The sequence below is a fragment of the Pygocentrus nattereri genome, chromosome 29 (genome assembly GCF_015220715.1).
Source record: "Pygocentrus nattereri isolate fPygNat1 chromosome 29, fPygNat1.pri, whole genome shotgun sequence".
NCBI lineage: Eukaryota > Metazoa > Chordata > Actinopteri > Characiformes > Serrasalmidae > Pygocentrus > Pygocentrus nattereri.
Genome location: NC_051239.1, coordinates 21,038,581 through 21,110,669, shown reverse-complemented (window position 1 = coordinate 21,110,669; position 72,089 = coordinate 21,038,581). Strand labels below are relative to the sequence as shown.

The 72,089-nt window shown below is 39.8% G+C and overlaps 1 protein-coding gene and 1 non-coding gene across 6 annotated transcripts; one reads left to right on the top strand and one right to left on the bottom strand.

Moving 5' to 3' along the window:
* Positions 1-37,545: 37,545 nt before the first annotated feature.
* unm_hu7912 (un-named hu7912) lies at positions 37,546-71,792 on the top strand. Of its 5 annotated transcripts, none has more exons than XR_005129904.1 (3): positions 37,546-37,897; positions 46,285-46,376; positions 70,537-71,792. XR_005129904.1 is itself a non-coding variant. In XM_037536095.1 (3 exons), the coding sequence occupies exon 3, from the start codon at positions 62,652-62,654 to the stop codon at positions 65,859-65,861; it is 3,210 nt and encodes a 1,069-aa protein (XP_037391992.1). In that variant the 5' UTR covers positions 37,571-37,897; positions 46,285-46,376; positions 62,610-62,651; the 3' UTR covers positions 65,862-70,091. The 5 variants fall into 5 exon arrangements, 3 of the variants coding, with proteins under 3 accessions (XP_037391992.1, XP_017564993.1, XP_017564995.1); XM_037536095.1 differs by lacking the exon at positions 70,537-71,792 and adding an exon at positions 62,610-70,091 and having other exon boundaries at positions 37,571-37,897; XR_001858371.2 differs by lacking the exon at positions 46,285-46,376.
* On the bottom strand, positions 51,191-51,262 carry trnaa-cgc. The gene has a single exon. It is a non-coding gene; the product is annotated as a tRNA-Ala (tRNA).
* Positions 71,793-72,089: the final 297 nt, after the last annotated feature.

Sequence of the window (72,089 nt, the reverse complement as noted above, 5' to 3'; positions counted from 1 at the left end):
GCGAGACGTGACTGTATGTCAGGCACAAAGCATCATTCAGGCTATTGTCTCACAAATGCACACTTAGCTTTTTTTATGTGAAGTAACACTGGCACTGGCATAGAGTCACACGGAGCAATGTTTCAGTCAGAGGTTTAGTTTTCTGCAATGTTTGTTTGAAAGAAAAGCCAGTGAGAGCTTTTTAAAGAGAGAAAATGGGCTGTCAACATTGTTTAAAGACTTACATACAGTGCTCAAAATTAGTCTTGGGACACTCTCTGAATGTAATGTATGCCTTGCTTGTTTAATCATTTCCCAGCTAAAGTTATAATGACCAAGTTTACTAATTGAAACTCTAAATAGTCACTGCAATTAATTGAAAACTTAGAAAAGGTAGTAAAATACTCAAATATTAGTGTCTCCTTTTTTGTAGGTATTCAGTATTTTATTTAGGTTAGTATTGTGTTGCATATTGCCTCTTTTGGATGACAGCTTGAAGTTGAATGCATTGAGAGCATGAGTTTGCAATACCTTTCAGAATGTTATTGATGTTTTGAGTCAGATATGTTGAATGGTGGCTTTGCATGAGTAGTATTCAAGATCTCTGGTTTGACCATGTGCATTTGGAATAAATGTTCCAAACTTTTTTTTCAGTGTAAAGGGAAGTTAGTTGAAGGTTTGCTATTGTGCAGTTGGACCAAACGTATTGATTTGTAAGTGATAATATAGCTCAGATCTTGTATTTGTGACTATGTTAATGCAAAATTTCCATTAAACATTAACAAAAAACAAAAAAACAAATATGGGGGGGGGGTGATCGGACAGTGCTCTTCATATTAGTAGTCTCACTGTCATGAAACCATTAAACAAACATAACCTGCTAAATGTTTGTTTAATAAGACAATTATTGCAGTGAGTCCATTATAAGGCCTACAGTGGTGAGACCACTCTGGCTTATATCATGGAAAACCGAAGTGTTCTGACATTTTTAAACTAAAAGAGTTTGATGTAGTATGTAAACATGTTTAAAGTAAACCCTGAGGACCTTCTAGTGCCTAATGCCTGCTGTGAAAAAATGTCGTAGTTGTAGTTCTTTCACATGACCATAATTTTTTACATGACCATTATTTTATTTCTATATTTAGTTGGAAACAAAAGGGCTCAAAGGGTGAAAAAGTGAAAAATTATCCAAACAATTATTTTTCTATGGTTTCTAAGTACATACAGTTGAGCTAGTTCTGCCATTGGTGAGGACTTCAGGAGCTGAACAAAAGGCCTAATGTGTCAGATTAACCAATAACATAATTAGTAACTGACGGTGGAATCAACCAATCACATGAAAGTATTTTTTCTTGAAAAAAAAAAAAAAACTCTGGGCTTTCTGTAAGTCCTAGACACATCATTGGTTGCAAGTACGAATGTTCGTGCATTTCAATCAGTCGTTAGAAATGGAAAATGACTTTTACTAAAGGAATCATTGTAAAACTCCACACGACCTACAAGATAAAATACATGAATTATATTTTGAAGATATGAAGATAAAACAGATTTTTTTTTACAAGCTTTAAATGTTCATGTTTTATCTAGAATGGGCAAAAAATGTCCATTAGCTTACCACTAACATACTACATGGATGAAATGGGGCACTAGGAGAAATTAGCATTATCATAGAGGTAACATTTTTTTGGGGACATTTTCACAAAGTATTGGATGGCTTTAGAAACTTGTGTTTGTATTCTAATACATCTATTTTTCCACCCTCAAATTTGCTGCTCTCAGTTATGTAAGAGTTCCTCCAGCTGGCAGAAGGTCTGCACAGTTAGTTCAGCCTGCAGGTTGCTGTTCAATGGAGCTTTTTGTTATAAAACTGAAGTCGGTGGAAAAAGTGAGGGGAAAAGAGGAAAACAGGACCTGCGACACCAAGTCAGCTCAACCTTTATGGCTTTTTTCACTGCATGGCCCAGTGGCTTTCACTGAATGCTTCTGAGTGAATGCTGACTATTAAATGAGCAGAAGTTCAATATATGTATTGTATACATAGGTTAATCAATTATATCCCAGTTCATGTCAGCTTGACAACATTTCCTGTTTAAACCAGCCACCAAAGTTGTATGGCCTTCCTTATGGGGTGGGTTATTCACTGTAGAAACTCATTCGTAAAAACAACAAATTATCTTCCATTTTATCTTTTCTAGCTGCAGAATTCAAAGGAAACCACTTCAAGAGGGACTTTGTGTTATGGACAAAGTGGCCTCCCTGGGTTTGCACTGTAAACACATAGGTCGTGAGAAAGGGAAAGAGGGAGCATTGGAGAAAGAAACAGATGTTTATTTCTCCATCAACAGAGTTGAAAGTTTGACTGGTCCAGAGTCTGCTTATAGCTTGACCCTGCTAAGTGAGTGCGCACATAAGTGCATAACATGCATGCACATGTTCAAGCTTAAAGCTGCTATTTCTCATTTTTCCATTCTACCCCTTGTACTATGCTTCTAAGTCTCATTTTTTCTCGCTGCTCTCAAGGAAAGGAAATGCACACAGGAAATGTGCAGAGTTCAGTGTTTACATTGTAATCTCAGAGACTGTGACTGTATTTCGGAATGCAAATCCATTTAAGCTTTGCTCTGTCTGTGACAAATTTTTATGAGCCTATAAGCTTTGTAAGGTGGTGTACAACAGCAATTATTTGGTTAGAGTTTGTGGGCATTGAAAAAATAAAGCTGTCGTGTCCTACATGCACAAAAATGTAAAAAATCCACAAACAGAACTTATAAAACAGCCATTTCCTTTACTTGTTTATTCAGGACCATCTCATTTTGCTTGAGCTTTTTTAAAATGTAGAGAAAGTTGTTTTGTTTTTGTTTTTTTTTGTTTTTTTTAGAAAAGTTTTGTTATGAAACATTGTCTACACATGGCTTCATTTAACTCATTAGAGTGACATGTAATGATAAACATTATGCATACATATTTTCATGCACTGTATATCTAGGCATGTTAGCACACTCTTAAAATCTAAAAATTTAAAAGGTTAAAAGATGTAGAGAACTTGGTGGACTATCAAAACTGTCCCCATCAGATAAACAGTACTGAAAGTTTTCATCTTTGAGACAGGCGACAAAATCAGGTTCTACTCTTGCTTCAGATCTGAAGTAAACACGGTTATTGATTCTATATTATATGTAGTTGTTCAGCTACTGAGTAATTTCCTGTTAAATATATAACTTATTCTTTTTCTATCCCTGAAAAATTAATATCTTAAATAATTGCAGTGATGCCTCTGAATTTCCTACATCATTGCAGATTGATTAATACTAATGATGTCACCAGCACTTTCTAGCTAATGTGTGGTTTTAGAATATTTGTAATTCAAATATTACAGTGACGCATGAACATTTGCTTTTAATTATTTCAATCTATCTTTGGAAATATTTGACAGTTCTGTTTAGAATGTACAAATTACATCTGTATTGAACTGTCCTTCAAATATATGCTGTGTTATGAAACTTGAGTCAACATGGAATGAATGAAGCTGGAGTCAACATGTTTCATAATAACCACCAATGACCCTGATTTAAACATTTTAAAGATTAACAGATTATATTGTTTCATGTTTTTTTTCACTTTCTCCAAAAGTGTGCATACACCTACTCATCCAACCAAAATCAAGGATTATTAATAGAGAACTTGCCGCCCCCTTTGCTACCCTGACTGTCTCTACTCTTCTGAGAAGGCTGTACATTAGATGAAGCTAGTGTTGGAACTTTACTGTGAGGATTTGATTGCCTTCAGCTACATGAGCATTAGTGGGGTCAGGTACTGATGTTGAATGATCAGTCCTGGATCACAAACACCACTCCAGTCAATCCCAAAGACATCAGATACATTTTCAGTCACAGTTAGACTCAATTTGCTTTTAAAGGCATTCTTTTCACCACATGGGCAATAATCATAAGTATAACAAGGCTGGTACCTGGTCAGTCACTGGATGATCAAACCTTCTGCCTTGCCAGTAGTTCAAAGCTTTACAACCAAACCTTTATTTTGAAACTGAACTATAGAACAGGATTTCATACTGTGGGACTAAGCAGAAGGCAAAAGACAGTTAATAGGAAGTCTGCTTGATAACATATTTCACTGAATAACCTTAGAAGACCTCTACAGGCCTCCAGCTTCATCCAGTGTATACAACGCAGTCCAAAGACAAATACAGTCAGGCCAATTGGTCATGCTACATTGCCCCTGGGTGTGAATGTGTGCGTGTTTGTGTAGGTCTGTCTGCCTTGCGATGGACTGGCGGCCATCCAGGGTGTATCCTGTCTTCTACCCGATGACCGCTAGGATAGGCCTCAGTACTTAAATGTGTGTGTACACAGATATGACTGAAGCAAATACATATGGACACCTCAGAAAACACAATCAAAACAATGTCCAAATTCAGGCTGGTCGACCCATTGCACCTTCCAGTGGACCTTTCCCTGTCTAGCACCAATATCCCTAAAATAAAAACAGAATACAATGATTTGCAAATCCTTTTCTACCTATATTCAATTGAATACACTACAAAGACGAGATATTTAATGTTCAAACGGATAAACTTTATTGCTTTTTGCAAATATTCACTCATTTTGAATTTGATGCCTGCAACACGTTCCAAAGAAGTTGGGACAGGGGCGTGTTTCCCACTGTGTTACATCACCTTTCCTTTTACACTCAATAAGTATTTGGGAACTGAGGACACTGATTGTTGAAGCTTTGTAGGTGGGATTCTTTCTCATTCTTGCTTGATGTACAACTTCAGTTGCTCAGCAGTCCGTTGTCATATTTTGCACTTCATAATGCGCCACACATTTTCAATGGGAGACGGTCTGGACTCTTTTACTACAAAGCCACGCTGTTGTAAGACGTGCAGAATGTGGCTTGGCATCGTCTTTCTGAAATAAGCAGGACGTCCCTGAAAAAGACGCTCCTTGGATGGCAGCAGATGTTGCTCCAAAACTTGTATGTACCTTTCAGCATTAATGGTGCCTTCACAGATGTGCAAGTTACCCCTCCCATGGGCACTAACACCCCCCCACACCATCAGAGATGCTGGCTTTTGAACTTTGCACTGATAACAATCCAGACAGTCCTTTTCCTCTTTGGCCCGGAGGACACGACGTTCATGATTTCCAAAAACAGTTTGAAATGTGGACGCGTCACTTTGCGTCAGTCCATCTCAGATGAGCTCGGGCCCAGAGAAGCCGGCGGTGTTTCTGGGTGGTGTTGATATGTGGCTTCGCTTTGCATGGCAGAGTTTTAACTTGCACTTGTAGACGGAGTGACGAACTGTGTTCACTGACAGTGGTTTTCTGAAGTGTTCCTGAGCCCATGTGGGAATATCCCTTACAGAATGATGTCAGTTTTTAATGCAGTGCCGCCTGAGGGATCGAAGGTCACGGGCATTCAATGTTGGTTTTCTGCCTTGCTGCATACTTGCAGAGATTTCTCCAGATTCTCTGAATCTTTTGATGATATAATGGACTGTAGATGATGAAATCCCTAAATTCCTTGCAATTCCATGTTGAGAAACATTGTTCTCAAACTGTTGGACTATTTGCTCACACAGTTGTTCACATCCTTGCCAATGAATCTGTTCACCTGTGGAATGTTCCAAACAGGTGTTTTTTGAGCATTCCTCAACTTTCCCAGTCTTTTGTTGGCCCTGTCCCAACTTATTTGGAAAGTGTTGCAGGCATCAAATTCAAAATGAGTGAATATTTGCAAAAAACAATAAAGTTTATCTTTTTGAACATTAAATATCTCGTCTTTGTAGTATTTTCAATTGAATATAGGTTGAAAAGGATTTGCAAATCAACATCCCAACTTCATTGGAATTGGGGTTGTATATATAAGAGAAGACATAAGAATGCATCACGCTGCAGATCCTCAGCGGCGTCGACTCTCAGTGCAGCGTCTATGTGTTGAATATGGGCATTTTATCACAGCGTCCTTATTCAGAGTCCTCCAGTCCATTCTTATCCAGTCCATATTTGACTGTCTGAATCCCTTCAGCACATGGGGGTCCCTGAACAAGCAACCACCCTGTCAGTGGTCTTCCTCCAGTATCGATTTAGAAAGAAAGAAAACCTGGTGGGCTATATGAAAAAACCACATGGTGGGCTATATGATCCATATAAACACCCTTCGCCATACTTCCAAGGCCAACCCCCTCTGCCAGTTTGCTTCTCACTGGTAGGGGCAGCCCCTTCTGCATTTTGGCTCGCAAAATTCTAAGCCACCATTTTACCAGTCAGTAAATATAAAATAAATTTGCCAACTTCAAAGGAATAAAAAAAATCACACCAAATGATTTCTATTCACAGCAAAACACCTATTTATCACCCAATGCTCACACCATTACACCTCAAATCATCAACCTGTCTCAATATTGAATTTCCAATGCAGCTCAGACCTCAGTTAAACTCAATTAAATAATCATATACCGTTCATTAATTAAATGTATTAATTGCCAAGCCTCTCTTAAATGACTACAAGTAGTATCTTTTATGCACGTAAGCAGATGAATATACTCTATTAACCCCAAATTAAAAAATATTCCTATAATAACCTATAAGTGAAGCAGACTAAATGTATATCAACTATAATAAAAATATGCACATATTTAGAATACAGATAAAGAGGGTTTGTGGATAGACTGCATTGGCCTTGATCTGACTGGGTAGCAGCAGCTGCTCACACTGATGTCAGCAGCCTCGCTCCATGTGACGCTCTGGCCAGTTGTTTCTGCACCCCTTCTTCCTTTTTGCCTCCTCCTCAAGTCTCTCCCACTGTAACAAAGAAAGGAAAAAAAAGACAAGAGTTTAATATCAGATAAACCCACAAAATCCTTTTACCAGCACAATATGATTTGCACACATCAACACATAGGTCATTTTTTGTCTTCTGTACATCAACAATATTGAAATTTTAGTGTATTTTATTCTAATAACATCTTAAACCTGACAAAAGCACATCATCCACAGGCTAAATTATTTAGTACTCTTTTATTATGTTTATTTTTTCTTATCTCTAATTTTAACACATGCGCACACACAAACCTCTACACTGCTCTCCCCACTTTTCCTCAAACAATAACGTCCTCCTTGGAGTTCACAGAACCTTTAAAATCACAAAGTCCTTCATGGGGCTCATACTTGGTTAACCAGAATACGATCCCCTTGGGAGAGGCTCATACGGTTTATCAAAGTCCTCTGTTCTGAGGCTCATATGGTTTTAACAAATCCTAAACTGTCCCCTTCGGAGGCTCACAAAGTTATAACAAAAAGACAATATCTTTTCTATAAAGTACTAAATCTCCTCTTTCAACCACAAGTGTTATTTAGCCATTGTCCTTATAAATACAGCGGGCCTGCAACAGAGAGAAGCCGACATGCTCAGAGAAGAGAAACACCACATCCACAGAAAAAGGAGGGGGGGGGGGGGGGGGCACTCAACGCACACACTGAGACACACGCACAGAGGAACAGCTCCGCGCACACACACGAGAGGGGATGAGCCAGTCACATACACACACACACACACACACACACACACACACACACACACACACACACAGAACGAAAAAGAGAAAAAACGGTCTTTTTAAAATAAAAAAATCTTCAATTTCATCATCCAAAAAGAATACAAACATCCAATCCTCAAAATCGATTCATTCATATGTTGCTGTAGCATTCTGCTACCTGTATGAGGTGTCAGTTATCGTTACTAATTAGGCTATTCTACACTTTTACTGTGCTTTACCTTCCTTATCACACTCCCCCCTTTTGCGGTGTTTACAACACAATAAAACCAATTGAAGAATGGAGAATCACTCCACACATTAAACAGCATGGCACAACCACACAAAGGATTTCTTTACGGTGTGTCCAGAAAGCAAACACAACAGCCTCAACGAAAGAAAAAGCAAACGCCCGTGAGAAAAACTCACCGTATTTTGCCGGATAAGATAGGAAGTAGATGCACTGCAGTCGACACTGCAGGTCACAATAAGTCCGAAGTTGGTGACGCAAAATTCTTGTGGTTTATTTCAATAGCAATGCTGTGAAGATGACGGAAGAATCTGTGTCGACACTCTTGCCTAAAAAAAATAAAATTTTATTTGCATTTATAGACTGGAGTCAGAATCAAGAAACATGGTTCTGATTGGGAGAGAACAAAGCCAAAACATTTCTTACGAAAAAAGCTCAGAGTGGCCCCATTAAATAGTGCTTGTTTAAGTGAAGGTGTATGTGGAGACAGTGTATGTGGTGAAACATGTACAGAACAGTAGACATTGAACAGGGAGAAAAGCATACAGAACAGTAGACGGGGAACGTGGTGAAACGTGCAGAAATCAGTGAACGTAGTGAAACACAAACAAAACAGTAGACAATGAATGTGGTCAAAAAGAACTGTAGACAGCGACAGCGGTGAAACACACAGAACAAAAGACAGTGACCATGGTGGAACACAACAGTAGACAGAAAACATGGTGGAACACGTACAGAACAGTAGACAACGATATGGTGAAACACACCAGTAGACCGAGAACATGGAACACAATAGGACACAGCAAATGTGGTGAAAAACACAGAACAGTGCACAGTGAGCATCGTGAAACACACAACAGGAGACCATGAGTGTGGTAAAACAAAACATCAGACCATGAACGGAGAGGATCACACAATAATAGACTGAACGTGGTAAAACAGTAGACTGGAAAACATGGTGGAACACACAAGACTTGACAGTGAGCGTAGCAGAACACGCAACAGTAGACCAGAAAATGTGGTGTAACACAATAGTTGAAAGTGAATGTGGTGGAACATAGACAGTGAGCGTGGCGGAACACGCAACAGTAGACCAGAAAATGTGGTGTAACACAATAGTTGAAAGTGAATGTGGTGGAACACAGACAGTGAGCGTGGCGGAACACGCAACAGTAGACCAGAAAACGTGGGAAAACGCACAACAGCAGACAGTGAACGTGGTGTAACACAATAGTTGAAAGTGAATGTGGTGGAACACAGACAGTGAGCGTGGCGGAACACGCAACAGTAGACCGGAAAACGTGGGAAAACGCACAACAGCAGACAGTGAACGTGGTGTAACACAATAGTTGAAAGTGAACGTGGTGGAACACGCAACAGTAGACAGTGAGCGTGGCGGAACACGCAACAGTAGATGGAAAATGTTGGAAAACAACAGTAAACAGTGAACATGGAACACACAACAATAGACAGTGAACGTGGTGGAACACACAATAGTTGAAAGTGAGCATGGTGGAACACACAACAGACAGTGAGCATGGTGGAACACACAACAGTAGACAGTGAACGTGGTGGAACACACAATAGTTGAAAGTGAGCATGGTGGAACACACAACAGACAGTGAGCATGGTGGAACACACAACAGTAGACAGTGAACGTGGTGGAACACACAATAGTTGAAAGTGAGCATGGTGGAACACACAACAGACAGTGAGCATGGTGGAACACACAACAGACAGTGAGCATGGTGGAACACACAACAGTAGACAGTGAACGTGGTGGAACACACAATAGTTGAAAGTGAGCATGGTGGAACACAAAACAGACAGTGAGCATGGTGGAATGCACAACAGTAGACAGTGAACATGGTGGAACACAATATTAGACAGTGAACGTGGTGTAACAGTAGACAAGAAAACGTGGTGGAACACACAGACAGTGAGTGTGGTAGAACCCACAAGAGTAGAGAGTGAGTGTGTTTCAACACATAGACAGTAATCGTGGGGGAAAAAATAGACAGTGAACATGGAACACAAAATAGACATTAAACCTGGTGGAAAACAGAATAGTGAGTGAACACAACAGTAGACCGGAAAACATGGTGAAACAACAGTAAACCAGAAAATGTGGTGGAACACACAATAGTAGACAGTGAACATGGTGAAACAATAGACCAGAAAACGTGGCGAAAAACAATAATAGACAAGGACCGTGGTGAAACATGAGACACTGAACGTAGTGGAACACAATATTAGACAGTGAAAGCATGGCAAAACACAACAGTAGACAGGAAAACGTGGTGAAAGACAATAGACAGTGAGCGTGGAGGAACACACAGTAGACATTGAATGTGGTGAAACACAATAATAGACAAACTCGGTGGAACACAAAAAAGACTGAGCGTGATGAAATAAACAATAGCAGAAAGTGAACTTAGTGAAACAATAGTAGACAGTGAACATGGTGCAACACATAACAGTAGACTGGAAAAGGTGGTGGAACACACAATTAGACAGTGAATGTGGTGAAAAACAATAGATGACAGTGAAAGCAGGGCAACACATAACAGTAGACTGGAAAATGGTGTAACACACAACAGTTGATAGTGAATGTGGTGAAACAGTAGACCAGAAAACATGGTGGAACGCACAACAGAAAGTGAGTGTGGTGGAACACAATATTAGACAGTGAACGTGGTGAAAAACACAATAGTAGACACTGAACAGGGGAAACAATAGTTGACTGAAAGTGGAGCAACACAACAGTAGACCAAAAAACGTAGCGGCACACAACAGCAGACAGGAAAACGTGGTGAAACAGGAGACAGTAAACGTGGAGGAACACACAACAGACAGTGAGCGTGGTTATACACACAACAGTAGTGAACGTGGTGGAACAGTAGACCGGAAAACGTGTTGGAACACACAGTGAGTGTGATAGAACACATAAGAGTACAGAGTGAACGTGTTGAAACAATAGTAGACAGTGAACGTGGTGAAAAAATAGTAGACAGTGAACATGGAACACAGACAGTAAGCCTGGTGGAAAACACAACAGCAGACTGGAAAACATGGTGGAACACACAATAGTAGACCAGAAAACATCCATCCAACCATCCATTATCTTCCGCTTCTCTGGGGTTCGGGTCGCGGGGGCAGCATCCTAAGAAATGAGGCCCAGACCTCCCTTTCCCCAGCCACTTCCACTAGCTCCTCAGGGGGGATTCCGAGGCGCTCCCAGGCCAGCTGGGCAATATAGTCTTATGCCTTATGGCTCAGCTCTTTCTTTACCACAACAAACCAGTAAAGAGCCCTCATCACTGCTGACCCAGCACCAATCCGCCTGTCAATCTCCCGCTCCCTTTTACCATCACTCATAAACAAGACCCTGAGATACTTAAACTCCTCCACTTGAGGCAAGAGCTTATCCCCGACCCAGAGAGGGCTCTCCACCCTTTTCCGCCTGAGAACCATGGCCTCAGATTTGGAGGTACTGATTCTCATCCCGGCCGCTTCACACTCGGCTGCAAACTGATCCAGCGAAAACTGAAGTTCACGGCCTGATGTCCCCAATAGGACCACATCATCTGCAAACAGCAGCGATGTGACCTTGAGGTCACCAAACTGGACACCCTCCATCCCCTTACTAGAAATTCTATCCATAAAAATTTTGAATAGAATCGGTGACAAAAGGCAGCCCTGTCCAGCTCTCACTGCGAACGAGTCTGATTTTCTGCCGGCCCTGTGAACCAAACTCCTGCTTTGTTTGTACAGGGCCTGAATCCCAAAGACATCAGATACATTTTCAGTCACAGTTAGACTCAATTTGCTTTTAAAGGCATTCTTTTCACCACGTGGGTAATAATCATAAGTATAACTTGTTTTCTTCTTACTTCGTGTCAATTGTATACCTATGAGAACAGGTAACATGCTTTGTAGTTTTCTGTTAAAAATGGCTTTTCTTTGATTTTGTAATGGCGGCTAAATTTAACATGGTCAGAGTGACTGTGGAGCATGTAAGTGAGTGAGCTTTATATTCTGTAAGAATGTGCACTTCATTGATACATGTATCAGCTGAAAATGATCTGTTTGTATTTTCAAAGATTTACAGTAAAAGAATAAGACAAAGGGAACTGAACATAAGCTCTGCATCATTATTCTTGGTCTATCGTATAGCGTTGTGTTGAGCTTGCCAGATAACTAAACAGCAGAAATGCTTAGTGAGCCCAACACATTTAAAACGTTGAAAACGTCATCCTTTATTGCGTCACAACAGAGTGGCGGGATCATTTTAATGGCCAATACTGTAAGCCAGCCTCAATGAGTGGCTTTTTGGGGTTGGGAACCCTTGGGCTGGGTTGACCTATGAAGCTAAACAAGGCTGGCCCAGATCAGTGACTGGATGATCAAACCTTTTGCCTTGCCAGTAGTTCAAAGCTTTACAACCAAACCTTTATTTTGAAACTGAACTATAGAACAGGATTTCATACTGTGGGACTAAGCAGAAGGCAAAAGACAGTTAATAGGAAGTCTGCTTGATAACATATTTCACTGAATAACCTTAGAAGACCTCTACAGGCCTCCAGCTTCATCCAGTGTATACAACTCTATGAGAACCCTTGGTCTCATCTCATGTAAAAATCTACGCAATGTGGGACTTGGTCAGGGCTTGTATTGAAAACTAACTGACAGAAGTTCCAATCAGGTGATGAACCTAACCTTTACTTTGAAATGAACATGAGTTTGAATTAAATTAAGAACTTTAAAAATAGTCAGCCTGTACAAAGTCCTAATAGAGTGGTTGGATACATTAAATGGCCAATACTGGAAGACAGCTTCAAGCAGGGGCTCTATGGGTCTGGGAGACCTTGGGCTGTGTTGATCTCTGAAGCTAAGCAAGGCTGGTCCAGGTCAGTGATTGGATGGGAGGCCATGCTGTTGTTCCCATCGCTCAAAACTTTCCCACCAAACCTTTATTTTGAAACTAAACTTTAGACACAGTGAAAAGTTCATCCTGTGAGACAAAACAGAGGACCTAAGACAGATAATTGGAAGTTTATGTCTGTTTGATTATATTTTCAAATGAATTACTTTACAAGACCTCTACAGGCCTCCAGCTTCAGCCAGTGCATACAACTCTATGAGAACCCTTGGTGTTGTCTCATGTCAGAAACTAAACAATACGGGAAGCTGCAATTAGGTTTTGAACCAAAACCTTATTTTGAAATAAAAATAAGATTTTTTTTCAAAATTGTGTTATTATCTCAGTAGACCTCTAATATATCCATGCAACAGAAAGTCTCGTTTATTGTTTGCGGTCTTCGGGCTCCCCCTGCTGGACATTATGGGTTATTCACGTCATAATATGAGGATTTATAAGTCACAGTTAGGGCTTGTATTGAAAACTAACTGACATTAGAAGTTCCAATCAGCTAATGAACCTAAGCTTTACTTTTAAATGAACATGCGTTTGAATTAAAATTAAGAACTTTAAAAAGATCATCCTGTGTTAAGTGTTAATAGAGTGGTGGGATACTTTAAATGTCCAATAGTGGAAGTCAGCCTTATCCAGTGGCTTTATGGGGCTGGGAGCCCTTGGGCTGGATTGATGTATGAAGCTAAGCAGGCTGGTTCAGGTCAGCGACTGAACAGGAGACCATGCTGCCCTACTAGTAGTTCAAAGCTTTTCAAACACACCTTTATTTTGATCCTGAACTATGGATACAGTGAAAAAAAATCATACTGTGGGACTAATCAGAAGGTTTACAGAGCATGAAGTAATGCGTAAAGAAGTAGAATATTTGTTGGACCACAAATTAGCTGTACCAAGTTGTATTCCCTGGAGCTCCCCTTGTTTGCATGTGCTTTGCAAGACTACTGGAAACTTAATGCCGTAACAGTTTCAGAGTCATTCCACTTGCCACGGATTGACAACTTTGTTGATAATGTTGGTTCTGCTCATTTTGTGCCTAAATTAGATCTTCTAAAAGGATATTGGCAAGTTCCATTAACTGCTAGAGCTTCTGAGTTATCAGCTTTTGTTACTTCTGACATGTTCCTACAATACTCTGTGATGCCATTTGGCCTAAAAATGCACCTGCTACTTTTCAACGGTTGGTAAATTCTATTTTTGCTGATGTTCCCAACTGTACTGCCTACTTGGATGACATATTCGTGTGGTCCGTGGACTGGAGAAGCCACTTGGACTCAGTGGAAGCAGTCTTTAAGAGGTTAGCAGAGGCCAATCTAACACTGAATATAGCCAAATGTGACTTTGCTCAGGCTAAAATAACCTACTTGTGTAAAAAGGTTGGTCATGGGAAGTCTGGTCTCTAGAGGAGACAATTATTTTTATAGTTATTTTTATAGTTTCAGTTTCCCCCTCCCAAAACGAGACATGAGTTACGGCGGTTTTTAGGGATGGTTGGCTATTCTTGTAGTTTTTGTAAAAAATTTTCTACTGTGGTTGAACCCTTGACTGCTTTATTCAGTCCCTCAACCTCTTTCAGCTTTTTTGCCAAGAGGCTTTCAACAATATTAAAGCCTTGTTGTGTTCTGTGAATGGAGCCCCTGATTTTTCTAAGGCTTTTAAATTAGAGGTGGATGAAAGTGGGGTTGGGCCTGAGCTGTGTTATTTCAGGAGGATGACGATGGTGTGAATCCTCCAGTCTGTTATTTTTCCAGAAAATTCAACAAGCATCAACTTGGGTACTCTACCACTGAGAAAGAGGCACTAGCTTTAGTGTTAGCATTACAGTATTTTGAGGTCTAGTTAGGTTCAAGTTCTTTGCCTATGGTAACTTTCACTGACCACAATCCTCTTGTGTTTTTGTCCCGGATGTACAACATAAATGTTGGCTTATGAAATTGTTTCTGATTATAGTGATGTGATTGTGTTGCATAAATGTCTTGGTGACATGCCTGTGCTGTCTGGGGACTGATATTCCCTTTAAGAAACATTTAAATGAACATCTTTTACAGTTTAAAAAGAAATTCCGATGGGCACTCTGCAACTATGCCAACTGACACGTCGTTAAGGACAGTGCTGCTCACTACCTTGAGTTGGGAGTAGGGCTGGTTTGTTGGGGTTGGGGAAACAGGGCAGCTAAGCTTGAAGCTGCATCTGTTGGGCTTGGCACCAAGCAACTGATTTAGTATGAATAGCTTGCTTAAAGCTTTCCTACATTGACCATATGTTGGCTAAAATAGGACAGAATTGTAAACATTAAATTTTCTGTGAAAGTATTAAGTAGCTGACATTAGAGAGGCAAAAGTAAATGTTTTCACTATGAATTAAGCTAACCGCTTCATTTCCACCATTTACAGACTGCACACACATTTCTTCGTGAAACATTTTCTCTCTCCTGTCTTTCTTTTTCTTTTCATACTTAAAATTTCAGTACCCCTAACATAAAACACCTTCCCACATCCCTGGATATCTTTGAAAGGGGAAGGGGGGTGGACAATGCAGAGGTTCTCTGGATGTTTACTTTTTGGCAAAAACTAGAAACCTAGTTTTATGAGCACATTGTAAATAAAATATAAATTAGTATATAATTAGTAATGGTATTAATGATAGTGATTCTAATTAAAAAAATAAACCTTTGCAATAAAATGTTTATATGACCTTTATGTCTTCCACCATCTTCAGTTTTCTCTTAGACCTAGCTACACCCGCCGTATTTGCAGATTATTTAATCACAGTCCATTGTGCGCTGCCATTTTTATATGGTGGGGTTTATATTGTAGCGTCCCACTTTGAGATTGAATGTGTCCCTGGATGGCGCTAATTCCACATTGAAATTCATGATCAGAAATAGCCGGGGGGAAAAAACATGAAACTATAAACTATACCTGAAATAATAATAATTATTGTTATTGTTATTATCATTATTTATTATTATTATTGGATATTATTATTTATTATTATTATTGGACCTGTCCAGGGTGTATCCTGCCATCCGCCCGATGACTGCTGGGATAGGCTTCAGCACCCCCCTGCTGACGGAGAAGCGGCTTAAAAATGGATGGATGGATGGATAATAATATTATATTATTATAATATTATGAGATAATGATAATAATAATGATAATTATAATTTTTATTTATTTAATTATTTAATTATTGTTTAAATCTAAGAAGGTGAATCATGCAATAGCATTTATTTACTTGACAAATCATTAAACTATATATGAGATTATGCTTTAATGTTCACCTTTTTTTAGCTAGTTATAAATACTGAGCGAGTAAGCTAGCTTGCAAGCAGCTGTATCTAACATTACAAACAACAAAGGCAAAAATAATAACAATAAAAAAGACGTTTCATCAAAAATTATAGCTTTCCTATATTCCTTTCCTATGTTCATATATTCCTATATTTACTCCTTTGTTGTCATTAAATTTTCTAACCATATTTGTTGTTCGGCCACATTTGGTTACCTTTGTGATGATGAAAATGAAAGGCAGAGTGAAGGAAATGACATGTAACACAGTAGCAGGAGGTCCATGTAAATGCCTCCTGTTTATCCAAGCATGTTTTATTTGATATTGGCTGTGGTCTTAAAACCACAAGTGGGAAATGTAAGAGATGTGCTTCTCATGCATATTGGTATAAAATGGTTTCTTGTTGGTAAACACCACTAGTTAAAAAATCCAATATTCTGACTTTAATAACAAGCTTAACAGTGAAGTTGAGCCTCTTTTTTCATTTTCTCCAGAAGTCAACTTCTCTAACTTCTTTTGAATTGTTTCTTCTTTTCAGAACACAAGGGGGCACCCTGCAGCAGCCTTAACCATGTAAACTGTGGACTGAGAACTGCCAGAAACAGTAGTCGGACATTCTAGTAGTACTTTATGTCAGTGAATATGAACCACTTTACTTAGCCAGTGAACCGATCTGTTCAATCAGCTGATCAGTTTTTACATATATGTAAATATATAATAAGTTTTAGTTTAAAAGAACAGCTTTTTGTATTTAATGTACTATGTTCTTCTACATTAATTATAAATGAATGGAAATTAGTCAGTGAAAGACTAAAGTATTTCATTAACATCCATTAAACTCAATTCACCTTTCCGCATGCTCTCAAGCATTTTGCTGTCACACTCTCCCTAAAATGGCTTCTTAACAAATCATCACAATATGCTGAAAGAGCTAGACTACTTTAAAGACAAATTAAAATAAAAGCAAACCAAAACGAAGCAGACATCTTCAAATAAAAGTTGGCATCTAAAAAATACATCTATACAAATAAGACATCTCTAAATAACAGCTGACACAGCTTTTAATAGAAAGAAAACATCTTCAAATAAAAAACTTAAATAAAAGGAAGATGTATTCTTAAAAAAAATAGATGTGCTTAAATAAATGGCATGTTGCATATCAAAACATTTTAAATAAAAGTAAATACTTTCAAATAAAATGTGAATACTTAGCTTTTAAAAAATAAAAGCCTCAAATAAAAGTTGACCATTTAAAACTTAAAAGTTGACGGCTTCAAAAAAAAAAAACTGACAGCTTTAAATAGGTCATGTTCAAATAAAATAAGACATCTTTATACAAAACAAGACATTCAGTAAAATGAGACATCTTTAATTAAAATCTAAGTTTATGTAAAGGTGGGCAGGATTAAATTAAAGGCGACAGCTTTAAACAAGTCATGTTCAAATAAAACAAGGCATCTTTAAATAAAAGCTGACCGTTTAAGTAAAGTTGACATTTTCCAATAAAAGCTGGCAGCTTTAAATAGGAGTCATGTTCAAACAAAGAAAGACATCTTTAAACAAAAGTTTACAAGTTTGAATAAAACTTCACGTTTTTAATTAACAATTGATACATTCATATTAAAGCAGACATCTTTCAATAAAAGTTAAGCTACTGGTAATGGCTTATCAACTTTTCATTTGCCAATGCCCTGCTTCCATTTTTTTAACTTTGCTTTTGTTCAAAGATGTTTGCTTTTATTTTAATTTGTCTTTCCTTATTTCCAAAGTAGTGTTTTTAGCCAGTCTAGGGTTGCGCCAAAATAAAAATTTGTAAAAGGTTTATATATGTAACGAAAAGAGACAAGAAAAGAAAACGGACAGAGGCATGGTGAAGAATAATTAAAAACATTCCTTTATTGTAGAGAATACAGTGGTGTTGACTTCAGGTTAGCCAGTGCTGAAAATGGTAACCCCCAAGCTATCTTTTTTCACCTTGTAACTTACCCAGTCGAAAAAAACAAAACAAAACAGTCCACTTACCTCCCTAACTCCCTAACTAACCACAGAACAGATATACAAACCCCCCACTCCCAACATAAACAACCAACCCTACAGCTTGAACGTATGTACAAAAATATATTAATGATGGACGAAGATATATATAGCAATGGCAACAGTACAAGAGCAAACTGATCTCAGAGTCAGAATCACAAGCAAAGATTGAAACACAGAACAATAAGAGAATGATACAGCCAAAACCACAGTAACCAAACTAGTGAGTGAGTGAGTACAGGTCTATGTATTTTTCAGCCCTGCTCTCGAAACATTTTGGCCCACTCCCACCTGTGCAGTTCCTGTAAGCCGGACTGATATAGTAAAATTGACTCATTTTAATTGAAAGATTTTTCACTTGAGGCACCAAAAAATAAATAAATAAATAAATAATCACCCCCAGGCACCAGGAGTCCTGGTGTCTATCAGAGACACTCTCTCTAACCGCCTTCTCTGTGCGCATGCACATACCACTCCTTACAGGCCCCTAGCCTCAAAACAGACAAGCAAGGCCAAGATAGCATGACCAATCACAAGAAGCTTAATGAATATAAAATGTTAATGAACATGAAAATGTTAATGAATTTCCTCACAAAACCTCTTTTCGGCAGACATGCTAAAAAACTCTTCAGCCTTTTTCAACCATAAAACTCAGCTTCATTCTAGCAACCTATGTAAAACTTCAATCTTTAATCAAAAGCTAAGCCAAAAGCTAAGGCAAATTTAATCAAACTGTAAAAAATACTTCTATGACTCTGGTATAGTATCAATTGTCCTTAAAACATGGAGGATGAGCCAGAAAGTAGGCTACAAAGTCTAATCTTTTGAAATTCCTTCTCTTAATAAGTGATCGAGGAACAAATGAGAATTACTAATTACAATCTACAGACCGCCAAGGCCATATTCTCAGTTCTTTCAAGAATTTTCTGACTTTCTTTCAAGTTTAATAACATTTTCAAATAAAGTAATAATTGTCAGAGATTTTAATATCCACTTTCTTAAACCACAAGACCCACTAAGTAAGACATTTATATCTATCTTAGACTCTGTAGGTTTCACCAAAAATATGAAGGGGATCACTCATTATTGCATCCACGCTCTCGAATTAATTTTGACCTTTAGCGTAAACAGATCATGTAGCCATTCTCCTCCAGAGCACAGCAATCTCAGATCATTACTTAATGTCATAGGAAATTATATTTATTTGCACTAATTTTGCTTTATTCTGTAATTTTTTTCCAGAAATAACCAGGCCTTTGCTGTCAATTCTGGCAGTTATTAGACCTCTGATTAAGAGAGTTAATCTTGATCCCTGCAAACTATCAAATCGAATTTTCCTTTTATATCAAAGGTCTTGGAAAAAATTGTAGCAAAATAACGAAGTTCCTCTTTACACAGGAATCATATCAATTTTGAGTCTGGTTTTAGGCCACATCGTAGTACAGAGACAGCACTAGTGAATATTTTAAATGATCTCATTATTCTTTGACCAAGGAAATGCATCTTTGCTAGTCGTCCTTGATCTTTCAATATGATAGACCACTCATTAGATAGACTAGAAAATCTTATTGGGGTAACTGCAATTGCTGTGTCCTGGCTCAGGTTTCACCCGACTGCTCTAGAGTCCAGTGGCATCGCTTTACAGCACTTCATTCAACGCTTTGCATTGGGCTTGGTGATGTAAGGCTTGGATGCAGCAGCTCAGCCATGGAAACCCATTCCATGAAGCTCTCTATGCTGTTCTTGAGCTGATCTGAAGGCCACATGAAGTTTGGAGGTCTATAGCGATTGACTCTGCAGAAAGTTGGCAACCTCTGCGCACTATGCTCTTCCGCATCCGCTGAGCCCGAGCTGTCAATTTACATGGCCAACCACTTTGTGGCTGAGCTGCTATTGTTCCCAATCGCTTCTGCTTTATAATACCACTGACAGTTGACTATGGAATTTTTAGTATTGAGGAAATTTTACAACTGAAGCGACCCATTCTTTCACAAATGTTTGTAGAAGCAGTATTCATGCCTAGGTGCTTGGTTTGCCTTGTGGTCATGGAAGTGATTGGAACGCCTGAATTCAATTATTTGGATGGGTGAGTGAATATTTTTTGGAAATATACTGTATGCTGCCACTGGGTACTAATGTCAGTAAACACAGCATCAGTTTCCACTGCTACATTGATGAGTACAAGACTGGATGTTGAATAACTTTATCCTACTCCACTCAGATAAAAGAGAGGTTCTGCTTCTTGGTCCAAAAGCTGCTAGAAACAAACTATCCAATTTAATGATTAAACTTCTGTAAACATCTGTGAAAAAACCTTGGTGTCACAATAGATCTTGATCTGTCCTTTGATGCATATATAACAAATATTACTAAAATGGCTTTCGTGTATCTCCGCAATATTGCTAAATTAGGAAATGCACTGTTTCTACAGGATGCAGAAAAGCTAGTTCATGCATGTATTACCTCAAGGCTAGATTACTGCAATGCCCTGCTGTCTGGATGTCCCTGCAAAAGCCTTAATAAGCTTCATCCACAATTTGCGGGTGAAACGTTAGGTCACTTCTAGTCTTAATAACTTAAAAAAGGGTTTAAGATGCAAACACGATCCACATATCAGGACATTCAGCAGACCCGCCCCTAACAAGCAAGCATGATGTCATCAGCTGCGACGTCAGCACCAGTGAGTAATTTGACTCAAATCACTGATAAAATCCTGATATTATTGCTCTGCTGTTTGGCCTTCATATTCCACCAAAGGGTTAAACCAGCGACATGATTCACACATCAGATCACGCATCAGACTGCCCTCACAATCCTGAGCGATTTCATCCATCTGTGACCATATATCAGCCAACAATCCATGTCCAAAATCAAGCAAACCCCACTCGCTGCTGTTATATCTCTGCTTTTAGCCTTCATATTATAAACAAATGGCTTTCAGTTTACATTGATTAAATATGCAACTCAATTTGTAATTAAAAATAAACCCTGTCTTGCTGTTTATCAGAGTTTTAGCACTGAGCATGAATTGTTTAAATAACATTGTTTTTTTTTACTCATAACCAATAGAAGGAATCACCAACAAAATTATTGCATGCTCAGCTCACAGACATTCCAGACTACTCCTGAAAAGATAACTACTACACTTGTTTTCAGGATCACTATAATTTAAAAAATACATTTAGCAGGTACTTGGTAAATTTGTTTCCAGAAATGACCCAAATTCATGAAGATATCAAATTTCTGTCAGCGTTTACAGATAAAACTGATCATGTTGCATTCTGTAAAATTATTTTATACCTACTCAATAAGCCAACCCCAGTAAATAACAACAAACAGCTACAGTAATCCTGGAGCTGGTTGATCACTAAACCAGTGGCCACCAAGCGAGCTGGTAACTAAAAAGAAAGAGTGCAGCTTGCAAAACGTACAAACTCAACTGTGGAACTATACAAGACTACTAATATAACATACAAGAACCAGAGAAAAGAATGAATTTATCAAACTTTACTTTGCAGCTAGCTACAAACGGATCTGTACCGCATATGAAAAGAAGTGCTATAATGCGGAGGAGGATCCCTAAGCACACCAATAGAAAACAGTGCATATTAGATAGCAAAATACAATTATTCTATGACAATTAATTGGGAGGATGATTCCTCTGGGTTGCAAGGCATATCTCTGGGAAGGAAAGCCTACCACAGCCCGCCCATACACACACACCCCTGTTGAAACTTTGAGGCTGTGAGGTTCACACTCTTGCTTCTTCGCTATGTGGTTCAATCTTGACTGTGCTACTCTGTCTCCTGCTTTTTATTTAAACTTAGGCTAGTTTTTGGCCTAGCAATGTTGTGTTCTGCTCTAATGGCATAAAATAACTATTACTTTGAATCTCAGCTAATTACAGTATGTTCATCCAGTGAATGTCTAGTTTTCTCTGCATACCCATTAATCTAGAATTAGTACCTATATATCCTTGTATCAACACATTACTCTTTATTAAAGCTGTGCCTTTTATAAAGTTCTGTGTGTAATTACTACAATTAGATTGAGAGATCACTTTCCTCAGGTAAACCCTAACATAAGACTAACCTAAGTAGCTGAGTTTTATTGTTAGTGGCCTTGACCTGCTACAATGCCATCCAATATCTTACATGGTCTATTCACAAAACCATCATTACATTTCATCTTCTCTGTAAGCTACAAGAATTTGCTTGTTGTTGACAGGATCAGTTGCTTTGGAACTGATCACGTTTTAGAAAAATGTGTTAAATAATTGAAATTAATTTATCATTTTATATTGTTTATATACATAATTCAGTGATCGTTCTACTGTATTTAGACTATTCATTAAATTGCAGGATTTCCCTTCATGTGTGCTTCCCATGCACAACACTTAAAAATCAGTCCCGCAACAATGTCTTGTCCTGCAGGTCCCATAGTTATACATACCTATATGCTACGTTGTCTGTTGTTCTCTATCTGAAGCAATACATTGTGCGTCCGCCATGTTGGAGCGGTCAAGTTCCACTTGTGAACAAATTCACTGGGGTATTGTGAGACGAGTTTATTAAATTGGCCACAACTTCCTTATTACTCAACTGAATTTCACCAACTTTGTTTTGTTATAATCTTCAGATATACATTAATCTAGGTCGCCCAGACTGCTCTCGGTACCTTTTATTTCTTTATTCATTTTGATAGACCAGCAGGAAAGTACCTGAGTTTAGCGTGCGCTCCAGTAATTTCACACAGATCTACAAGTCCATCAATGTGTGACTCACTACTAATCTTAATACACACAAAAATAAAAAAACTCCCAAACCACAGTGAGAAGGTCGAAGCTAAAGTTCTATTCGTGAGCTTCTTCTTAAAATTTTCCTGTTCCACTTTAAATGGTGCAGCTTCAGGCACCAGAAAGTTGCACCATTAAAGATGGAACAGGAAAGTTCGAACAAGATACTGCCTGATGCTGGCAAATAAGACCTGAATCTGTTATGAATATCTAAATGGATTAAAGAACGCTTTAGCTTACCTAGCTACAAAGCATTAACCACCATTGCAAATAAATAACTAGCGCTATAATAATATAATAATGCTGGTATAGACTATTAAATGAAAAGTTTAATATAAAACCAGAGGAAAAACAATCACATCAACGGATTCTCTGTGCCTAACCAAAAACACGGCTATAGCAACACATAAACATCACATAAACAACACATATTACATAAACCTGAGCATGGATCACTGTGTTCCCTGCGTTATATAATCCTATCCCACGTCCTGAGTGCAATATGCCTAAAATAATATGATTTTGGACAGTAACTTTCTTGTACTGCCATTCTGTATTGGTACTGAATGCTGTACTGCAGCGTTACATATATATATATATATATATATATATATATATATATAGGAGCAACACTGATTGACAATCAATTTCACAGCTGTTGTGCAAATGGGACAGACAACAGGTGGAAATTATTGGCAATTAGCAAGACTCACTCAATAAAGGAGTGGTTCTGCAGGTGGGGACCACAGACCACTTCTCAGTATCTTTCTGCTTTCTGGCTGATGTTTTGGTCACTTTTGAATGTTGGTGGTGCTTTCACACTTGTGGTAGCATGAGACGGACTCTACAACCCACACAAGTGACTCAGGTAGTGCAGCTCATCCAGGATGGCACATCAATGCGAGCTGTGGCAAGAAGGTTTGCCGTGTCTGTCAGCGTAGTGTCCAGAGGGTGGAGGCACTACCAGGAGACAGGCCAGTACACCAGGAGACGTGGAGGAGGCCGTAGGAGGGCAACAACCCAGCAGCAGGACCGCTACCACCGCCTTTGTGTAAGGAGGAACAGGAGGAGCACTGCCAGAGCCCTGCAAAATGACCTCCAGCAGGCCACAAATGTGCATGTGTCTGCACAAACGGTTAGAAACCAACTCCATGAGGATGGTATGAGGGCCCGACGTCCACAGATGGGGGTTGTGCTCACAGCCCAGCACCGTGCAGGACGCTTGGCATTTGCCAGAGAACACCAGAATTGGCAAATTCGCCACTGGCACCCTGTGCTCTTCACAGATGAAAGCAGGTTCATACTGAGCACATGTGACAGACGTGACAGAGTCTGGAGACGCCGTAGAGAGCGACCTGCTGCCTGCAACATCCTTCAGCATGACCGGTTTGGCAGTGGGTCAGTAATGGTGTGGGGTGGCATTTCTTTGGAGGGCCCTCCATGTGCTCGCCAGAGGTAGCCTGCCATTGGGTACAGAGATGAGGTCCTCAGACCCCTTGTGAGACCATATGCTGGTGCGGTTGGCCCTGGGTTCATGTGGCTGGAGTGTGTCAGCAGTTCCTGCAAGATGAAGGCATTGAAGCTATGGACTGGCCCGCCTGTTCCCCAGACCTGAATCTGATTGAGCACATCTGGGACATCATGTCTCGCTCCATCCACCAACGCCACATTGCACCACAGACTGTGCAGGAGTTGGCAGATGTTTTAGTCCAGGTCTAGGAGGAGATCCCTCAGGAGACCATCCGCCACCTCATCAGGAGCTGCCCAGGCGGTAGGGAGGTCATACAGGCACGTGGAGGCCACACACAATACTGAGCCTCATTTTGACTTGTTTTAAGGTCATTACATCAAAGTTGGATCAGCCTGTCGTGTGTTTTTCCACTTTAATTTTGTGTGTGACTCCAAATCCAGGCCTCCACTGGTTAATAAATTTGATTTCCATTGATGATTTTTGTGTGATTTTGTTGTCAGCACATTTAACTTTGTACAGAACAAAGTATTCAATGAGAATATTTCATTCATTCAGATCTAGGATGAGTTATTTGAGTGTTCCCTTTATTCCCTTTTTTTGAGCAGTGTATATATATATATATATATAGTGTGCACTCCGGCATATTTCCGCTAGACCTGCGCATATATACATACATATATATATATATATATATATATATATATATATATATATATATATATATATGTATGTATATACGCGCAGGTCTAGCGGAAATATGCCGGAGTACACACCTCTACAAGTGAGTACAGGGCTGCCAGATACGGCATACAATTGGTGCTAAAACATCTACTGACCAATCGTCTGCACACACGTGTCCACTCCTAAAAAATGCAAGTGTGTTAACGCGTTTTGACATCTTAAAACAAATCAGTAAAGCTGTATATGAATACATCTGCATTTTAACAAAAAAAAACAATGCAAGGTAAAACATTAAATACCATTTTTTTTTTACCATTTTCAATTTTTAATACAGGCCAACAATGTATGAATCACTGCTGTTTTTTATGACATTTCACATACTGTCCCAGCTTTTTGGGAATTGAATTTGTAGGATATCAGGGCAGGTAAATTAATCTTTGTTGTCCTTCCAGTCATACACAGGTATGCAGTTGGATGACATAGCTTTCTCCAAGGCCTCGGGGCAACATACACTATACTAAACAAACAGCGCAAGGCTCAAATGTACTGGCAGGTAATACAGAGAGTCTTTCACAAGCAGCAGCGCATTAAAATAATAAGTGTCTAAGCAGCATAATAGAGAGTAAAGAGGGTGAATAAAATAAGTGGCCATAGCCAATTTTCATAATGGGTATAATTAACATATGAAATATTGTAAACACACAAATTTCAAAACTCTTTGATACCACAATTTTAGTTCATCCATTACAGATATTATTTTATCTATTATCATTATTTATTTTTGTGTTTAAATGTGCACCTAAATATGTAGGAAAATGTGCATAGTTGTGTACGTACTTAGGCTTACACATCAATCAAATACTTATCTAATAATTATAAAATCTATAATCATCAAAATAAATATGTTTTGTTTTAGATTGATACTTGTGTAGTATGCTATTCTCACATTTTAGTTTGAATCGTGCTTTGTTTTAGCAGTGATCCTGTCAGTCATAGTAGTACTTTATTTGATTTCACTGATTTCTCCTGATTTTAGGCTATACAGTACTGCAGCTAACTGCACATTTTACCCACAGAGTGCTGTGCACTCTGTTTTTCTCATTTTCAATTCATTAAAATCTACAGTAGATATAGCACCATAGTGTTTTGTTTAAATTTTGTAATATATTTTAATGTTCACGATTCTTTCCGCCAAATTATAGCTCCTTAACAAGTAGCTTGCTGCTATGTAAGTGTAATGAGCTCCGCTCACTTGCTGCACAGCTGGAAGTTCGTTCTCCAGCTCCTTACACAGACCAACTGACAGTTTGGGAATTTAGTGTATCTTCAGAGTCTGACCAATTCGGCTGTAGATCAAATGCGATCTTAAAAGTATCCGTTTTCTGTTTGTGCACAAACAGAAATATAGCTTGATCATCTCCTATCAACTAGCTTGAGCATCTCCTATCAAAGTCGTTGCTTAGCAACGGCGTCTCAGGGGAGTGATAGTGCTTGTGAAAAAACCCATGATGTTATGGCGAAATAACAGCACTGTTAGAACGCTTCTCAACCAATCAGCTTGTGCGGCTGGAACTAACTGCTGTATAACATAATGTATTATTGAACTTTAATGTGCTATCTTTTCTATTTAGTTTTGGATACTGCCTCCCGGAATGGGTGTTTTACATATATTTCTAAACGTTTCTCTCAAACACACTATTGTAAATTACCCAACAGTAGAAATATCTGACAGACAGTAAGTCAAGTGGAAAGTCTGTGCCCTGTTTATTGAGAGAGGAGTGGGTAATAAGAGACAGCTTGAGGAGGGTTCTGACTGCACCCCATGAGGACAAGACGAGGGCTTGCTCTTCTCAGCTACTGAACAAAATGGAGACGGTTCTGTGCTTTTTGACAGGGAATGCGGTACTGAGAGACACATACAGCTGCAACTTGTCACTTTATCTGTGAAGCCATCGATTGAAGTCCACACTCAGCTGTCACGATTGGCCCCTCCCAGTCCTGTCCAAGTGCTTCTTTGTTTTGGTTTTCCATCCTGCCCCCTTGTTTCGTGACTCCACCCCTGATTGTCTCCACCTGTTCTCCGCCTGTCCCTCGTTATCCTTGTTTTGTATTTAAGCCCTGTATTTGCCCCTTGTGTTTGTTGGTCTTTGTTGAAGTTGTTTTGATTTGTTTTGACGTGCTGTTTGTATGCTTGTTTGAGTTATACATTTGCTATTTGTTCTGTGTTTAGCCTGTGTTCTGTTCATCATGTCTGTCCTACGATCTCTCCATGTTGGCTGTATGAACCTGGACTGTTATGACTACGACCCTGGATTTGCCCAAAAAAAATCTCGCTTTACTCAGCACATGTGTCCGCCTCATCACTCCGCGTTACAATCTGTCTCTTCTGCTTTAAGAAACATATTTTTTAGCAATGTCACTGTTGTCATTTTTGCTGACTCTGCTGAAAAACCCATAGCGCCCATTAAGTGGTTCTGTTGGATCGTGATGGTTTTGTAATGTATTTTACACAGGGAAGAGAAGGGAAAAGTTCAGCAGCCTCGCATTTAGGGTAGCATTGCTTTCATAGAGGGGATAAGAAATTATTTATCATCGCCCACCTCTAATTCACTGGTGATACGCAGCTGAAGTCAGTTATTCTTGTTTAAATTTTCCTTTTCCACCTTAAATGGTGCAGCAGTTACATTTTGGCACTTTTGGAGTCAGAAATGCTGGACTATTTAAGGTGGAATGGGAAAATGAGCTAGCTAGCTACTGAGACATTAGCTTACTTGTAGCGATTTTTTTGCCTGTTACGAACAAAACAAACATAATATATCAAAACGCCATTAAACTAAAAGATAATACAGTGGTTATTGTATTTTTTAACAGTGAAAATACTTACATTTGTGGGTTTCTTTGGTCGCTCATGCAGCCGTCTTGCCGGTTTTTCTTTTTTTCTGATAATACTCCATTTGGAGTGAGCCTCTGAAAAACCACCATTTGGACGACCATGTAGCTCTAACACTTCGCCCTGCCACTCTATCTCTACAAAATTGGGACACCCTAACCCTAGACGTGAATCTGCAAAACAGGGCTAAGGGCCGAGTGGTAGGGGCAAGGGGTGAAATGGGATTAGGACACATGAATGTCTTTACATGTGCAGGCGATCAGTCATTGCATGCCATAGCAGACTATGTTATTCAACGTCATATGGAAAAACAGATCTTAGTATTTTAAAAAATCTTTTAAAATGTTTTATGTAATAATAAAAGTAATGGTGGTTTAGATGTTTTAAGTTATGAAACTTTAAATAACATTCAAAGTTAACTGGCTTCTTAGGCTCATGCAAGAAATAAAAATTATACATGGAATACATTTCCAAAGTACTACTTTAATTTGAGGGGTGGTGTAGAATTCTTGCTTAGATGTGACTATAAAGTTGAAAAATTACCTGTTAAATTGTCCAAATTTCATAAACAGGACCTACTGGCTTGGGCACTGGTTTATAAGTTATTATGTGGAATAATAGGAATATCTATTTTAAGACTTAATCTCTCTTTTTAAAAAAAATGTTGTATTTGGAATTATGTTTATTTATTTAACGTGTATCCTGCCTTCCGCCCGATGACCGCTGGGATAGGCTCCAGCACCCCCCCGCGACCCTGTGTGTGTGTGTGTATGTGTGTGTGTGTGTGTGTGTGTGTGTGTGTATTTACCGTGTAAACACACCCCTGGCTGTTGGTTGTTGTTATGTGATCGTATGAATCCATTAATATAAAAAAATATCAAAGCAGACTGGCGGTTTACTGGACGTGACGTAGAGCACACAAGTCGTGATGTAGAACGCACAAAATACTGGAGATGCGCATAGCTGCACACGGAGTGGAAGACGGAGGGAAGAAAAGAGGAGCAAGAAAATGACTGGAGCAAAATGTGTGCTGGCGCTGCAGTAGCAGAGAGAGAGAGAGTGAGTGAGAGAGAGAGAGAAAGAGAGAGGGAGAGAGAGATTCAGTAGCGGGGAGAGATAGAGAAATTCAGTAGTGGAGAGAGAGAGAGAGATTCAGTAGCGGGGAGAGAGAGAGAGAGAGATTCAGTAGCGGGGAGGGAGAGAGAGATTCAGTAGTGGAGAGAGAGAGAGATTCAGTAGCGGGGAGAGAGAGAGAGAGAGAGAGAGATTCAGTAGTGGAGAGAGAGAGAGATTCAGTAGCGGGGAGAGAGAGAGAGAGAGAGATTCAGTAGTGGAGAGAGAGAGAGATTCAGTAGCGGGGAGAGAGAGAGAGAGATTCAGTAGTGGAGAGAGAGAGATTCAGTAGCGGGGAGAGAGAGAGAGAGAGATTCAGTAGCGGGGAGAGAGAGAGAGAGAGATTCAGTAGCGGGGAGAGAGAGAGAGAGAGAGATTCAGTAGCGGGGAGAGAGAGAGAGATTCAGTAGTGGAGAGAGAGAGAGAGATTCAGTAGCGGGGAGAGAGAGAGAGAGGGAGAGGGATAGATAGATAGATAGATAGATAGATAGATAGATTCAACAGCACCTGTATATAAATACACACAACACCCACTTCATATACTGCGGAGCGTAACCGTAGGCTTGGCTTTCAGGGCCACCATAGTTTTTAGATATTCAGGATCAAAAGATTTCACTTTCAAAATAGCAGAACACTGATGTAACACATTTAACTTTCTTGTCTTAACCAATCCCTTACCTTGAGATACTTTTGAGTACTTGATGTTAAAACTCAGACATTTGGAAATAGCTGTGTCCAAAATTAACCAAACGCATCTTTTAATTTTGTGAGCTTTTTTAAATTGTGTAGTTACTAACCGAAAAAAAAAAAAAAAACAATTTAAAAGTTTGATATAGTATGTAAACAGGTTTTAAAGCTTATCATTCACTTCCCAGTCCTTAAAGGTACACTAACAAAAACAGTGTTTTTAATTCTGTTTAATTTTGGTCTGTTTAATTCTTAAAGGATAATGAGAGGTTGGAAAATGGTATAGTCAAGCAAAAATTTGTTATTAGGTTATTAGGTTTAGATACACAAACCCAAGCTTAAGTACACATTACTTAACTCTTAACTCATAAGTAGACCACAAGGAAAGCAATGAATGAATGAATGAATAAATGTATGAATAAAAATACAAGACAAATGGACCATATAGACTTTAAAAAATACAAAATGTAGGTAAATATAAAATCGTAGAAACAAACGTTTCTGTTGTTTTTCTGTGGTATGCCGTAGTCAATGTCCTGCTGAAAAAAATGAAAAGAGCAAGACCTGATGGGTTTGTATCAAATGGAAAGTGGCTTAATGATTACATCTAGATGACCCCCAAGACTTTTGAAATAACATGCTGTTGACTGATGAGTTCAATGTGGAACTTTTTAGAACACATGGGTCCTGTTACATCTGGTGCAAAGCTAATACCACCATACGAACATCTTACCAACGTTCAAACATGGAGATGGTAGTGTGATGGTCTGGGCCTGCTTTGCTTCTGCAGGATATGAATGACTTGTCGTAATTGATAGAATGAATTCTGCTCTCTATCAAAAAATGCTGAAGAAAAATGCTTACCTGTCAGTTCCTGACTTAAAGCTCAAGAGCAGTTGGGTTATGCACAGGGCCAAAGCACACAAGCTCTGAATGGCTAAAAAGAAAGAAAATAAAGGCCTGCAAATGGGCTGTTTGTGCTCAAAAACCCCAACTGTAGCCGATTTAAAACAATTCTGCAAAGAATCGAGGCTCAAAATTCCACCATTCCAGCAAGGTTTTTGTGTTTACTCATATTGTCTTCATCTAATATGAAAATTTGTTAGCAAAAAAAAAAAATAGCAAAAATAAAAAAACAGTGGGTGAGGGGCAAATACTTTTTCACAGCACTGCATGCTGGATCATGTATGCCATTTAGTCTCATATTTAATAGCCAACTATTTATGCATTGTCAAAACAGATTTACTTTTTAAAGTACCATTGATGAGACCCGAAATAACTGTTGCAAAGATTATTATGTTATTCCTTAGTTTATTAGATCAATCTCACACACAGCTAAGAAGAAGAAAACGAAATATGTAATAACATTTATTAGAAGAGTCTAAATGTGTCAAGTGCATAATGAATGCTATCATTTGTTGCACGAGTCATGTTCATCTCAAGACTCAACAACATCATCATGCAGGAGACAAGGGCTTAACTGGGAAAGGCCTCCTTATAATTAGAATAGTATAGAATAAAAGAATTACATAACCTCTTTGGGAAATATGAAATAAATAAATAAAAATAAACAAATTACATAATAATAATAAATATTAGAGGCAGAAGAGGAAAAGAGAGAGAGAGATCTCTTCAGCCATTAATGAAGTCATTTTCATTTTTTTCTCCATGGGATGACCTACTTTATGAGCATGCACAGGCCAATAGTAGGAGCTTGATGTGAGAATGTTTATGGTGGGTCCTATGTTAGTTTTCATTCAGATTCCATGTGAAAAGAGCAGGACAGAATCCTCCTAATAAGCTTTGAATGGGAATTAATTTCTATGACACATTCTTATGTGGCACAGCTTCCCATAGAACATTCTCCTTATTGGTCTCTTTGTTGAATTCTTTTTTGTTGGAGAGACTGATTTTTTATTCCTGGTGTCAAGCTGAATAAATAGCAACTCATGCAGAGAAACCCACATGTATTTTTTGGTTACCAATTTGAATCTGTCTTTAATGATACATGTTAACTATGATAATAATGTAAGTAGGCAGCTCATGGTTGTCCAAACAGTAGACTTATTGTGTCATGTCTTTATTCAGCATTTTCAATAAGCAGTTGCAGCTGTGCTGTCTTAGAAAGAGTGTGTCTGAAAGAGATGTCACCAAAATCAATTTGGGCAAAGAATTAGCATTAACTGAGATAATAATAGCAAAGAAATCTGATCAGTGCAGACTTTGTTTCATAGGCTTTTAGTATAACAGACCATTATTGCCATGTCAAGTTTGCCAGTTCCTGGTTCAAGCAATAATAATCAAAAGAGCTTTGTAAAGGAAATAATTAAACAAACAGAATGATGAATTAGCTCTGACTTACACATCTAGTCTGACTATCAGTCCTTGTTACCCAGGAGCACCAATAGTGCATTTTATACAGTTCTCTCTATTGGAAAAGATAGAATGAAAAATTCCTGTAAGGAACAGAGTAAAATGGCAGCTACATATCCAGGCTGAGAAAACTAAAGGCATTTTTAATGATGCCAATCCCCGGTCTTGGGATAACCTAAGGCCCAGCAATGAATGTTTGCCTAACCCTAAACCTTTTTCTATAAGAGAGAAAGTAAGGATATGGTGTCAGATACATGCATCCAGGGGTACCACATGCATGATATTCATTAATACCCATTAGTATAATATAATGTTATAACAGTTCATGGAATATTATGTAGACCTAAACAAATAAGTAGGAGATTTGTGTTTCCAATTTTTTGCGTGATTTAACAACTTACAGGGAAATTCCTCTAAATGAGTATTTCTGCACAATTCAATCACTAAGTTACAAATAAATACATTCAGAGTAGTTTGATGTGAAATTATGCATTCTTGTGTCTGTAGTTTCTTTACAGTGGTTCCGATTTGTCTATAACACAAATATAACCATTTTATTCGCTATACAAAATAATCAGTAAAACTACACGTCGTCTAGTGTCTCTAATTTCTTTACAGTGGTGCCAATTTGTCTATAACACAAATATAACCATTTTATTCGCTATACAAAATAATCAGTAAAACTACGTGTCATCAGAATTTTAATTTTATATCGACAATGGTAAAATAGTGGTAAATATTCCTTGTGGACTGTATTCCCTTACAGTAGCCCATATATCCATCTTAACCATGAATGCTTTCATGTTTTAAGCAAAAACCTTAACTCAAAATGATTATAAGCAGTGTCTTAGACATCAGATAACATTCATAACCATTTCAGGTAATAGCTTTCTGTAGACTTTACTGCCGTTAAACACCTAGTGCTTTGGTTCCCTACACCTCCACTATAAACAATTCTGACTATTAGATTAGATGTTTTTTTGAATATCACATTTCAGTCCACTATGTTTACACCTTAACCTTTTAATTATGCAGAATTTTGAAAAAAATATTTTTTAATTGAATTAAATCTAATTCCCATTTAATGTTTTACACCGTTATTAATGAAAGTTTGCCTGAACCTCTGCACCTCATCAGTGTTCGTCAAAGAAACTATAAAACACAGAATCTCACTTTGCATCCTCAGAGCAGGTGAAGTGATCCTTTGCAGTTAAGCCATTTTCCCTTAGTTGATACATCCAGAAATGAGCATCTATACCATGTTACTGCATTGCAGCAATGCAGAGCTACAGAGGTTCATAAAACATCATTAATCTAAAAGCAGCAAATGCACTGCTTCAACCTTTCTATTTTATTACACTACAAGCCAGTTACTACCCCATCTGCCTCGCAAACATAGATGCCATGATAGTGTTAGTAAATTTCACGTGGTACAAAATGAATGGACGTTTCTCTTTCCACAACAGAGAGCACTAGATCTGACCGTATTTCTCTAAATGGACACATAGTTTTATTTCTAACTTAATGTCTACCTTGTGTTAATCAAACCTTCATAAAGTATATTTCTTCTGTCTTCATTCAGAGCCCTCCTTATTCTTTGTGCTATAAAATAATTCTGAACTGTGTAATTCTGGAATTTTTGGCCAGTGCACTGTCAAGTAACCATGGATACCAGAGTCATTTTCTCAAAACATGGTCATAAAATGAGTGCTTTTCATAGAAAGGCATGGATTTTTAAATCACATGTTTACATGATATTTGCCAATTTGCATAATCTCTCTTTAGCCATCTTAAAGATATTCACAGATATTCGGAGTAGGTTTGGGCAAAAGGTCTAAACCCTAGAGAAGAGGAAGGAATAAAGAAATAAGGAATAAAGAAAAAAGAAACCGTTCTCCTCTCTGTCTATATGCCCTGGCAATACATATTACCAGACATTACCAGAAAATCCATGGAAGGAGGGTGCTAGTAGTAATTCTGAAATCATATTTATAGAGCTACTTTCTATCCTTCCACCCAAAAATACCTAAAAGATTGAAATGAATGTACAAGAGAATGACAAAAGAACGAAATATAAATATTTGATTCAGTACTGAAACAAACCAGGAAATATGATGTTAATTCTTTGATCAGAAGCAAAGGTATTTCTAATCAGACATCTCAGTTCAAGCTCAAGATAAAATATTCAAGAGGAGAACTCCAGAAAGGGGAGCGGGGAGTCCTGCTGTGCAGGAATTTGAACTAAGCTCAATTTATTTTTTCTGTTGCTAGAACAACAGAGCACTTTCACATGAGGAAAGATGCCCAGCCTCCAAATATTTATCTTGGTTAACCCTCTTCTTCTCGCAAAACACTGGTTATGTGATATGTGACAGGCTACCATACTTGCAAGATGGACTAAATTTTGCCCATTGCACTGAGCATGCCAAGCCCTACTGCCCACGCGTGCAGAATGTAAAAATAAACTGGAGATTATGCAATGCTGCAAACCAGCATCTCCAAAGTTCCCAGGGGAGTGTATCTTTGGCGCATACCCATCCTTCCTAGAAACAACTCCTCTTTTATTTTCACATTGCTCTCCCCCTCCTACTCTACTCTTAAGCAGTTTTGTGGTTCACAGCACTCCATTATGGCTATAAGGATTAAGAAGAAAGATTCTTATTTTTAAATTTGAATAAAGTCTTATGTATGCATTTTACAGGATAGAATACATTGTGAAAGTTCTGCTGTGTAACATGTGGTTCCTCCATGTTGTTTTTTCCAAAAAATATGTACAAAACTCTCAGAATCTCCTGATTACAGTAACATTTATTTTTAAAAAGGTAAGCTGTAGGGTGAATGTAACGGGGCATAAAATATCTATAACTGATTTTTGTTTTCAATCCAGATGGTGAGAATTTGTCCGGGGTGCCCAAATTTCTTCTTCTTTCTGTCGTGGGGGGCAATAGTATAATGTACGCAGCAGGACGAGGAACAAAAAGACAAAACAGTATGTGCTTGCTGTGGCTGCTACCAGCAAGGATTTCTCTTTAAGGCACAGGTTGCTTTCACTTCCTACAAAACACAGTGAACTGTAAGGTGTAAAAATAAACATTTACCTCTGCTTTCTCATTAAGAAAGTCCCTTAATGGAGGCTTAGCAATCTCAAGAGAGCGAGAGTGTGGTGAGCTCCCCTTACCAGTCATCAACAGCCCAGAGGACAGGAAAATCAATATATGCAAAAGAAATTACAGTATTATCTGCTGTGAAAAGATGACAAGCCCACTAGACCCACTTGCTTAATCAGCCTGGCAACTGTAATGATTAAACAGTGAGTTCTTGTGAAATTCAATTCAAGAAAATTACAATAATCACAGTCTTTGCTAAAAGCAGAGTAAAAGTATTCTACTTGATTGATCATGAACATAAAAAGTGAACTTAATTGCATTGACAAATATTAGTATTTCAAGAGCTACATAAAAACTACACTGATTTATTTCTGCCATATTAAAGACCCAAATACAGTAATTTAAATACTTTTCAATTAACTTTACTCCAGCCATTTTTGATGTTTTGCAGAAAAATAAATACCAGCATAAGTCACTTCAGTACACTGCAAATGTAGTCGTGTGGCAATAGGTGTTAGCTTGATTAATCTCCGCGGAAGCCTCTAAACAACAGGATCTGCAGCCAATACATTGATCTTCTCTCTGCACCACCGAGACACCTGGTGACATGCTTATGGACAGTATCCCAATGCTCTCTGTGTCATCTCAAGCACAGGCCTGCAGCTGAGAAGAACTTGCTGACTCTCTGGCATTGTGCTTGAGCCTCACGCCTTGTGCAGTGTGGGAACAGCTCTTGTCACACTGCATCATATCAGACCCATATGGGAACAGGCAGATGGAGGGTAGGCTCAACCGATGGGGAGCTTGATGTGTTGCCATGCCAATAACAGTGATGGGCTTTTTAGTGCAGGAGTGGTGCAGTATAAAGCCTTATGTGAAACACTGCGTAATTTTTATCTTCTTTATTTTTGTTTTGTATTTTTAGTTCCCAATTTTGGTGTCTGTGTACCCTAACTAATCAGCTAGTTAACAGGGTTTATTCCAGGACCAGGGCTGGTAACGTATGCTATAATTGGTTGACACGCATAGGCAAACTATTCCATGTTTTATGCACATAATTAATGCATAACTTCCAAACGAATGCTCTTGACATGCACCCGACATGATGATAAAGTGAGTCATTGCTAGATACTAACAAAGCCACTGATAATTAGCTGATGAGCTGGATCAGATCATTTTTGGGCAAGAAATATTTAAAGCTGTTTAGGGCTGAAGGTTCCCAGGACTGCAACAGAGAATCATTTGCTCTACAGAAATCAGAGCATGGAAAAACAAAAGAACCGCTAAAAAAAGAGACACAGACACATGCACTGTGCATTGACCATCACACTCCAACGCAAGTTCAACAGAACAAACACAGGGAGAGAAAGATTAACAAAAATGAATACATTTTGAAAATCCCTTTTGTTGACGGCATCATTTGTGCTGTAAAGAAAGATTAGCACTCTGAAGAGTGAACAGCTATGGCCCAACAGACAGCATAAAAACCTACGGTGAGCTTAATTACAAATGTGCCAATTTCAACGACCAAAAACTGCTGACTACAGAACTGTCACTCATCAGAAGAAAATAAGTGGAAACTACAAACCACCTTTATTTGACTACTGGCTTGACTGAGTCAGCCTACATTGCTCATCAGGAAAAAATCCACAAGATCGACCTTTTATGTAGGTGGATTCTTTCCGAAAACTCCTCCTGCGTTATATTTCTGCATAGTTCTATATGGTTTCATTAGTTCGTCCCTCTGTCAATCTCTCAATTTATGGGATTGGGGGTGTGGTCTCCTGTTTTGATTGACAGAGAGTATCCTACTATGCCTTCTACTGCGTAGTTGAACAATGTCCAGTTAAACAACGTCTTATTAGAACAAATCCAAACAAAGCACAAGACCTTTGTAATTGAAATCTCCCGAAGTCTATTGGGAAGACTGGGCCACGACATATACTCCGTCGGCGTGAAACGTGCGCACTCTCTCTCTCTCTCTTTCTCTCTCTCCCCCTCACTCTCTTTCTCTCCCCCTCACTCTCTCTCTCCCTCTATCTCTCTCCCTCACACTCTCTCTCTCTATTTCTCTCTCTCCCTCAGTCTCTCTGTCTTCCTCACTCTCTCTCTATCTCTCTCCCTCACTCTCTCTCTCTCACTCTCTCTTTCTCTCTCTCCCCCTCACTCTCTCTCTTTCTCTCTCTCCCCCTCTCTCTCTCTCTCCCTCTCTATCTCTCTCCCTCACTCACTCTCTCCCACCCTCACTCTCTCTCTCTGTCTCTCTCCCTCACTCTCTCTCTCCCTCCCTCACTCTCTCTCTGTCTCTCTCCCTCACACTCTCTCTCCCTCACTCTCTCTCTCCCTCACGCTCTCTCTCTCCCTCACTCTCTCTGTCTTCCTCACTCTCTCTCTATCTCTCTCCCTCACTCTCTCTCTCTCTCTCTCTCTCTCCCTCACTCTCTCTCTCTCTCTCTCTCTCTCTCTCTCTCTCACACACACACACACACACACACAAGCGCATTTATACCTTATTGCACTTTCGAAGAGATACGCAGTCACACCCCTTATCGCAGTACGCCCCCGATATACGCAGGCGAGCAATAACACTTCAGGAGTTTGATGCAACCTCGCAGAACGTAATGGAGAGCACATAATCGGTCAAACAGACGGCTTCTGCTCCAGGAGTTGCACCCAGAGATCGCGCATATCCTAAACGACTGCTGCTGCTGCTCACTACGACATTATGGGTGAACACGGTAAGCCAGACGACCCTGCTCTTATCTGCGTGCACTTAATATCTGAAATATTTGAATAATTAGTGAGGTGTTAACACGACTGACCTCGATAATCTCTAATGATGTCATTTTTTCAGGAAGGCGCATGTCGTTTTACTAGCGATGCTGCACAGTGCGGGGGCAGTACTGCTCGCCGTGTAACGAGAGCCAAGTGTGCTGTTTTTCTTGTTCCTGTGACGCAAGACTTTGTTCACACACGAAAACGGGCAGCTTTGACTAAAGATAGATTCGTTAAGCCGTAAAATATGTAGAACGATCTAAAGAGAGGACACTGTAGGTTGGGTGACGTACTTCGACTGTATTGCGGCCATGCGGACTGTAATCTGAGGCTGCTTTCCAAACTCTTTCTAGCGGCCTGTAAAGTAAAGCAGCCCAGCCTGTGTCTAAAGTAGGCTAGAAGGTTGTGTCATTGTATGGTATCGAGGAGGCAGTGCTGATGGTATGTAGTGGTTCTTGAGGTAAGTAATGCAAAGAATTAACGGCTGTTAAAAAACCGAGTGACTTCTCTGAACAAGGAGAATATTTTGGGATTTTGAAGTAGTCATTAAGGATGCAATTGTTGAAATTATGCTCTTTTTTATATTACAGATTACTTTAACCTATGTGTAACTTAAATTAAATTAAATGAAATAATGATATGATGTCGGCACACCCTTTGCAGCTATAAGAGCTTCAACTCTTCTGGGAAGGCTTTTCACAAGGTTTATGAGTGTGTTTAAGTGAATTTCTGACCGTTCTTCCAGAAGCACGTTTGTGAGGTCAGACACTGATGTTGGACGAGAAGGCCTGGCTCACAGTCTCCGCTCTAATTCATCCCAAATGTGTTCTGTCAGGTTGAGGTCAGGACTCTGTGCATGCCAGTCAAGTTCTTCCACACCAAACTCGCTCATCCACGTCTTTATGGACCTGCTTTGTGCACTGGTGCGTAGTTGTGTTGGAACAGGAAGGGGCCGTCCCCAAACTGTTCCCACAGATTTGGGAGCACGAAATTGTCCAAAATCTCTTGGTGCTAAAGCATTAAGAGTTCTTTTCACTGGAACTAAGGGGCCGAGCCCAACTCCTGAAAAACAGCCCCACACCATGATCCCCCCTCCACCAAACTTTACACTTTGCACAATGCAGTCAGACAAGTCCTGTTCTCCTGGCAACCGCCAATCCCAGACTCGTCCATCGGATTGCCAGACAGAAGCGTGATTCATCACTCCAGAGAACACGTCTCCACGGCTCTAGAGTCCAGTGGTGGCGCTTTACACCACTGCATTCCGCGCTTTGCATTGTGCTTGGTGATGTAAGGCTTGGATGCAGCTGCTCAGCAATGGAAACCCATTCCATGAAGCTCTCTATGCTGTTCTTAAGCTGATCTGAAGGCCACATGAAGTTTGGAGAAAGTTGGTGACCTCTGTGCACTATGCCCCTCAGCATCCGCTCTGTCATTTAACGTGGCCGACCACTTCATGGCTGAGTTGCTGTCATTCCCAATCGCTTCCACTTTGTTATAATACCACTGACAGTTGACTGTGGAATATTTAGTAGTGAGGAAATTTCATGACTTGACTCCTGAGAGCGACCCATTCTTTCACTAATGTCTGTAGAAGCAGTCTGCAGGCCTAGGTGCTTGGTTTTATACACCTGTGGCCATGGAAGATTTGAAGATATGAATTTAAAGTTTTGGATGGGTGACTGAATATTTTTGGAAATATATTGTATGTCAGAAAATGGATTTATAGATACAGTTTTGCATCTGTTGTGTCTGATAATGTTCCATAGATTTTCCAGGATAGGGTTATGTGTGAAATAGAGCTGCAGGTGAAAGCTGATCCAACTGATTTCTGAACCTTCTATTATTTTCAAAATTGTTAGCAAATCCAAACTTGATATTACCAGTTGAGAAGTCTGTCAGTTTTTTTGAGTCACACATTAAGCAATGTGCACTTAGCATAATACTACTAGAAGCTAGACAAGTTGTTGTTTAGCTAACATAGGATGGCATGGTGGTGCTGTGCTCAGCGTGTGCACCTCTCTGGACCTAAATGAGAGTGGACTGGATGAGAGCCATTGGGTGGAGAGTCACCACAAGCACAATATAATGTAGTTGTGCAGAAGACATCTGCTGGATACCTTAGACTCTAGGGATGAAGTCAAGGAGTAAACAGATTATTTCAGAGCTCCAGTTGCACCTTTTGCACTTTAAACTTTTGGAATAGTATGACTCAAATAAATGGAGGCACATTTTTGTAAGTACAGGGAGAGGTCACAATATAAATTATATTCCATTAAGCTTCCCTCTATAAATTACAGGGAAAGTTAATGGAGACAATGTAGTGTGTGATGCAAGTGTCTAAGACAGTCGGTGACTGGCTGTATGAGAGATCACCCAGAGTGCTTCTGACTTGCTCCTATATCTTTCTTCTGCAGCCGGTTGTGAGAACACCTTCACACTGAACACTTTGCATAAAAAGAAGGACCTTTTGAATACATATAGTTGGAAATCCCCGTAGTCTGTCACTGTTGAAATTGTATTTATTTTCTTCATATTTTCTTGTTATTCCTTCTACATTTTGTAGTTAATAATAATAATAATAATAATAATAATAATAATTTGTACTTATATAGCACTTTTCATGCTGGCGGCAGCTCAATACACTTTACAGACAGGTGATAAAGTTAAATAGCAAAAATAATTATTAATTTAGAATCGTATAAGAAAATGACACGGATCAATTTAAAAGATAAGTACCAAAAGACATAGCATTTAACTAAAACTCTATGTTAAAGAGATATATTTTAGATGCTTCTTAAAAGTGTGCACTGAGCTTGACTGTCTAATAAAAGTTCCACATTTTAGAAACATAACTGAACGAGGCCTCTCCATGTTTTCTGTATTTTACAGAAGGTATTTGCAGAACTTGCAGTATCTGCATGCCTAAGATAATTTGTTGGAACATAAAAAAGCAGACACTCTGTGATGTAAGCGGATGCTAGGTCATCAAAAAACGTTTAAAGAAGAACTTTAAAATCTATTCTGAACGGTACAAGTAGCCAGAGTGCAGTTCATTTTAAAAGGGAGTAATATCATTCATTTTTTTTGTTTTTTGTTAGGATGCATGCTGCTGCATTTTGTATGAGTTGCAACGGATGTTATGTTTTCTTAGGAAGTCCAGTAAGAAGAGCATTACAGTAATCAACTATGCTAGTTGTTATTCCCTTTTCCTTAACTGGGGTCTTCTTTGTTCACCAGTGTTAATGCTTGAATATAGTCCCATAAATACCTTTCTTAGGTATGGAACGGAACACAGTTTACAGTTTACGTGTTCAGATGGTAGAAGTTTCAGGGAATTTTAGGGAAATTTTTTGGGTCAATTACAATTACAGTTGCAATTATAAAGTATTTACATGTGACAGTGTAACATGCCATATGTTGTTATTTTCTGGAGACCCTGGATTACTCAGATATGCTATTGTTTGACATGTAAATGCTAACAGAAATTTGATATCATTATGTATGTGGGTCACTTTTGATAAAAAATTTACTTAGTGCCTGCTAAATTTTGTATTTTTTAGGTGTAGATCTTGAATTTGGTGAAATCTTGAAAACAAGTTCACTTGTTGTTCAGAAATTGTTAGTCAAATCAAATCAAATTTATTTGTATAGCACTTTTTACAACGGATGTTTCCACAAAGCAGCTTCACAGAATTCCAGTAAAGACAAAGTTTTAACATGAAAAACCCCCAGGTGAGCAAGCCTGGGGCGAAAGGGCTGAGGAAGAAACCTTGGGAGGAACCAAGGCCCACAAGGGGGGACCTGTCCTCCTCTGGTCAAACTACCTACAAAATTATTGTGCTACTAATAGTAATAGTAGTAGTATTAGTAGTAATAGTTAGGTGTCCATGAGAAACTTCAATGTAGGGTGAGCAGCTAGTCCAAGGCAGCTGGCGGTAGCTGGGGCGTGGGCAGCTGGTCTGAAACGGGTAGCAGGAGAACTCGACAGTCAGTCATCCATCAGTGTGTGGCCGGACATGTGGGCAGTTGTTTACTTGTGTGGTGGAAATCGCTGGGTGACAAGTAATAATGAAAGTCTCTGAGTCTGTATCAAAGTGAGTAACAGGTTTATTAAAAAGCGAACATGACAAAAAATGGATTCTCTCTCCCTTTTCCTATATCTTTCCTAGCTGTGTGTTGTGCTTCTTATAGCCTTCTGTCATTCCCCCGCCCTTACGTTCCTTTCATGGCAGTAAGCATTAGTCAGCATTATTCTCAATTGTACACCATTCTCTTACATGTTTATCTTATACGACCTGTTTACAGCGAGCAGCCAAGCAAAACATCCAGATTCGACCCGTAGCCTTGTGGCTAGGCGCCACTGCCTTGCTGCATCTATCTTCACACTCTGCTTCTGTTCTCATAGCGAGGTCACTTCCACTTATCTCCTGAGATACAAAACAATCCCGCTACCTCTCGGCCACTGTGACATTTAGAATCATCCTTAAGCATAATAGCTCAAAAGGCATATTTCAACACTATTAAATACATTTCCACGACACTTGGAAAAAGGTAGGGAGTTTTGTTCTGTTTGGGTGTGTGTAAAACAGAGAATGTGAACATTTCCAGATTGTGGCTAACGACTCCGGCAGATCTGACTATGACAGCTTAACTAAAAGGAGAGAACCAGAAGGACACACAGACACGAGAGCACTCTGAGACAGTCTGGCATCCCTCCGCTCCACCGTCCACAAACCCGAGTGTTCACATGCGAGCACCGTGATGACAGCACCAGTGTCTCAGGTTACGGATCTGCTGACTTTATCTAAGGGGAACATTAACTACCAAAAGCTAAACTGAACAAGTGGGTTTTCAGCCTAGATTTGAAGAGTCCCGAACATTTTCTGGAAGATCATTCCAGAGTTTGGGGGCTTCATAAGAAAAAGCTCTTCCCCCAGTTGAAGCCTTCTGAATTCTGAAAACTATTAATAAGCCAGCACTCTGTGATCTGAGTAATCGTGGTGGCTCGTAATAGGAAATAAGGTTTTGCAGGTACTCAAAACTAATTACATCTACCTGCTTTCTTTCCGAGTATACAATCACCCATATGTCCGGCTGGACACTGAAGGACGACCGACTGCCGAGCCCTCCTGCTTCCCACTTCAGACCAGCTGCCCACGCCCCAGCTGCCACCACCTGCCTTGGACTAGCTGCCCACCCTACACTGATGTTCTCATAGACTCCTAGCTATTCCTAATACCAATATTACTGCTATTAATATTAGTAATATAATCACTTGTAGGTAGTTTGACCAGAGGAGGATGGGTCCCCCCTGGTGAGCCTGGTTCCTCCCAAGGGTTCTTCATCAGTTCTGAGGGAGTTTTTCCTTGCCACTGTTGCCCCTGGCTTGCCCACCGGGGGGTTTCTGTACATTCTTACAGTCCTGTTGAAACTCTGTCTTTTCCGAAATTCTGTAAAGCTGCTTTGTGACAACATCCATTGTAAAAAGCGCTATACAAATAAATTTGATTTGATTTGATTAAAATTCATATCGAACGATATCGATACATATCGCAACAAATGTCAAATCATTATTTCTTTAAAGCTTGAGGCTGATTTTTGCTCCTGAGTTGTTAATTGCTGTTTTAAAATATGCTTTATGGTCGGAATACGACAAGCACCCAATGGTGGAACAATTCACTACTCTGTCATGGGAGAGTGGTTGGCTGTTTGTATCAGCTGGAAAAGCAAGGCGCAGTTTTTTTAATGGTCATTTAAGAAAGAAAAAGATTATTTTTAACTATCTTGTTACAAATGCTAAACCAACAACAGTGCTAAACTGTTTAGTTTCTCAACAACGTCAAGGTTTTATGAAAAGCAAACATTAGCTGGCTCGCTACATCAGTGATGGATCACACCGCCTTACTGCCATCACTCCCCACATCCATGTCAGAGTATATCACAGTATTCAAACACCGGCTAGCAGACGAATAACACCAGACAAACAGAGTCCTACTTTTAGGTATGTTAAAACTGAAAGCATTGCTTTTGTGTGTTGCTTTATCTACAGTATCAGTTCTCTGTGATGGAGCGCTGCTTCAAGTTAGCCAGTTGCTAAAAACAGCAAGTTAGCCAGTTGCTAGAAACAGTGTTCTCCCACTCTCTAATGCCTCACAGATTCCTCAGTTTACTTTTGTTTAAATCAGGGCTGTAACTAACATGAACCCTCTTCTTTCTTTCACTTCCGTTGCTCGAGAATGCACTAATACTAAAATATGACTTTTTGAGCGCTGCAACAGAGTTTTAGTTGAGAGGAGCACACGTCGTTTAATGCTGCAGAAGCTTGTTAGGATGTTAGGATGGAAAGAGGTGAGTTTAAGACAGGTGCAGTTACACCACTGATCTCGTCACTCACGCTTGGTCTCAAGAGAGCAGATCGCCGATCGCTCCACTCAAACGGAATGTATAACTCTTTTTTTACTCATCACCCCCTCCCTCTCTATTCATGTCGAAAAACCGGTGTATTATATCACAGATTTATCGAACCTTTCTTATTGTTCTGTCGAAGAAAAGTTATATTGTATTAATTATCATTATTGTTTTATCATCCAGCCCTAGGCTGACATGTTTTTCATTGATTTTCTGTCGTCTTGGATTCATGCTCAGTGCTAAAACTGATACACAGTAAGAAAGCCTTTATTTTTAATTACAAATTGAGTTGCATATTTAATATCAGATATTTCTAATACTCAGAATCAATGAAAATTGAAAGCCCTTTGTTTATAATATGAAGGCTAAAAGCAGAGATGTAGTATCAGAGTAGTGAGTGGGGTTTGGGTGATTTTGTACCTGGATTGCTGGTTGATGGATAACCATAAGTGGATCAAATTACTCTGGATGGTGAGAGTCTGCTGAGTGGTGTGGTGTATGAAGTATGCCACTGTTTTAACCCATTTTGTTGGAATCTGAAGGCCAAACAGCAGAGCAATAATATCAGGATTGTAGGTAATATTCCAAGCCACATTACTGACTGATGCTGACGTCACAGCTCGATGACATTACACTTGCTAGTTAGGGACAGGTCTGCTGAATGTCCTGTTATGTGGAGCATGTTGCAACTTAAACTGTCTGACGTTATGAAGACTAGAAGTGACCTACCTGTTCTCTGGGTCTCAAGGGTTAAAGATCATATTAACTCAATATCAGATAACTATTAATATTAGAAATGTACATTTTATTTGTCTATTTCCTTTATATTTGTTTTTTATAGTTTTTAATTAATTACTGCAATCTGTCAATAATTTTATCTTTTATTTGTTATTATTATTGTTTTTACTGTTTATTTTTATTGTATTTTACTTCCCCACCTTTCTCCCTATTTTATTTTGTGTGATTTAGATTTTGTGCTAAGGCACCCCTGAAAACGAGAACTTAGGTCAGTGCATCTGCCTTATTAATAAAATAAAATAAAATACATTTAAAAACTAAATAAATGATGAGCTGAAATATAGTCTCATGTATGAGTCTTACAGTATAAGGAGTTAATCAAAAAATTTATTGACATATGACATGTATTAACAAAAATGTATTGAGTACATGGCTCAATAAATTACTTAAAAAAATTTAGTTACTGAGTAACTTTTCCTTTCCATATAATTTGAGCAAATGAGCATATTGCATTACACTTCAGATGTACTTTGTTTGGGTGTGTATTATTTGGAGGTGTTGTAGGAAGTGGGAGGACACTGATCAGCCTTGTCTCAGCAGGATGAACAGATGGTTTTCGAGGCTGGCTGATGGGAGAGGCACTGTTTCTAGCATGCTTTGTTATTAACACTAAATAGCTAAAATCTCAGACGTACTGTCATATGTGCAAATGAATAATGCATCATAAAGCATTTTGTCTTTCAATCTTTACTCTGCTGCAGACAGTAATATGAGAGGAAACAGTTCATTGCTCACTATATTTATTATCTAAAATATCTAAGATAAAAAAAGCAGGGCTGTATTAGATTTGGACAAATGAGCTAATCTGTAAAGAGGTTGTAAACAAATGATTAACATTTTACATGTTGTAATGCTCATATACTATGATCATTCATTAGAGAGGGAGCAGTCATTTTTGAGTAGCTTATGTTAACCTTAAATTTAGTCAAGAATTCCTCAGAGAGCAACTGTTCTTTAAAGTACAGGGCAGACGTCAGACACCACTTGTCTTCATTTATGTAATTTCCACTCAAAATGGTATTAAGCGTTAGTTAATTTCCCAGCATCCAAAAAAAAAAAAAATCTGAAAACAAATCTACAAATCTTTAACATAAAATTACACAGAAACCTTAACAGCTAATTATAATATGTTTTTTTACAGGATTATAGTCTGTCTACCCAGGCCCAAAACATCAAGTTATGGGCTCCTGGGCACGAATGTCTGGTGGGCTACCTGGCTACCTTTTTCAGGAGGTCAGTGATTTTGTTATAATACCACAGCAAGTTAAAGACGCAGCGTATGCAGCACCACAATGGCAGGATAGTAACCACAGTGTTGGAACATCTCTGCATTTTTTTTCATCCATCCATCCATCCATTATCTTCCGCTTGTCCGGGGTTCGGGTCGCGGGGGCAGCATGCTAAGCAATGAAGCCCAGACCTCCCTTTCCCCAGCCACTTCCACCAGCTCTCCAAGGGGGATTCCGAGGCGCTCCCAGGCCAGCTGGGCGATATAGTCGCGCCAGCGTGTCCTGGGTCTTCCCCGGGGTCTCCTCCCAGGTGGACTCGCCTGTGACACCTCCCGAGGGAGGCATCCAGGAGGCATCCTAACCAGATGCCCGAACCACCTCAGCTGGCTCCTCTCGACGTGAAGAAGCAGCGGCTCTACTCCGAGTCCTTCCCGGATGACTGAACTTCTAACCCTATCTCTAAGGGAGAGTCCAGACACCCTGCGGAGGAAACTCATTTCGGACGCTTGTATTCGCGATCTTATTCTTTCGGTCATTACCCAAAGCTCATGACCATAGGTGAGGGTGGGAACGTAGATCGACCGGTAAATCGAGAGCCTTGCCTTATGGCTCAGCTCTTTCTTTACCACAACAGACCGGTAAAGAGCCCGCATCACTGCTGACCCAGCACCAATCCGCCTGTCAATCTCCCGCTCCCTTGTACCATCACTCGTGAACAAGACCCCGAGATACTTGAACTCCTCCACTTGAGGCAAGAGCCTATCCCCGACCCAGAGAGGGCTCTCCACCCTTTTCCGCCTGAGAACCATGGTCTCGGATTTAGAGGTACTGATTCTCATCCCAGCCGCTTCACACTCGGCTGCAAACCGATCCAGCGAAAGCTGAAGTTCGCGGCCTGATGTCCCCAATAGGACCACATCATCTGCAAACAGCAGCGATGTGACCCTGAGGTCACCAAACCGGACACCCTCCATCCCTTGACTGCGCCTAGAAATTCTATCCATAAAAATTATGAATAGAATCGGTGACAAAGGGCAGCCCTGACGGAGTCCAACTCTCACTGGGAACGAGTCTGACTTACTGCTGGCTATGCGAACCAAACTCCAGCTTTGTTTGTACAGGGCCTGAATGGCTCGTAGCAAAGAGCCATGTACCCCGTACTCCCGAAGCACCTCCCACAGAATACCCCGGGGAACACAGTCGAATGCCTTCTCCAGATCCACAAAGCACATGTGGACTGGTTGGGCAAACTCCCATGAACCCTCCAGAATCCTGGAGAGGGTGAAGAGTTGGTCCAGTGTTCCACGACCAGGGCGGAACCCGCACTGTTCCTCCTGGATCCGAGGTTCGACTATAAGCCGGACTCTCTTCTCCAGTACCCCTGCATAGACCTTGCCAGGGAGGCTGAGGAGTGCGATTCCCCTGTAGTTGGAACACACCCTCCGGTCCCCTTTTTTAAAAAGAGGCACCACCACCCCGGTCTGCCAATCCAGTGGCTCCGCCCCCGATGTCCACGCAATGTTGAAAAGGCGTGTCAGCCAAGACAGCCCCACAACATCCAGAGCCTTGAGGAACTCAGGGCGGATCTCATCCACCCCTGGAGCCTTGCCACCAAGGAGCTTCTTAACTACCTTAGCGACTTCGGCCTCAGTAATGGACAAGCCTATTCCCATGTCCCCAGACTCAGCCTCCTCACTGGAGAACGTGTCGGTGGGATTGAGAAGGTCCTCAAAGTATTCCTTCCACCGCCCAATGACGTCTTCAGTCGAAGTCAGCAGCACACCATCTCCACTATATACAGTGCTAGTGGCACACTGCTTTCCCCTTCTGAGTCGCCTGACGGTTTGCCAGAATCTTTTCGGAGCCGACTTAAAGTCAGTTTCCAAGGCCTCACCAAACTCCTCCCATACACGGGTTTTTGCCTTGGCAACAACTGAAGCCGCAGATCGCTTGGCCTGTCGATACCTGCCAGCTGCCTCTGGTGTCCCACAGGCCAACCATGCCCGGTAGGACTCCTTCTTCAGCTTGACGGCATCTCTCACCTGGGGTGTCCACCACCGGGTTCGAGGATTACCGCCCCGACAGGCACCAACTACCTTACGGCCACAGCTACAGTCAGCCGCTTCAGCAATGGAGGAACGGAACATGGCCCATTCTGAGTCAATGTCCCCCACCTCCCCCGATATCTGGTCAAAGTTCTGACGGAGGTGTGAGTTGAAGATCAATCTGACAGGTTCTTCTGCTAGACGTTCCCAGCAAACCCTCACTATGCGTTTGGGCTTGCCTGGTCTGACCGGCATCTTCCCCCACCACCTGATCCAACTCACCACCAGGTCGTGATCAGTTGACAGCTCAGCTCCTCTCTTTACCCGAGTGTCCAAAACACATGGCCGCAAGTCCGATGACACGACTACAAAGTCAATCATTGAACTGCGGCCTAGGGTGTCCTGGTGCCATGTGCACTTATGGACATCCTTGTGTTCAAACATGGTGTTCGTGATGGACAAACTGTGGTTTGCACAGAAGTCCAAAAACTGAACACCACTCGGGTTCAGATCAGAGAGGCCATTCTTCCCAATCACACCCCTCCAGGTCTCACTGTCATTGCCCACGTGAGCGTTGAAGTCCCCCAGTAGGACAATAGAGTCTCCAGGAGGAGCACTTTCAAGCACCCTTCCCAAGGACTCTAAGAAGGCTGGGTACTCTGAACTGCTGTTCGGTGCATAAGCACAGACAACAGTCAGGACCCGTTCCCCAACCCGAAGGCGTAGGGAAGCTACCCTCTCGTCCACCGGAGAAAACCCCAACATACAGGCACCGAGTCGAGGGGCTATGAGAAAGCCCACACCTGCCCGCCGCCTCTCACCATGGGCAACTCCAGAAAAGAATAAAGTCCAGCCCCTCTCAAGGAGATTGGACCCAGAGCCCAAGCTGTGTGTTGAGGTGAGCCCGACTATATCTAGCCGGTATCTCTCAACCTCGCGCACCAACTCAGGCTCCTTCCCCGCCAGTGAGGTAACGTTCCAAGTTCCAAAAGCCAGTTTCAGCAACCGAGGATCAGAACGCCAAGGCCCACGCCTTCGGACACTGCCCGATCCACAACGCACCGAACCCCTACTACTGCCCCTCCCATTGGTGGTGGGTCGATGGGAGGGGGGACTCATGTAACTCCTTCGGGCTGGGCCCGGCCGGGCACTATGAGTAAATGCCCGGCCACCAGACGCTCGCTGGCGAGCCCCTCCCCCAGGCCTGGCTCCAGGGTGGGGCCCCGGTAACCCTGTTCCGGGCAGGGTACACAAGTCCTGTTTTTCTGTCTTCATAGGGGTTATTATGGATCACACTTTGTCTGACCTGTCACCTAGGACCAGTTTGCCATGGGAGACCCTACCAGGAGCTTTTGCTCCAGACAACATAGCTCCTAAGATCATTCAAGCACGCAAACCCCTCCACCACGATAAGGTGGTGATCCAAGGAGAGGTGCATTTTTTTTCAATCGAGACAAATCAGTAGCAAGATTACATACATATTAATGAAGACACGTCAAGTCAAGACAAGTCAAATTAAACCCAACAACTAGTACAACATTTCCCTATAAAGCATGCAGCATTTACCCCAATCAGGGATGGGGGAATAGCTAAGTAGCGTGCTACCTTTTGTAGTTAGCTACAAATATTTGTAGGTAGTAGCTGTAGCCGCTACAGTTTTATGAAATGTAAAATGCGCAAAATGAACCACAGAATGTTGTCGTTCACCGGGAAAAAGAAAAGAGGGCTGAGAAAAGAAATTACCCCAAAAACTAAAGATAGAAGAAAAGAGGGCTTCAAAGAATACCCTGTCCCAAAGCTACTTAAAGCCAAAAAAGGGTCTTGAGCTACAAATGGCTCCAAGAAATGGAATGGGTGTTTACTCCACCAAGAACAAACAGCTCAAACAAAGTCTACCTTCCCTTCTTTCTTACAGAGGAGGTGTGTTTCATTTTCTTTTATTTCACCTTTCTAGTTCAGATTTTGTTTGAGCATGCTGGTTTCAGTGTTTCTTTTGTTTGATGGTTTCCCGCCTTTTCATTTCCACTTCCTTGAAGTGTTTTACCCGTTGTCACCTGTGCGTCCTAGTATGGTGGCGGTTCAAGCCTGGCTCCGGGTCACCACCCATGTTCACTGAAGAGGAGTGCAAGGTTGGGGTTCTTGCTGCAGAGCAGTTTGCAGCATTGCTGGAGGGCATGGCGGAAGGTCCGTGTTTCTCTCATGACCACCACCAAGGCCAGAAAGCAGGTGGCAGACTGCAAGAGGCGCCTGGTACCCACTTTTCGGCCAGGCCAGTGGGTCTGGCTCTCAGCCAAGGACCCCTAGGTCCATGTGGAGTCTAAAAAGCTATGACCTAGATATGTTGGGCCCTTTAAGGTTTACTGGCATATCAACCTAGTCACCTACAGGCTACGCCTTCTGCCCTCCATGCGGATCTACCTTGCATTTCACGTGTTGTGCCTTAGGCTGTTCCTTTGTGGGACTTAAGATTAAGTGACCCTTATTAGTCCCACAACGGGGAAATTTCACCTCCGCATTTAACCCATCCGTGAAGTGAACCACCACATACACACTACTGAGCACACACACACTAGGGGGCAGTGAGCACACTTGCCCGCAGCGGTGGGCAGCCCAATCCGCAGCGCCCGGGGAGCAGTTGGGGGTTAGGTGTCTTGCTCAAGGACACCTCAGTCATGTGCTGTCGGCTCTGGGGATTGAAGCGGTGACCTTCCGGTCACGAGGCTGGATCCCTAACCTCCAGCCCATGACTGCCCCAATAATAAGCGTGTCTCGTTGGAGATGCTGGGGATTGAACCCAGGACCTCATACATGCGAGGCATGCACTCTAACACTGAGCTACATCCCCTTCTCACATCCCCTTCTTGGCCCCCAGCACTGCATCTTGTTGCTGGCTCCCTTGTTTACACGGTCCATCGCCTCCTGGACTCCCGCCGTGTGCGGGATGGCATCCAGTACTTGGTAGAATGGGAGGGCTACAGGCCTGAGGAGTGGTCTTGGGTTCCGGCACACCATATCTTGGACCCGGAACTCATTAGGGAGTTCCGACGGGTGCGTGCTGCTGGCCTGGGGACTTCTGGGGCTGTCCTTAAGATGGGGGGTTCCTGTAAGGGTCCTGCAGAGGGCAATGGCAGCAAGCGGTCCAGCCTGCACCAGCTACTGCCAGCAAAGGGCGATGGCAGCAAGGGACTATAACTTCAGGGAACTCTGCTGACTAGGTCCAACTCCACACACCTGTGGAATCTACTTAAGGCTGTGGCAAAGAGTAACGCTCTAATGCTTAAATTGGAGCAGTTTTATTTCTACAGTTGACAACATTTTGCACAAAATTCTCTGGTTTGTATTCAGTTATTTTTGTTGATTTTTGCTAGAAAAAACCTGGAATATTTGACTTTCCCTTTAGTCTTAAGTTATGTTGGATATTATACATTTGGGTGTGTAAGTTTGATTGTTGGTCACACTTTTTGGTGATCTTTTTTGTATATTTGCAGCTTTTCAATTGTATGTTTCTTTCTGGCACATCATTAAATGCAATGTCTTGTTCACACTATCGGTTGGGCTTGTTTGGTGTGTCAGGTAGAGATTCATAAACGTTCTGACAATGTTCTCTTTGAAAGTGGCTAAAATATAGTGCACTACTTTTCAAAAAGTAGCTAAAAAGTAGCAACTACTTTCTCTGGAAAAGTAGCTAAATTGTGGCTACACATTTTGGGAAAGTAGCTACAAAGTAGCTAACTGCTCATTTTTCAGTAGCTATCCCAACCCTGACCCCAATGAAGACAACATAAGTCACAATGAGACATTGAAAATGTGCATAAAGATACATAAAAAACAGAAAATCTAGAAACCCAAACCATCAAGCATCCTAGCTAAAGAATACTGCAGCAGTGAGCGTGGACATTTTTTAAAAATGTATATTATCTCTGCTGACAAGGACAAATCAATATTTTAAGGTAGGGTTGGTAATGGTTGGCTTTGGCAACAGGCACCTTCCCCTGTCAAAGTTACAGGTCTCCCTTTTATAAATCCCTCAGGCACATGTTTTAAACACCTGGAGCTTCATATAAGAGTGTAATGGTTACTAAGCAGTGATTGGTGGAAAAAAAATAATTGATCTTAAGGAAAGATGTGGAGAGCATCATGATTTTGACCGACTGTAACACAAAATTATATCACACCCATCACTTTGCAAGGCCTGCAAGATGTCTACACCGGAAACGTCAAAAGTGTGTGACAAGTCAAAACATAAACAAACCACAGACCTACCAAAAGATGGTTGCTGCACAGGTTATTTTATCACCACATTTAACATCAGTAGTCTAATGACATAGCATTATACTGCTGTGGTATTGGGCAGCTCGGTCATGTTAATTTGTATCTACTTAGCTACCTTAACTAACTAGTTAACTAACACAAAACAAACAGTTTTCACCTCTAACTTTCAGCTCTCTGGCTGTTTCTCTCCAGATTGTTTACTGGAATGGTTGTAGAGATTCCTCTCATGGAAGATTTTCTCCTCATCCGTTTTACAGTGGAATTACAGTGTCAAATGTACTCTGCCAAACATACTCTGCCACTTGCCGCTTGTGTAGATGGCTTCATCGATTATTTATTTTCACATTTATAGCATTTAGCAGACGCTCTTATCCAGAGCAACTTACAAGAAGTGCTTTGTCTATCTAGAGAAAGTATCTTTGTTAGTTACCAATAGGTTAGAGAAAAAGACGGTCCTGAGCTCAGATACTGCTAGATACAAAAGTCACTGTAGATCCCCAGAAAAAAGGAAGAGCTGAACACAGAACTCTGTGCCGTACAATACAATACAGTAAACTACAATACACAGTGCAATACAAGAAAATATATAAGTGCAGCACAATATATTGCAAACAGTACTTAATTCAGTGCTCATTTAAGTGCTATGTAAAGAGACGGTCTTCAGTCTGTGTTTGAAGACAGCAAGAGACTCTGCTGTTCGGACAGCCAGTGGGAGTTTATTCCACCACCTGGGTGCCAGTACAGAGAACATTCTTGATGCTTGTCTTCCATGCGCCTTGAAGGATGGTGGGTCAAGCTGAGCTGTACTTGAAGCTCGAAGGGCTCGTGGTACACTTCGAGATTTCACCATTGCCATCAAGTCGGTAGGGGCTGGTCCAATTTTGGCTTTGTAGGCAAGCATTAGGGTTTTAAATCGGATGCGTGCAGCGACAGGAAGCCAGTGAAGGGAGTGCAGCAATGGGGTGACGTGGCTGAACTTGGGGAGGTTGAAGACGAGCCGTGCTGCTGCATTCTGGATGAGTTGCAGAGGCTTGATGGCCTGCATGGGAAGACCAGCCAAGAGCGAGTTGCATCGGTCAACTGCACTAGCACCTGGGTGGCCTTTTGGGTGAGGAAGGGTTGGATCCTACGGATGGTGTACAGGAGATAGCTGTATGACCAAGTTAGGTTCAGTGATGTGAGTCGAGAATGATAACTGGCCATCTAGAGTCACACCAAGACTTCTTGCCTATACAGACGGAACAATCAGAGAGTTCTCAAATGAGATGGCAAGATCATGATGAGGACCTATAGTTGCAGGGATGAATAGCAGCTCAGCTAGGATTGAGCTTCAGGTGGTGAGCTTCCATCCATAAAGAGACGTCAGACAGACAGAGCTGAGATGCGACTGGAAACCTGTGTGTCAGAGGGTGAGAAAGAAAACATTAGTTGAGGGTCATCAGCATAGCAGTGATAAGAGAAGCCATGAGAAGATATTACATCACCAAGAGAGCTAATGTAAAGAGAAAAGAGAAGAGGACCCAGCACCGAGCATTGTGTGACACCAGTGGAGAGCCTGCATGGAGAGGATGTGAACCCTCTCCATGTTACCTGGTAAGAGCGATCCTCCAGATAGGACTTGAACCTCTTCCACGCATAGCCAGTGATTCCAGGGTTGGTGAGGATGTCCAGAAGGATTGTATGGTTAACTGTGTCAAAAGCTGCTGAGAGATCAAGAAGGATCAGGACAGATGACAGTTTGGCTGATATTGCTGATTGGAGCTTCTCTGTGACTGCTATGAGGGCAGTTTTTGTTGAGTGTGCTGGTTTGAAGTCTGGTTTGAAGACTGGTTGGAGTCCTGGAGCTGGCTCTGTGTGAGAAAGAGAGAAAGTTGATTATAGACTGTACGTTCAAGAATATTTGAAAGGAAAGAAAGAAGTGATTGTCTGTAGTTGTTGACATCTGTTGAGAGCTGTCAAGCATGGGTTTCTTCAAGATGGGAAGTACTCTTGCAGTCTTGAAAGTTGATGGAACTTCGCCTGATGCCAAGGACTTGTTGATGAGAAAAGTGATGAAGGGCAGTAGGTCCTTGAAGATTGACTGAAACAATGCAGATGGGATGGGATCCAGTGGGCAGGTGGTTGGGTTACTGGATTTGATCAGTTGAAGGACAGCATTTGTGGTAAGAGAAGAAAAAAAGTTTAAGGATTGAAAACGAGAGGAGGTGGTCTAGTGGAAGGAGATTGGACAGAGGCAAAAGACTGGTGGATTCTCAAAGAAGGTGACAAAATCCTCAGGTGTGAGAGGTTGAGAAGAGAGGAGAAAATGTTGAAGAGCTTGCATGGATCAGATGCTGATGCTTCCAGTTTTCCTCTGTAGAAAGATGACTTTGCAGCAGTAACTTTGAGTGAGAACTTGGAAAGGAGAGATTGGTAGGAGTGAAGATCCGAGTTGAGCTGGGATTTCCTCCACCTTCTCTCAGTCTTCCTTAGTTCTTGTCAGTTGCTGCGCAGGACACCCGTCACCCAGGGGGAAGGTGAGGAAGATCTTGCTGGCCTGGAGGAGAGAGGACACAAAGTTAATGGCAGATGAGAGCAAAGAAAGGAAAGCATCTGTAGCCATGTTCAGTGAGAGAGAGAAAAATGAGTCAGGATGGGGACGGCTGGTTAGGATAGTTGAGGTGAAAGATGAGGAAGGAGTGGAGTGCAAGTTGTGCCGATAAGAGGAGCACAAAGGGGTGGAATGGACACGAGTAACAGGGAGGGAGAGTGAGAAAGATAGGATGTGGTGATCAGAGCGATGCATGGGAGTTACTGTCACATCCAGCGTGGAGGTAGGTCTGGTGAATATCAGGTCCAAAGCATTGCCTGCTCTGTACGTTGGAGGAGTCTGGTTGAGGGCGAGGTCAAAGGATGATAGCAGTGGTAACAGGCAGGATGAGTGCAGCTTGTCTGATGGCAGGTTGAAGTCACCCAAGAGTATGAGCGGGGTTTCACTGATTGAGAAGAGACTCAGTAGAGTGTCTAACTCATCAATGAAGTAGCCTAGAGGAGAGGGAGGACGATAAAGAAGAATGATGTGAAGTTAAGTGGGGAAAGATACAGTGTAGTGCATGGTAGTCAAAGGAGGAAATTGAAAGACGAGAAAAAGCAATTTCTGGACAAGAGCAAACCTGTGCCACCACCCCTGCCAGACTGCTGTGGAGAATTTGAGAAGTGAAAGGACAGGGCTGTTGGAGTCGCCGAGTTCATGGGGGTGATCCAGGTCTCCGTCAGTGCCAGGATGCGAGGGCTGGAATGTAGTCTGTCTTCTGCACAGCAGATTGGCAATTCCAGAGCCCACCTGCAACACTGATTCTGACGACAGTGGGGGACAGATGACGTTACTGGAATTAGGGGTCCTGTGACGATGAGTGGTTCTACATGATCTGTGGGATGAGTAAACAGGTATAGTAGTCTACATGATCTTTGGGATGAGTAAACAGGTATTGTAAAGCACATGATAGACACAGTAATAAGGACATAAAAGGTAATGAAGGATAACAAAGTAATACTTAGCCAAAGTTAAGCAGACACGTTTCAGTTGATGAATTAGAGCTTCTACAGACCACTACAGACAAACTTGTCTGTAGCAGAACACCTCCTCAATTTATCAGCCTTGTGACTGACAGTTCACACCTTTGGCTAACCCAAAACCACACCTGAAACTAGTAATTACAATTAAGTACTAGGTACTACAGCCCTGTAACTAAGCTAGAGAAAGTCTCAACTCAGAGTCTACCTTTACCAGCCGAAAGACAGTATTCAATTAGAAGACAAGCACACTATAATGGAAACTTTTCAATATAATGGAACGTTTTTTTGTTGTTGCTGTTTGCGTTGCTAGCTAGGACAAAGTAATAGTCCATTTTCTTTTAGTGCAGTTCCCACTGAGACAGTTGTTTAGATTTTCTTGCGAGAGGCAGCCCCCAAGTGGTTTGGGCCCCAGGGCATGTGCACATAAAACCCATTGGATGATCCAGGCCTGTATCTACCTTTTGCCTGTATGGCAGCTTCAATACTCTTCAGGAGAATTAGTTTCAGTTTTTCAAAGAAATCTTCAGGGATATTTTGCCACACCTCCACGTCAGTGTTCAAAGTGATTTTCTGCTTCTCACAGTCCAAAAAAATCCTTTCAGACCCACAGTGTTGAATTATCTTCTGGATCTATCTTATAATCTATCCAATGGAAAGATGAAAGCAAAGTTTTAAGTACTGTTCATTATGACAGCGACAGTTTTGGTGGTCTACCAGGTCTTGTTAGAAGTCTTATTTTTGCTCTGTGTTTTAATAGTATTTTAAAATTTAGGGTTTTTTTGCTTAGTTTCATTTGAACTTTCTTTATGGATGTCTTATATCTATATATATCTATATACTCTCCACACAGATGAAAAATTAAAAGTGAATAACTGGTACCTACCAGCCATTTTGCCGGGAAATTGAACAAATTAAAAGTGGTCTCTGACTCACTTATATATATAATTTACAGGGTGAGTCAAAAGTCACAAGACATGTTTTGTTTGGTTTTATTTTATTTTTTATTTTATTATTGACTTTTATCTCCAGGGTCATCTCAAACAAATTGTGTATGCTGAGAAATCCGCAACAAACACCACCTCCAGCACTGTATCGTGGAGGCTTGTGACAGCATAAGAAATAAAACGGTGTCCTGCGCCTTTTGACTCACCCTGTGTGTGTATATATATATATATATAAGTGTGAGAGACAAAACCACAAAAGCTCTTTGTCCTAGTACTGGATGCATAAAATAAATGGTCTTTCCTTCTTTTTTAAAATTAATGTTCGAGTGCCAAGCACTGAAGACCTGAGTAGAGAAGTCATAAATATAGCATGCAGGTGTACAGCATGCGGAAATATGGAACGTTTCCACATAGTAGGTTCACTTGGGAGAGAAGAATGTTCACTATCGATTATTTTGTCTCCTGAAGAAATGATGGGGAAAAACTTAATCTTAGCACATTTACAGAATCCCTATGGTTAATACCAGAGCAGTCATAAATATAGCATATATGTACAGTTGTGCATTATGTGTCAATATTGAACCCTTCCGCATCATGTAGTAGGGTATCTTGGGGATAGGAGAATGCTCCCCATCCATTATTTTCTTTGCTGATTAAATATATCGGGGCAAAACTTAATCTTAACACATTTACAGAATCCCTATGGTCAAACTAATTCTGAAATTTCATCAATTACATTCCTGGGATTTATTGTGTGAAGATTTTGGAGTCCATTGATTTAATATTTTAAACAGTGATCTATGAATTTACATTCAGTTGCACAAGAAAATTTGTTAGTATATATGATTATGAGGCACTTGTGGAAGGAATAATATATTTAAAAGGTAAATTATTATGTGAAGTTAGACCTTTTGGGTAAGAATTCCTCCAGACATAAGAAAAAAGATCCCTTTGGAAATGCAGCATATTTATAAATATGTAAATATATATTATTAATATATATTAAATATATTATGTAGTTTATGCTGCACTGCATAAGATTTGGGGATTTCGAGACCTCTCTGTTTAAAACGTGTTACTATAATGAGGTGAATCGATAAGACATGGGCTCATAGCAACCGCCATTTCATTTAAGGAGCAGTGCTTTGATTATTAACACATTTCAGTGCAAAGACTAGAACTGATTTTCAAATAACTTATGCATCCTGTAAAACCTTCGCACTACACAAGATGGTTCTTCATGGGTTTTTTAATAAAGAAAACTGGACTATATAGAACCATGAACACTCAAAGAATCCTTTGCATGGTTCTCTGCATCATGAAAGGGGTCTTCATATTGATGGAGAATGTGCTGAAGATGGTGCTATAAAAACTTTTTTCAGAAGGGTTCTAAATAGCAAACAAAAGGGGTTCTTCTATTGTAACATATTTATATTGTAACAAGTTTGTAACAATAGCAGAACCCTTTTTGGTACAGTATTTTCAAAAAGGTGCTATAAAGAACCATGTACAAGTTCTCCATCAATCTGAAGCATGCTTTCATAATGCAAGGAACCCTTTATTCATGCAAAAGGTTCTTTGAGTGTTTATGGTTCTATATAGAACCATGTTTCTTTACTAAGGAACCCTTGAAGAACCATCTTTTTTTTAAGTGTGTAGACAGATTTTTTACAAGACTCACCCCCTTGTTACTCTGATAGTGGGACAAGATGCCTCTTTTTAGGATTTTCTTTTTTGTGCTAAAACAAGGCTAAGCCTGGCTGCATGCTCTCTCTCCTCTGCAGCTTTTGGTAAATAATGCAAATAATGCATCATTTAAAATGCATCTCAGCATCTCACAAGCTAAATACAATGTGGGAAGAAGTCTAGACCACCTTTGTCAAGTTCAAGATGAATCCAAGACCATACCTAGTTGAGGCCAAGACCAAATCCAAATCAAAGCGAGACTGAGTCCTTATTAAAGTCAGACCAGGGCAATAACAAAACCTAAAAGTCGAGTCATTATATACTTTTAGTAGAAATTCCTAGAAAAATGTAAATGTCTTTTTTAAAAGAAAAATGTCTTTTTAAAAACAAAACTATGTGCAAAAAACAACTCCATCAAATTCAAACCATAAAAAATGCTTCTACTAATAAACACACATCTGGCATGGATTGAATTTCTTTGCTTTCAGTGTCCACTCTGAATGGATCCATCCAGTGCCCATTCTGAATTCTCTGAATGAATACAACTAACCCTTGTTCCAAATGTATTCAACCAATGCCTGCATCATGAGCTATTAAAAAAAACAGCCTGCCTGTTTTTTGTCTTGATGACTTGATTAAGTCAGTTAATTTACTTGGCTGTTATAATGAATTAATTATTGTCGGGTTTCGTATCAAAATTATATCAGGATATCTTGTGAATCCATTCTGGCAGAAATGAAAGCCTTTGAATTAGCAAAATGAAATGTTCAACTTGTTTTAAGACAGTACAGTACAACAGAGGATAATATAGTTTATACAAAAATCTTGTAAAATTTTACTGCCAGGATCAACACCAAATTTTGGAAACATGCTTTTCAGACTGTAAACCTTGTTCTTTCTAACACCACTAACCACTGTAACACTAATTAAACTACAAACGCTGTCAGCTAGCTAGGTGCAAATGTGTGCCTCTCACAATTAACAATTAGTTAACAAAAAGACTAAAAATCATGCAAGGTTGTCAGATTCAGTAAAACATTTACATGGACAGAAAAACTGTAGAACAAGTGTTTGAGTTATCTTCCTCTGTAGTGACAACTGTAGGTTTTCTGGCTACATAAACACCACCAGACACCTCTAAAACAAAATGCTTTCAATTACTTCAGATTTAACAGAATAAATAAAACCTAGGCTAAAAAATAATAACTAAATCTCAGTACTGATAGAGGGCAATATATGACAAATCTGAGAGGGGTCTACTGTTATTCCAACAGCCTCAACACCTAAATGTGGGCAAGTAGAGGAGAGTGACTGCTTTATCCCTTCTGTTGGAATGTAAAGGCGATAATGTATCAATTCTTTTATGTTTATATAAGCCATTTTTGTATAAGACTCAACTGCTCATCTGTTGAGAGCACGCTGGCAGTACAAGACCACTTGGACAGCTCGCCTTTGAGCTGCGTTATGAAATGCTTAGTGACACATTTTGGTTCACAGCTATTTGCGAAACCCCGTCTGCATATCTCGAAGCATCTGCGTCATACAGACATGCAGGCACGTCAACAGTGACGCCATGTTGGGGCGGTCAGCATTGTTACTGAGCAGCATGCAGTGTCATTACAGAGCAGAGTTTAGGAAAGGTACTGTCCAAAATTATACTATTTTAAGAGTACTGCACTCAGAAAGTGGGATAAGATTTGTAATGGAGAGAATGGTGTTATGTTTATTTATTATGTTTATGTGCTGTTTAGGTTTAGATATGGATGTGTGGTTGGTGAAACACAGAGAACTCGTTGATGTGATTGTTTTCTGTGTTTATTTCATTGAATAGCCTATAAACTAACTTGTATGAGTTACATTCATTTATTTACAGTGAGTGTGTTGCAGAAGCATTGTAGGTAATTTACAGCAATCCATGTAGATATTCACAATAGATTTGCACCTTCTTGCACAAAGCTTAGGTCAGCTTCTTATTTGAGTTTTCAAGTTCCACCTTAAATGGTACAGCAGTCAGCTTTTATTTGAATTTTCTTGTTGTACCTTAAGTGGTGCAGGTTTGGACAGCACAATGTAACTTTTGTAACGGAAAAAGATCTAACAAGGAGCCACAAGACCACCCAGATGTCACGCGCACACTGACACAACATGCAAGCTTACTCAACACTGTGTAGCGTGAGAAACCAGCACTTAAGTCTTCTTCTGTTTGATGAATGATGGCAGGTGAACTTAGGGTGCATTACCGCACCAAGCGCTGGCTACACTACTCGCACAAAGTTAGTCAGTCAGTCAGTAATCGAAAATGGTGGTCTGACAAAAACAATAAAGAATGCTGTTCCAGTTTATTTCCACTAACTGGTTTATTCTTCATCCTTCTGCATATGCTAAACTCATGCACAGATATGGTTTAGATTTACAGTAAACGGATGTTCTAAGGTGTTCGTTTTCTCGGATTTCACCCTCTATAATGTGCACTTTTGCTTTTCTTGTATATAATATATCTTCAAACTGTAAACATAATGTGATGTGCCCTTTCGCCCTAATTTCCTACATGTCCTCTTTCATTTAAATATTGTCTCAAAATATGAAAATCTATTACCTGAAAATTGAACCAAAATCTGACTACACTCTGAAAGATCTTTTTCCCTGCTGTAGGTGGATTTCATAAAAGATCAGAATCAGAATCCTTTATTGATCCCAGAGGGAAATTGCATTTGTTACAGTTGCAACCATGTATGTAAAAGAATAAACACTTTAATAATTTAAAACAAAGATAAAGAGAAATTTGCAATATGTACACAAGATTTAAGTACTTGTGAATACAGTAAAGTGGAGGTGACTGTGATAATAAATAATCTAGTATAAAGCCGTTCAAATTACTGTACGTCTGAGTTGTTGCACCCAATTATTATTATTGCACATATGAACAGTACAGTTAGGTATTGAGTTTTGCACAGATGAACCATAGTATCACACACTGAGTGAGGAGTTATAGAGTTTGATGGCCACAGGTAAGAATGCACTTCATGTGGCGCTCTGTGGTCATTTCAGTAGAATGAGTCTTGCACTGAATGAGCTCCTGTGTCTCATCACCGTGTCGTAGTAAATGTGACTGTGGAGTTAAAAATTGCTTTAATTTGGTTATACATGTTTTATTATTATTATATGGGGCCAAAATGGAAGAAAGAATAAAGTCAGTAAACTGCACAGAAAGTAATACTGCCATCACTGAGACACGGATTCCTTTATTTACTATATATTCTCTCTAAGACTCCCACATCAAGTGTTTTCTCATTTATTGTTAATTTGTTATTTATTCTGATGCCTGTGATTTTTCTGACTTGTGTGTAATGTGACTTTACAATTTTCAGTCATTATAGTGTGCAAAAGTCATTTATCTCAGGATGAGAAAAATGATGTGCATGTCTTTTTTGCTTATTGCTAAACACCTGAAGGATTTGAGTATTATACGTCAAGGAATGCAGTTTTTGCTATAAATTTGTATAACATTTTCAGGGATTTGAGGCTTTTAATCAAGACCATGACATGCTGTTCATTTGGACAGCATGAGATAGTGAAATGAAAACTTTTATCTGGCATTTATTGGGTCTGTGTATAGTAATGGATTAGAAAACATCAACATTAAAGCAGTTAAGGAAATGTGATTCTTGTGTTGAGTCTTAATTTAATGGTGTACATTCTAGGACTAGATGCACTTAATTTTTTTTTTTTTTTTAGGTGGTATAGTCTGAGGCATAAAAGTAGAAGAGCCTCTTTAAGATGACACGGACTTATCCTCCTGACATAATTGTATCAACCCTTTATCAAGACATCACAATTAGCCCAGACTGTGGGCTCACCAAGTGTTCTCCCTCCACTAAAGAATGTGATTCCCAAATGGTTGGAACACAAAATCAAAACTTTGAAACCATCAACAAAAGACATTGCCGTAGCTTTGACTTCATTGAGTCACTGGATGATCCAAACACCTTTTCTTCATCCATGGAGTGTCCTTACACAGCAGAGCGTCAGACAGTAAATAAAGATGGTGCATGGAATGATATTGGGCAGCAGGGCCACCTTCGTTTTTCCTCTCCTGATCTTTTTAACACAAAACTGTCTCAACAACAGACCAGCACTGACAAAACCAATGAGTCAGTACGGAATAGTCTTCAAGGCAAAACTCGGTCAAAAAGTGTGCCCAAAGTTCGAGCCACTCTTACCCCTGTACCCATTATAGTCTCACAACCTTCACCAAGGTGGGGGCAATCTCCAGTGTACCACCAAAAAAAGCCTGAAGGGTTTTCCCAAACCCGAGAGCCATCTCTTAATATAAATCGGGCTTTGGTTAACGAGGTGCACCCTATTAAGCTGCAGCCTCAAACACCCCTATGTGTCTCTGATTCTTTTGAAGAGAACAGACAGGACAAGCTAGCCAACTCTCCTCATGTTAGATATCGAGTAGATATCAAACCAGATGCAGCAGTTCTCGAGCACACCACAAGGAAACTACCTGCTGCCAGAAATGACATGCCTTGGCAGCGTTATTCCACATCGAGCTTCAGGAGTATGTCTGTGCCTCGCCAAATGCCCACCTCCAGAACACCCACTCCCAGTGAGTGTTACAGCATGGACTGCAGACCAACTTATCATTATCCAAACTGTATACCTGGTGGCTACATTCAACCTGCACATATTTCTTTAGGTGGGACTTCACTCAGAGATTCAAGGGAGTACAGAACTCTGTCTAACCCAAACATTCCAACAAAATTCTTTTATACAGAAGATCCCACCAGGTATCCAGTCCAGCCACCTGGTAGAACCTGTTTTCAAGATGACCAGTACAGTACTAAAAGTAGCAACAACCAAAACCCCTCAGTCAGTGGTCAGTATGTAAATGACCCAAGGTCCAGATGGGTTTTTACAATGCCAGTGCGTACATATTATGCTGATTCTCGCCAACAACCATTGGATGCATACTACAATAGACCATACTCAATGAGTGAGCCCAGAACACACTTTATGGCTGCACCACAGACAAGAGCATACTGTAGAGAAAGTGCAAGAACGTATGCTTTCCCCACTGACCATTCTAAGATTTTCTACTCACAGTCTTGCCATTCCCCAGCAGAATACTCTATTCCAGTGACAGCATACCATGCAGAGGGGCGACAGATTCCCCATATTTCTCAAGTGGTTCCAGATGACTGGTACCGATCAAGCATAGCCACATATTCCAGTCAATACCCATCTTCACAGGTGACACCACAGAAAACTCCAGCAATGAGCCGTTGGGATGTCAATCACTTTACTGAGCCTAGTCGATTAGGAGGAGATGTCAGGAATTACTCAAAGTCTTGGGAGAACATTCTTATTCCACATATGGAGAAGGAGCATACGGTTCCACGAGGCAGGAGCTATGAGAATCTTTATCAGCAAGGGAAGGAAAGAGTTTCCCCTGACAACAGACAAAACCCCGTCATAATTAACCTCTCAAGTTCACCAAGACGGTATGCTGCTTTGTCCCTCTCTGAAAATTCTTTGGAGAAATATGCTAGTGACAGAACTGGCATGGGATGCCATTGGTTTGTAACACCAGAGATTACCATTACAGACAATGACATTTGTCCAGGTAACAGCAGAAAAAAAAACAAGGACTCAGTCAGCTGGGATATGACAAATGGTAGACAGAGTCAAAATGCAAATAATCATAATCTTGTGAGACCTTCAGATCCATCAGAACCCTCAGAGAGAAAGCACAATAACAGTTCCTTGCAGCAGAGCCTTGAACAACTGGATGAGTTGTTAGCTGATTTAGTCAGTGATTACAAACCTCAAAACGGTAGGCAGTCCAGTGAGGGCTTGATAGACCGGCTCAAACTGTTGATTAATGATGATGAGGTAAAGGGAGAGGAGGTAATAGATCAAGAAGACTCTGGACTTTTAAACACTCAAACAAATTCTACCAAGACCAGCCCAGATACCGTTAAAGATCCAGACAGTGGTTGTGGGGGGTTTCAGAGAAGTGCTGAGGACATATCGATCAACCAAAGTGCAGATGAAGATGATTCTATGGTGTGCTCCAACAGCAGATGCCGGCATAAGGAAACTCTGTTTAATGCCAGCTTGTATTTCAAATCCTGCCATAGTTGTTACACTTATTATTGCTCCAGAAACTGCAGACGGGAGGATTGGGATACTCACAAAGAGAGCTGCCTGTATGGTCGCATCAGTAGTATTTGTAGGCATATCCTGAAACATTGCAGAGAGAACTCTGAGATTCATAAATCTTTCTCACGAATTGCTAAAGTAGGCTACCTGTCTCGAGGCAGAGGGATCCTGTTCATAGGTTTCCAAAATCCTGCTTCTGCAAATAACTTTCTCCAAGTTGGACTTGAGAGCATTGCTATGTCTCCAACGTATCTGTCACTCAGAGAGTTGGAGAGTTTCAAAGACAGCCTTAGGGAGTACTGTAAGGAACTCCGAGATGCAGGCAAGGAGTATGATCCCAGTGAATGTTTCCTTTTGAATGTGTCCATAGCTATTGGTGACTTAGTGCCTAACAGACCTTCACCCAGATTACAAGCAGCAACAGTGCGCAAATATGCCAAGGTGTCATTGGCATCGTCAAGCCCAGATAAAAAGGTTTTGAAGAAAGAAAATGACATGGAGACACTAATTCTCACCCCTCCACCTGGGACATCTGATATTGACAAAGAGGGACAAGAGGGCAGGAAAGCACGAGAAATCTGTTTCATTAATATCCAAAAGGAACTCAGAACAAGAGGTGTCTTCCTTCGCCATGAGTTTCCACAAATATACAGCAAGCTTTGTGAGTTTGTAGAGAACAACAAAAGGTTCACTCCCACAACCATCTATCCTATAGATAAGAGAACAGGGAAACAATTCATGTGTATGATCATGGCAGCCTCTGAGCCAAGAACACTAGACTGGATTGGTGCGCCACACCTACTAGATGACATTATATAAGTCTCTGCACTTCTGTGGTATCCAGTAGTTGCAAAGGGCTTTATCTTCATCTATGGAGCATATTTTGTGTATATAATACAGATGTATGTAAATATGTATTTTATTACTGTAAAACGTTATTAGAATTTGCTCTCCTGACACAATATTATGCTTAGAAAATGCTTGTGGGATGCACTTTGCAGAAAGATACTCTATAATGAAAAGCTGACATGAGCATCTGTTTTGTTTCTTAATGCATAAAATAACTTATTTATTGTTTATTTGTCCATTAAGTTACAGTGATTTAAATATAACGACACAAGAACTTTGTCAAGTATACAAGTCATCAGTTTTAACCTCTTGAGTACACACGTGCATGTAATGAGTGCCAGCTGTCAGACCGCCCGTTACTAAAACGAATCATCATATCAAAGAGCTGACACTCTGAACAAATTGTAATTTCAGAGAGTTTGTAACTCTATAGCCAATGATGCAACCAAGGCCAGATGATCTTTATGTGCCCGGGAGGCCCTAACATTATGTATTGCCATATTTATCCAAATTGGTGGTCAAATGAGCCCACTGAGCATTTTCATACATGCAGCAGAGCATGGTAGGACATTATAGCCTGGCTACTCAATACTTCATGAATACTTCTTGAAATTTAACAAAGACATACAATGAATGAAGTCAGGAGCCAGATTTCTGTTCTTCTAACTGAATTCTTTTAACCAAGATATTCATTGTTTTAAAGCAGTTCTAAAAACATAATATATTTATGTGATTTGTATCTATTGTATAGTATAAATATTGTATTTTATTTGTTCTATAGGATAAATATATTCTGTTATATAGTATTTTTACTGGCCAAAACACATCTAGTGCCAAATGAAATATTGATATATGTATCACTCAAGCCAAAAGTGTTTAATGCTAAACTCTTAATTATTGTGATATTACTCTACAGCGAATTTAAAAAGCATGACACACAGACTGATATAAGAAACACAAATTATGTAAGCATACTGTACTATTTATAAATTAACATATATTTGTATCGAACATAGTTTAAGTCTTTATTCTATTACATAGACCTGTAAGTTTCTTTCACACTTCTGTTCACATTTACTGTACCACTTTAAAATGGTTGGTGTTGAATATTTTATTTAATTGAAAGATAATACAGTTTACATTTTAGTCATATATGACAAATGATACAATTAATATTTAATATATTTAATAATCATTTTATTCAGTTATGTACAGTTTTATGTGGTGGTTTCACCCATGTAATACACATATGTAAACACATCTATTATATGTATGCAGAGGTAATGTAATCTGATTATGTGAGTGTTTGTGTGTGTGTGTGTGTGTGTATGTATACAAACACACAGGCACGCACACACACACAGGCACATATATATATATATATATATATATATATATATATATATGTGTGTGTGTGTGTGTGTGTGTGTGTGTGTGTGTGTGTGTGTGTGTTGCAGAATTGTCATATTGTATTTACATAGTTACATGATGCAATTTTGTTTGTTCACTATGTTCAATAATTAAAGTCTCTTGAACTGTTAATGCATTTTCATTAAAGAATAAGTACAAAGCATTTAAATAATTGTTCTCCCATGAATGTAAAATGACCATATAACTGCTGGGTGTTGATGGCATGACACAACCTAAACAGGGTGTTTCATCCATTCCTATCTTGTCAACACAAGCAAAGACTAAAACATAACCTGAATAACAGGAATAAAGCCTGCTAATATAGTTGGGACACAAGTTAAATATAATTTAAGAAGACTTTTGATTTCGATTTCCAAATGCCTGGAATCGAGTTGTAGCAGTCAGAAAGGGCCAAAATGATAGTGATTCTAGGTGTTACTAATGATCATTATAGGTTAAACAAAGACTAAAATAAATCTCAGCTTTAGATAATGTGATTTATTATACAGGAGAAATATGTTCCAAAAACAACGACAGATTGATACGTATAGATATAAGAAATCCTGCCTCTATTCTCCAGTTGTTGAGCACACACTGTAACCTCAGTTATCCATATATTACATCCATACATTATCCATATATTAATACTTGTAATAATATTAATACCACATATATAACTTTTTTTTTAATAACATCCATTATATTTTCTGTAATACAAAGTCAGCCCTCCACACACTGGCTTCCAATGCTGCTTGTCCTTAAACAGTTAAATACAGATGAACTGATTAGTACCAGCCCTGCAATGGACTGGCAACCTGTCCAGGGTGTATCCTGCCTTCCGCACGATGACTGCTGGGATAGGCTCCAGCACCCCCCCCCATGACCCTGAGGGAGAAGCGGCTCAGAAAATGTGTGTGTGTGTGCGTGTGTGTGTGTGTGTGATTAGTACCAGTGTAATTTCAACTGGTCCCAGTACATTCAATTTGCTGACAAATGCATGACAACTTTTGCACTAATGGCAATTTGTTTTAATTTATAAAACTAATAATCCCTACAAATACATTACTGTTGTGGCCAATAATTTCAGCACCCTCCATAAATAAATGAATAAATGAAAAAAAAAACAAAAGTATAAAAAGGCATATTCGGTTTCACTGGTGCACAGGACACTGTGGATCAGAACAAGGTTTAAAAAAGGCCTCAAAGCTTCACTAGCATCTAAGAGGCCTTGGACGAGGCTGTTATGGTGGGACACACATATACACAAAGGCATCTTTTTTAGCAGTTTCATCAACCTCACACAGTCTTTGACTTGAGCTTCCAACAAATTATGCACAAAGAGGTTAATTTAGTTGCGCCCTGTCTGTGCTAGACATCCTAATTCTGATTGTTATGTGGGAAAATGTGATGTTAGCCTCTTCTAAACAATATGAGCAGAGGAAATGCCAAAGTGCAACAATCTCTCAATCGAAGTGACTAACATTGTCGCATTCATGCAGGAGCATATAGGTAAAAGCATAAATACATTAACAAAATGTGCAGACATTCCCCTTTACAACAAATATTTGTGACTCAGCATTTACATTAATAAAAAAAGAAAACTCTAAAAGCACTGAAAAGTCATAGATTGTGAATAAGAAACTCTACTTAAGCCATATACAAGATGCTCCTAACACACACACACACACACACATATATATATATATATATATATATATATATATATATATATACTCTATGCTTAAATTTTTACCCGCCGAATCTATATTTAAATGCACTTTGAAAAAGAATAATTCATTTGGGTGTGCTAATTTGGCTCTGATGATATATCCATCCATCCATTTTCCAAGCCGCTTCTCCGTCAGGGTCGCGGGGGGGTACTGGAGCCTATCCCAGCAGTCTTCGGGCAGAAGGCAGGATACACCCTGGACAGTGATGATATATTTATGCATAAAATATATTCTATTTATTTTATTTCATAATAAAACTATACTTATGCAAAGCATATCATAGGAGCATTTGTTACTGCTGTGTTAATATCAATGAAGTATGCTTAAAATACATACCGGTATGTCAATTTTGTGTTAAAACAAGGTTTTACATCAAGTTATGCTAACTGTACTTTTATGTTAAAACTACTTTACGAAAAAGGGTATTTATTTAGTGTTAGAACTGTGCTTCAATGAAGAATACGACAGCCTTTGTCTTTCCCTTGCAGCTGCAAAGCAGGGAATAGTTCAGTCTAACCCTACAGCAGCCATGACATCATGTCTAAGCTGTGGCCACTCATTAGGATCTCGTTCCCATGTCTTACTAAATTGTGGCCATCACTTTATTATCTTGTTCCCATGCCTTACTAAGTTGTGGTATTTTTATTTAAACAGGATGCCACCAGCATCAGATTCTTGTTCATTTTGCACTTTTATCTTATTTGTGTTAAAAAGTGCCTGCGTAGCCTTGCATCTGTATTCTTAGTCTCTATTCTTTGTCCCTCTGTGTGTTAAACCATATAAGAAGTGTTAGCCGTTTATAAACAAGCTTTGTATTTTGTGACTGCAGGTTGCATAGCTTTAAAATATATATTCAATTAAATATTATGCTGACGGTATGTAAGTTTTCATAACCACCACAGCATTGTATACAGTAGCCAGTCACTCCTGTACTGTTATACCTTATTGAGCTTTAATGGCATTACTCACACTGTATTTTGTTATTCTTACTTTTTCTTATCGTTTCATTCCTATTCATCAGTGCATGAATGTGCAGATCAATAAAGCACTGGAGCTTCAACGAGTTATTCTGATTCCCAGTACTATATATATATATATATATATACAAACAGCACAGTACTTCCAAAAGTTAAAATTTTTACAATGCTTATGCTAAAGTTACACTTTGACAAAGTATTTCTAAACAAAGTTATCATTTACATCCTAAACCTATACTTCAATGTTCTCAAAACAATGCTGCAGTGACAATTTCTGTATTCACAGCATATTTTAGTGATTAATGTGATGTCTAGCCATATTGAATGTGTAAATACAAAATACAAGCTCCAAACAGCTTACATATCATCTTCCTTGTGTTCATTTCATGCTAATTATATGTTAAAATGTTTATATCAAATGAGATCTAACATTGAAAAAAAAAAACATAAAATCACCAGGATGTCAAGGTGCTTTATTCTTTTGTCCAGTCAAGTCACAGTTTATTTATATAGCGCTTTTTACAACAGGTATTGTCTCAATGCGGCTTTACAGAAAAGTCTGGGTCAGAGCCCCCCTGAGCAAGCCAGTGGCAACAGTGGCAAGGAAAACCCCCCCAAGAGCAAGAAGAACCTTGAGAAGAACCAAGACTCAAAAGGGGAACCCATCATCCTCTGGTCGACACCAGATAGTAAACAGCATTAGCATAAAATACAATACAAAATGGGTAAAACAGGTGAAGCAATGGTTAATTAAATAGTTTGAGTTGCATGCAGCAGCATACATTTTGTAATGTGTCGTTATTCAAATTAATAGATTTTACACTACCTGAAAAATTCTAACATGACTTTTAATTTTCCTTGTGGAAAGCCATACTTACAAAGTGCTTAAATAGTTATATACTGAAGTCCTAAATCACTACTGTGTACATTATATAATTTTTTTATATGAAGATTAACAATAATGACTGTACTTGTTTGCTCATGGGTGGTATGGTGGTGCAGTGGGTAGCTCTGTCTCCTCACAGTAAGAAGGGCCTGGGTTCAATTACCGGCTACGTGACCAGGGTCCTTTCTGTGTGGAGTTTGCATGTTCTCCCCATGTCTGCATGGATTTCCTAAAAAAAGCATGCATTCAGGCATATCAGAAGTCAAATTCACTACTTTATCAAAGAGTCAGTTCAGAGTTTACATACTATGTACCTTTTTTGGCTAATTGGCAGCCAAAATCTCCAAAATTGTCAGAGTATTTTAATAATTTACTTATATCAGAGGTGTACACTGGTTTTATTTGAGTTTTTCCATACTGTGTACATATGAATTATGAAGTGTAGAATATTTATGTAACTGGCAGTTAAATTCCCCATACTTAAGATTTTTTTAATAATAACACATTATAAAATTGTCATTTTCAAAAGGTACTCCATAATGCCAAAGATATCAGTTCAGAGTTTAACATGCTATGCACATATGAATTATAAAGTGATTCTGCTGTACAGTCTTTAAGTAATTGGCAGCCAAAGTCCCCACAGTTCTATGTATATTTTAATTGTACATTAAGTAAAACTAAAGACATTATCAAAATGATTTTTAGAATAAGTAGTCAATAAAACCAACAGTTATGAGTTTAGAGTTTATCAATAAAACCAACAGTTATGAGTTTAGAGTTTATCATACTATGTATATATGAATTATGAAATGATTCTACTGTACAATCTTTGAGTAATTTTCAATTTTCCCACAGTTGTCTGTATTTTTAAATTTTAAATAAAGCTATAAACATTAAATGGGTATTTCTGATTAGTAGTCCATAAAACCAACAGATGTCAGTTTACAGTTTATGAGACTGTGAACATATGCACTATGACATTATTTTACTGTAACATATTTAAGTAGTTGGCAGCCAGGATTCCCCATATTTCACAAGTTTGTTCTAAGAAATAGTAAAAGGTAAACCAGTAGATGTCAGTTAGGAAATGTTAATATATTACTACCTACATATGAATTGTAAAATTATTGAATGCAGCATTTTAAAGTAATTAGAAGTCAGTCTTTACATTTGTCAGTCTAACTTAAACATACAT

What these genes read in the sequence shown, in the direction of transcription:
- unm_hu7912 (XM_037536095.1), top strand. Translation starts at nt 62,652, where the DNA reads ATGACACGGACTTATCCTCCTGACATAATTGTATCAACCCTTTATCAA.